At 45.9% G+C, this 60948-nt stretch overlaps 2 protein-coding genes across 2 annotated transcripts; one reads left to right on the top strand and one right to left on the bottom strand.

The window, feature by feature from the left end:
- Positions 1–1522: 1522 nt before the first annotated feature.
- Positions 1523–34071, bottom strand: LOC144123086 (uncharacterized; the record flags this gene model as incomplete). Its single annotated transcript, XM_077655990.1, has 4 exons — positions 1523–1706; positions 28911–29098; positions 30061–30392; positions 33969–34071. Coding segments are annotated over 4 exons (807 nt in total), but the record flags the coding sequence as incomplete, so codon positions are not given.
- On the top strand, positions 5463–8756 carry LOC144126306 (remodeling and spacing factor 1-like). Its single transcript, XM_077660394.1, has 2 exons — positions 5463–6477; positions 8745–8756. The coding sequence occupies exons 1-2, from the start codon at positions 5476–5478 to the stop codon at positions 8754–8756; spliced, it is 1014 nt and encodes a 337-aa protein (XP_077516520.1). The 5' UTR covers positions 5463–5475.
- Positions 34072–60948: the final 26877 nt, after the last annotated feature.

Below are 60948 nucleotides of genomic sequence, written 5' to 3'. Positions count from 1 at the left end.
AAGGGTCAAAGAGTTTGCAGGGACTTCGATATATTGACAATTTTCTTGTCATGTTAAACACCAGTGTCAATGGTTTTGACGCAGGCTTCCCACAAATGAAAGGCACAGTGCTTTCGTTCAGTGCTTTCGTTCAATGCTTTCATCTGCTGACATTAACTATTGGAGTGCCTGAAAAGTGCCTGGAAGCTCCGATTATGGCCAAATCACTGGTCCTAGTCCTAAAAGCCGCAAAGAATTAAGCCATTGCTACTGTTTGTTTAGTCGCATTCAAAGCTGGTTAAAAGTGCCGTGGCTAAGACATGCTAAAACAATTCGCTAAGTAAATCCTTTACTAACTGTATTCAAAAAAGTTTCGATCACCAAACCGGTCGTCTTGTGAAGGCGGATTATCCCAAGCCGCTGTTTGTCACTCTATCAGAAGCGATCCTAAGTAGGTAAAGCAGAAACAAGGAGGAACTGGCAGGACCCTTAAAGAAAAATAGAGGAAAACAGTTTCTTCCTACATTCAAGATTTTACGCACAAACTAAAAAGACAGGCAATGCAGCCCACGTGATAGTTATTTTTGCGGCTCCCGAAAAGCATGCAAAGATGCGCAAATAAGTTAACACAGAATTCAGTCCACAAGGGTACACCGCAAAGTACGAGAATAAGTTCGTCGCATGTCAAGAAGGTGTCGTCTACGCCACGCCATTATTCAGTGGCAGGCAATACGTGGGTCATACGGGACGGTGTATTAAGGAACGCCCTAAAGAGCACAATAACGATGTGTACCAGACTGCGAGAAGGCATATCGCCATACATAGCAGCGATTGCAAAACTAAACTTTGGCACCTACGCTTCACACAAAGGTATTAAGCAGGCAGAGTAATAAAGTAAGGCGCAAAATTATTGAGGCCGCACACACCGCAGAGTCGAAATACGCATGCGTTAGCAGCTCCTGCATAGTGTTATGTATATTTTCCTCGTTTTTCATGCGTTTGAAAGTGTGTGAATCGTCATTACGTTTTTCTTTTTGCTGTTGTTTGCAGCGTCCGATATATTTCCTCGTTCTAAACAATAAAGTTTTTGTTGCAAGTCAGCGCCTGTCCTCCTATGTCTTTCCTTTCGTCCCCGTCAAAAGTCGCGCTGTTTCGTTTGAAAAGGCATACCGACTCGAAGAAACATCAGTTCTAATGTGGTACAATGCACCTTATTTTGTCTTGGTCAACTCTTTAGTGGAATAGATTTGCAGTAAGGGGGTAATTACTCATTTTCACGCCCCGAAGCTCACCCATACGGATACAAAAATAGCTATAGAGTTTTCGAAACTGCAATAAGTGAGTAATTACTCCCTTATTACACCTTATCTGAGGTGGATATAATACCACAACACGTTAGCGCAAGATCTGCCAGTACATAAATCTGGAAGCGGAGCGAAGAACGCTGGCAGTTTTTCTTATTTCAATGACACTCTCTACTTCCCTCGTGTAGACGTAACACACATGTACGCCGACATAACAGCCAATACTGCCGCGCGGCGTGTTAAATGTACCCATGCGATGTGAAGACGACGGCCATCTTTGCTTCGGCGCGTATTGTGGAGAGGTTGGCCGAGATCTTTGCTCTGGCGACGACGTCGATACCGGCGAGAGGCTCATCGAGGAGGACGACTCTGGGATTCCCCATCACGGACAGCGCCATCGACAGCCTGCGCTTGTTGCCGCCGCTGCGCAAATCAAGCATGGCCAATACAGCCGGGCGTATCCGCTCCAGGCATATTGGTTCAGGGCAATTCTGAAGCACTGCGTAACGTGAAACAGAGCGTGCACTATTTAGTTCTGAAATATTTTGAAGCGAAAACTTCACTACACTGGGTAAATTCGATTTCGCCGTGCGTTGCCGGTTGACCTGCAAGTGAGCCAAAGGTCAAGTGTGGCTATAGGCCTCACCATATGTGGTCCACCATAGTGTCGCACCAGTTGACTGCTGACCTTTCAATTCGCCACTAGAGGGCGGCAGAATAACAGAAGCGCTCACTGGGTGACCAACCTCTTGCGATCAGCCCTTAATCTAACAGCCACCTGCTAGGACGGCTGGGTGGAAGCACCGCCTATCCAAATGTGCGGAACGCACTCAACGTTACAGATGCCAAGCCGCATCTCGTTGCCCGATACACCACAGCTTTCGCTCTCTAACCAGATACAGCGGTATTTGAACCAGAGCTAATTTTTTCTCACCTGCAGACGCTTCCACCCTTTACGAAGCCGGAAATTGCAGAGTAAAATTTTATCGCGCTCGAATAACAGGTACGCTGCTTTTTAAGAACATATTATCTGTGCAAACACTCTTCTACCCAAAGAGCTTGAGCGCAGATATTTCCGAGATGCTATGGCTCACAGAGAGTCACGGTCGAGATGTGCGTTCATGAGTCACCTGCGGCAATTTCTATGAGTTGGCGTACTTATGAAATAACAGGAGCCAGAGCAGTTCGTTCTTTGTCCCGGCTGAGGGCCACTAGTGTTGAAGCTGTTTTGTTAGCACTAAATTCAAACTTCAAACACCCGACAACGATCACTAAGCACAAGCGTGATGACGTCACTATACAATTCCCACTTGATCTACAGGATCGTGACGTTACCACCACCGTTACGTTAAACTGCTTAAGAAAAATAACCGATCGTGCTGAAAAAAAATGGTTCATCCGGGGCTTGAACTCGTGGCCCTTGGGTAAAGAGCCAAGCCCGTCGACCCGGAACCAATAAAAAGCTTGCGCAGAGGGCGATAAAAAAATCCCTTCTGTGAACTCTTCTCACCTGCCGAGCACGCTACGGAGCGGGCAACCTGTAGTTATTTAAGATTACTAATTAATGTCACCAATCTTAGTCACCATTTGACGAAGCATATGCGTGAGAGCAACCGAAATCCCTTTGGATGGATGAACTGTTTATATCAGGCGGCCGCTCATGCCACGTAACCGTGCCTCATAAAATTCCACTGTTGTCTTGAATCTATCAAGACAACAGTGGAATTTTATGAGGCACGGTTACGTGACTGGTTACTCACCAGTCAAATAACCTTCGCTTGGTCATTTCTACCTGTTGAAAATATACTTTTCCTCCGCTGTCTTTGAACCGAATGCTTTGTATGAATCAGTCTAGTTGCTTTCAACTGTCGGGTGAAGTTCTCTGCGTTGGACGTGTCGTAGTGGCGCCGGCATATTTATTTATTGATACATGCTTCTAATCCCATCCGGAATTGTTCAAGGAGACAATTACAGAAAAGAATGCATTATTTAGTAAGTAATTTTCAATTACAAAGAGAAAAGGCAAAGGTTTGCAGAACCACAAGAAGTAACTAATCTAGTAAAAATCTCTAACATGAATAAAAAGTAACAAAAAAACACAGTGATGGGCTAAATCCTCTAAATAACAGCAAAAGAACAGACATGAAGTTTCGAATGTATGCTTACAATATTAATCCTCAAGTAATACGTTGGGTGACAGTACTAGCGATTAAGAACCCAGTTTGTTGTGAATGACACACAATCTCAGGAAACGGAAGTCACATCCGGAGTTATACAAGGGTGTCTTTTGGGCCCACTTATATTTTTGTTTTATGTTAATGACATCACTGATGTTATTGAATCCCACATAAGGCTGTTTGCAGATGAATGTGTCCTCTACAGGAAAATCACTTTCGAAATAGACAAATTCACGGTTCAACAGGGTGTGGACATCTCGTCATGTGCTCAAAATGGCGTATGAAACATTTTGTATACGCAAAAAAAACAACTTCAAATTCGAACGTACACCCAAAGTAATTATTTGTTAAGCCGTGATTTAAATACGAGTATCTAGGTATGTACTGTACCCCAGGGTTAAATTGGCATTGCCATGCCGAGTATACTGTGTAGCCTAGGCCGGTCATGGATTGAGCTTTCTTCGCCGTAACACACGAAATTTCCCATCACGCTGTCGGGATCTTCTTTTTAAGATCAATGTAAGATCGATCATAGAATATACCTGCAGTTTTTGGGATCCGCGAACCTTGCAAGATAAACAAAATTAGAGCATATACAGAACATATCTGCAAGCTTTGTCACTAGAAATTACGAACGGCAATTCAGTGCTACAAGAATAAAACAAGAATTAGATTGGGAGCTGCTGAATGTAAGGCGACGAAAATTACGAGAGAAGTGATATTCATAGTGTATGCCATCCGCTGATAAAGATAGAAACAGATAGATATATCAAGCGCCCTTACTATGTCCCTAAACGTGCGGACCATCATTTAAAAGTGCGCGAAATTTCTTGCCGCACACACTTATTTAACACGTAAATTTTCTCTAAAACAATTTTAGGGTAGAAGCAGTTGACTCGCGATGTTGTGAGCGTTGTATCGAATAATGTATTCTTTTCGATGCTGATTTGAGTGTTCACCGTGGCTCTGAGAATTACTTTACTAGATGTTCATTGATTTTTAGTGTTTTGAGTATAATGAGTAGTTCACTACCATGCGGCACGGCTTCTCTTGTCTTTGGTCTGCTTTGTAATTTTTTATCCGCTCAACCTCACTCTAATGCCTGCGGGCGCTATGTGTACTGAATAAATAAATCAACACTATCCAGTAAAACAAATTAAATAAGCTGCACTCTGGGTACAAAGGTTCGTCCATAGCCGAACAGCCTAAATACAAAATTAGAACACGCAAAGTGCAGTATTGGCGACAAAAAAGCAGTTGAAGAATCTTTTGCTACTGATCTATAACTATCTGAACAGCAGCCGTAATGAATTTTAATGAAAAATTGTTGGTTTATAAAGGAGATTTACACAGTTGCTTCTGTTCGACGGGTGCGGTGCAGATTTCCTGCATGGTGTTTTCTCCCTGAAGCCATCAAAACTTAGAAGCTAGCAAATTCACTTTTGAACTACGCATGTATAAACACTGCGTGCACCTGCTGCCACAAATCACGTCACAATCCAGCCGGACACAGCAAGATACAGCCGTTTTCTTTTCCCGGAAACGCACACAGTGGGCGCAGACATATTGCGCCTAATTATTTCGAAGATTCGCCCATTCACTCCACGGAGCTAACTCAGAAACAGGAAGACCTCTATCGAAAGGACTAAAATCTCTTCCCGACATCAAGAGCACAAAGCAGCAATATCAGGAACTTACATTTCGATAAGCATCCACAAATCTCGCATCGCGCCGAGCGCTGCTTCCATTCATTCACAGAGCGCAAAGAGGAACACGGACAGGAGGGGAGACACCACAAACCACCGACTTCAACAACGTTTATTGCTGCGCGCAGCGTGTGTATATATATATATATATATATATATATATATATATATATATATATATATATATATATATATATATATATATATATATATATATATATATATATATATATATATATATATATATATATATATATATATATATATATATATTGTAGTGTGGTAGCGTTGTCGAAGAGCGTTTGGAAAATGGCGACCAGCGCGGACGAAAACTGTCACGATGACCCCAACTTTGCGGTGATCTGCTCGTTCATCTTGAATTTTGGTGAATTATGTGGCGTCAACATCTCCATCTCCGAGCTGCAGTCCATGCTCGAGGATACCAAAAATGTGGACCAGACCCTGATTGACCTGCATGTGCATCTTCTGCGGAAGGCCAACCGAAGGGTTCAGCGTGACCGCTGGGAGAAAGCGCTCATCAAGTTCTGCCACCAGGGCTCCAATGTGGACGGCTGGGAGCTGGAGCGGTTTGGCTACCGCAAGGCCAAGCTGTCCGTCAAGCTGGCAGTGCTCAAGCGGCTGATGGAACTACAGTTTGACGCCAACGGCAAGTTCAAAGCGGAGCTCAACAAACAGGAGGCAGATGTGCTGAGGCTGCAGCCCCTGGGGCGTGATGTGCGCGGCCACCTCTACTGGCTGCACCGCAATGCCCAACTCAACCTGCGCCTCTACCGCGAGCACCCCGACGATGAGCGCTCCTGGATACTCATCTCCCGGACTCGTGATGAGCTGGCGAAGCTCATCGCCGACCTCGAGGGTGGCTGTTCGGTGGTCAAGAAGGAAGAGAGCTCCTCCATGGACAGTGAGACTGGAGAGAGCAACCTCACCGAGCCAGATGCAGGCAGAGCAGAAGAAAAACCGGGGTCGGCACTGCTGGATGGTGAAAAGCCTGCAATAACAGACACAGGGCAACTGCAGTCCTTGCAGAAAGTAGAGACACACCACGAAGAAACGCTCTCCATCACCCTCTCCACCTCTGGAAGTGCAGAGCACGCTGTCCCCAGGACCACTGTGATCAAACAAGAGCCACCGGAAGAGGACCTGGCATTAGAAGTGAGCACAAAATTGGACAAAAACACTGTGGCCGCGGAGAACGAGGTTCACCAAAACATGTCTCAGAATGCTGAGATTGTTCGAGACAAGGACCCAAAGCGCTCGTCCGCCAAGCACACCACTTCTCCATTCGTGACGGTCTTCTCTATCGCCGCAATTATTTGCTTGATGGACGGAAGTGGCTTCTAGTCATCCCGCGTCATCTCCGCGCCGACATTTGTGCTGCGTACCATGGTGACCCACAATGTGCTCACGGTGGCGTATTGAAAACCTACACACGCCTACGTCTGCGATTTTACTGGCGTGGAATGTACCGCTTCGTAAGACATTTCGTGCGCGCTTGCGAATCTTGTCAACGCCGAAAAACTCCTCAGAAGTCCTCTGTTTCGTTGCAGCCGTTACCCTGCCCTGCTCGTCCGTTTGACCGCGTTGGCATAGATCTCTATGGCCCTCTTCCGACTACTCCTGCTGGAAACCGGTGGATTATTGTGGCAGTAGACCATCTGACTCGCTACACTGAAACATCACCGTTACCCTCTGCCTCTGCAAGAGACGTTGCTTTGTTCATTCTCAACAACTTGATTCTTCGCCACGGGACTCCGAAGGAACTGCTCAGTGACCGCGGACGCGTTTTCTTGTGCGACGCTCTCGAGGCCCTACTGAAAGAATGTCGCATCATTCATCGCACCGCTACTTCTTACCACCCTCAGACGAATGGCCTGACAGAACGCTTCAACCGTACTCTGAGTGACATGCTGGCCATGTACGTCAACGACGCTCATTCCAACTGGGACCACGTTCTTCCCTTCGTAACCTACGCGTACAACACTGCGATACAGACCACCACTGGATTCTCTCCCTTTTTTCTTCTTTACGGGCGCGAGCCAACCTGCACAATGGACGCGCTTTTTCCCTACCGCCCTGATGTTTCTGAATCGACGCCACTCTCGGACGCCGCCCAGTATGCAGAAGAATGCCGTCAGCTCGCTCGTTCGCTCACAAAGGAAAATCAATGGCAACAAAAACACCATCGTGACACTGGTGAGGCGCCTTCATATGCGCCCAACTCCCTGGTGTGGCTCTGGGTTCCTGCCACAACCGCCGGCCTGTCAAAGAAGCTTCTTGCTCGGTATCACGGTCCATACCGAGTGCTTCAAAAAACATCTCCTGTGAACTACGTAGTTGAGCCCGTTACGCCATCTGCGGACTTGCGTCGCCGTGGACGCGAAATAGTTCATGTGGACCGAATCAAGCCCTACTACGATCCGTCTGTCCTTTCGGCGCCATGAGTCGCCAGGATGGCTCCTTCTCTGCCCGGGGGGGAAACTGTAGTGTGGTAATCTTCATCGATATAACCACTGACATGCGTCGCGTGCTGCCGCTCTCAAGGACGAAGAAGTTGTTCGCTGCCTTGCTCTTTCGCCACGCCTGACGCTTCGCTGCGAGTCTCCCCTGAGCGGCTGGAATCATCTGGGTTCACCGAATAAACACACCCCTACAATATATATATATATATATATATATATATTTATATATATATATATGTATATAATTTTATAAGTAATTTTCTTTAAACCAATTGACTGGCTTTACAAATTAAAAAAAAAAGAATTAAAAACATTCCCCTTGCACCTTGGTTTCGGTGACTGTTGGCTTCCTTAATATATTTGCCAAACGAGCCCCTCATTTCATTTGCCGTGTCTGCTATAATATATATATATATATATATATATATATATATATATATATATATATATATATATATATATATATATATATATATATATATATATATATATATAAACCTTAACGGTCAACGCCACCGACCTAATTGGTGAAGCTCTTGCTGATCATTTTAATCACCACTTTACCAATGTCTCAAATCATTACAACTACAGCTTAACAACATTGCCCAAAATTAGCATCAGTACTCCTGAAACCATCTTCCTTCGCCCTACTGACACAACTGATGTACACAGGACATTTTTATGCTTAAAAAACAGCAAGGCCCTTGATTATGAAAACATACAAGTAAAACCAATAATGTACGCGATTGAATTTTTGTGTCCAGTACTGTCTTATATATTTAATTTATCAATAGAATCGGGTACCTTTCCTGAGGGCATGAAGCGAGCAAGTGTTGCTGCAATCTTTAAAGGTGGGAACAGAAACAAAGCAGCTAATTATCGACCGATTTCTGTATTACCTGTTTTCTCCGAAGGACTACAAAAGATCATTTACTCACGCCTAATAAATTTCTTAAATAAAACTAGGGCGCTGACCGATTGTCAGCTTGGATTTAGATAAGGTAAATCTACGGAAACGGCGCTGCTTGCAATAAAAGAAAATATACTACAGAGCATTGAAAAGGGAACATATACGCTCGGTCTTTTTGTTGATTTCAGCAAAGCTTTTGACTGTCTAGACCATAACATACTTCTTAAAAAACTCACTTCATATGGCATCCACGGAAAATCTCATGATTTCCTTAACTCGTACCTCAGCAACAGAAGCCATTGTTACTGTATTAGCAACGACCAGTCATCCTTACTTCCAATATCTTGTGGTGTACCACAGGGGAGTGTATTAGGCCCGCTTCTGTTTAACTTATACATAAATGACATAGTTCATATTGACAACAGTGTACAATTCATTATATATGCAGATGACAGTACTGTGCTTATTTCTGGTAAAGATCCCAATGCCGTTGTATCACATTGTAATGATGTACTTGAAAAATTGTCTGTCTGGTCCCAATTAATTCGCATAGAAATAAACACCCAGAAAACGAAAGCTATTTTATTCCGAGCCAGAAATAAGAAATTCATTCTATAATTTTCCCTAATGATTAAATATAAAAATATTGACCTTGTCGATACTCACAAAATTCTCGGTGTCTATTTTCCGTGCCATTTGAGTTGGGACACTCATGTCAAATATGTTGCAAGGAAAATCTCTTCAGTGACTGGAGCTATGTCGCGATGTCGTACTGTTCTGCCGCAAGAAGTTAAACTTCAGTTATATAACGTATTATTCGCAGTTTGGTGTGGGCAAGCACCAGAAGAGCAAATATTGAGAAGATAATAGTTCTCCAAAAAAGATACCTTCGCTACTTAGCCAATATTGATCATCACTCTACGACAAGACATCTCTTCGCAAAATACAAAATTATTAGTTTTGACTATCACTATGAACACCGATTGCTACATGCTTTCTATTTTTCTCAGCATGACAGCCAGAGTTTCCTTCGTTCTATGGCATTGCTGCAACCTAGAGCTACTCCTTCTTTAACTCGAATTTCCGAACCCTGGTTAGTCCCATACTTTCGCACTCAGTACAAATTGCAATCATTAAAACACAATATTCCGGTCTTATTAAATCAACACAAACAGGTAGTCTTCAAATTCCCAAAAGGGCTACGAGTACACTTTCTCAATTGTAATTGATGAGAATGTATTGATGTGATAAATCATGCAGCAGGTCTGTATTTTCTGATGCCTTTTGCTAGTCAGTGTTTGTAATTAATGTTAGCGTACTCTGCCACCAATGTCTGCTGCCATTTGTAAACGGCTCCAGGGCCCCAGTCAAGTTGTAGGCAGCAACTTTTAGCCCTGGAGACCGTCCAGTTTTCTGGTGAATAAAGAATTGAATTGAATATATATATATATATATATATATATATATATATATATATATATATATATATATATATATATATATATATATATATATATATATATATATATATATATATATATATATATATATATGCAATGACATGATACATAAAAACAATTGAACCCCTATGAACCTTGGTTTCGGTGACTGTTGGTTCCCTTTATAAGTTTGCCAAACGAGCCCCTCATTTCCTTTACCTTGTATGCTATATATATATATATATATATATATATACTTATGAAGGCAGCCAACAGTCACCGAAACCAAGGTGCATAGGAGAATGTTTTTACATTTTTTTTAATGTGTAGTGCTGATCAGTGGGATAATAATACTTCGATTAACCTATCGCTTAAAGAAAATTACTTATAAAGCAGCAGAAAAGCTGGTGAACACTCTCAAGGTTCGCTTACACCCAATAAACATAAATACCCACGAGAGCAGCAGATTGGACAGCCGTCGCCGTAGCTCAGTTGGTAGAGCACCGGACGCGATATTCGGAGGTCATGGGTTCGGATCCCACCGGCGGCATAGTTGTTTTTTCTGCTGCTTTATAAGTAATTTTCTTTAAGCGATAGGTTAATCGAAGTATTATTATCCCACTGATCAGCACTACACAATAAAAACAGCAAAAACATTCTCCTATGCACCTTGGTTTCGGTGACTGTTGGCTCCCTTCATAAGTTTATAAAACGAGCCCCTCATTTCCTTAACTTTGTCTGCTAATAGCTTAACGAGAGTCGTTCTGGCAGTCTTGATGCCATAGGTAGCATAAGAGGGCTCTCGCACAGTTTCCGCCCTCGCCGTTAGATGACGTTCCACGTCACGCTCGCGGTAATACAGGACGTGCTACGTCCGCCGTTATGGACGACGGTGGCGCTGGTGAACACTCTCAATATTCGCTTATACCCAATAAACATAAATACCCACGAGAGCAGCCGATTGGACAGCCGTCACCGTAGCTCAGTTGGTAGAGCAGCGGACGCGATATTCGGAGGCCGTGGGTTCGGATCCCACCGGCGGCAAGTTTTTTTTTCTGCTGCTTTATAAGTAATTTTCTTTAAGCGATAGGTTAATCGAAGTATTATCATTCCACTGAACAGCACTGCACAATAAAAACACAAAGTAAAAACATTCCACTATGCACCTTGGTTTCGGTGACTGTTGGCTCCCTTCATAAGTTTATCAAACGAGCCCTTCATTTCCTTAACTTTGTCTGCTAATATATATATATATATATATATATATATATATATATGCGCAACACCGCACGAGGACACACTTTCGTCGGTACAAGAAAGAAAACTTAAAGCTAAAACCTAAAAAGCAAGATGCAAACAATAGCTAAAACGCAAAACTGTGTTTTGATATTCCCAAGATACAACGCGCGTTATCACTTAACACCGATGGTGCATTGCCACAGTAATCTCCTTTTTCCTCGATCTCACCAGCCTCAGCTATCTCCCTGGCTGTTTTGCTGACATACTTTTGAAGGATTGTGGTTCTTGCCAAAAAGGGGCCACGTTCTTTGCACTGTTGGCAATCACGGCAGTGTATGCCGAGATGACGAAATGTCCCGATGACGCTGTTGCTATGCTCCATGAGCCTTTCGTAGAGACATCTGCCTGTTTGGCCATTGTAGGCTCGGCCACAGGGCAAAGGTATCGAGTACACCACGTTTTATGCGCACTCTAAAAATGACTGCCAGTGCCTAACAGTGCAGTTGCTGCTCACAGTAACGGTGGAATGCAACTTCTTGCCCGGTTTCGATAGCTTTTCTTGTGCGGAAAACACGACATTCGCATTTTTTCTCCAATCTGTGTCATCCCCACCGTAGTTTGGAACCACTTTTCTGCATTCTCTAAGCATGCTCTCGGTTACCGCCAACAAGAGTGAGCATGAGTAGCCCGAACTGCTTAACCGGGTCACCTGGATAGAGGACGCGCAATCCATTCGATATCCCCGCGATTTTCTGAGAGTATTACAAAGGCAAAACTTTACGAAATGAACGGCTGCGCAAATCAGGACACAGACAAGAAAGAGAGGTGCTTAACGGAATAAGGATTCTGGGTAGGAGTCGCGATCAGGTGGCGCGTGAAATACTTGAGGCCTTTATGATAAAAAAGAAAGGAAGAACATGTGTCAGCGACGCCTCGGTATTCCTCCGTAGAAATGAAGTTTCCTTCCTAGACCGTTTTTTGTGACGTCTTGTTCTGCGCTACTTTTCAGCCTAGCATTTCTAGCGGCCGTCTGCTGTTTGTTTAGGTGGGTTAAACTTTATTATTGGTTTTATCTTTCTTTTTCTGACTGCTTTTGCTTCATATGTTTGACTCTGCTTTTGCTACGATTGTTATTGGTTTTTACTTTTTATATTTTGTTTTTTGGTTTCTGACTGGTTTTGCTTCTCCCGTATGACTCTGCTGTTGCTACGATTGTTTGACACTGCTTTTGCTAAGAGATGGCCCTTTTTTCCGTTTTTAATTCCTTTGATCTGTTAGTCTATTCTGCAGTATATAGTCTGTTAACCTGATGTAGCGACTTTCATACCACGTGCTGGGTTCGAAGTGATAATGGGATGAGTATCATGCTTGAGCGGAACTGTTTAAATATGCCACTTTTCCATAGAATGAACAGTTGGTAGTGTGCGCATGTGGTGTCTCTTTCTTGTCTGTGTCCTGATTTGCGCAGCCGTTCATTTCGTCATGCACCAACTCGCCCCTCAGGCCGTTATTCTGTCGCAAAACTTTACAATTGCTTGTTCAACTAGTTTGTAGTGGGCTCAACCAAAGGGAAGTACGGGTTTGTTTCCTCGCCGTTCGTAAGCAATACACAAGTGGTGAGTGGGGAAAAAAATACCCAGGCCAAGAAATCTGGTGAATTTGTTCACAGCCACTTCGTGCGTCAAGATTAGTGGCTGAAGGCATTCTGAAAACAGAGACAACATATTCATCGGACATATCTTGTGCGTTGATTAAAAGAAATCTAGCCGAAAAAAGGAAAAGGGTCGATTTTTTGACGGTAAACTCAGAGCAAGGTTAATAATAGCCGCTTTTGGGTTTGAGTAGCTGGAACGCGACTAAAAGGACATAACCATGAGCCAACCTGGCTCTCGGTACGCTTAGCTGGCAGCACTGCTGGACTCTGCCACAGACGCCGGAGGAGAAGAGCAGAACAGGAAGACGATAGATAAAAGGAAGTGCAAAGGCCGAAAAGTAGAGGATTTTTTGAAATCAGTGGAAAGTAAAAAGTGCAAGGAACAAAAAGACAAGGATCACAATGGCTTCCAATCACGTACAAAACGAGAACCAGGTCGATCAAGGCAATAAAAAGCGACACACAGCGGGAGAAAACCAAAACGCGGATGCCGGGAAGAACGCACGCCGCTCTGACATGGAGCAAGAAGAATAGGGTGCAGAAGATGGACAACAGTCGAGGAACATCCTCACTAGGCTCGCGAACTTGAAAAAGGCCTCAACACTCTCGGGAGGTAATGAAGCCATCGGGAACATCTGGACGTCTCCTGACCGAGGCCATAGAACTGAAGACTCTCGCCTTAGAGTGGTCATATGCCATCGAGAAAATGAGAGGTCAACTGTAAGAAGCCGAGGCACAGGCGACCAAAACATTGCGGAAACAATTTTGAATGCCTTGAGAAAAGTATCAGCACTCTCTGGAGCTAATGAAACTATCAGAGAACATCTGGACGTGATCCTGACAGAGGTGGTAAAATTTAAGACGGTCACCTTAGAGTGTTCACACGCCAACGACCACATCAGAAGACAACTGTAAGGTGCCAGAATACAGGCGACCAAAACATTGAAAAAACAATTTGCAAAGCCTTGAGAAAGGTCTCAACACTCTGCGAAGGTAATGAAACGACCGGAGAGCATTGCACGTCATTCTGACCGATGTCGTAAAACTGATGACTCTCACCTTAGAGTGGTCACACGCAAACGAGCACATCAGAGGTCAACTGTAAGAAGCCAAGGAACAGGACACCAAAATATTGACCAAACACTTTCCATAGCAGAAAATTCAAGCGCTGCAAGTACAACTACACAGAGGGGGACATATCGCTACTCGCCACTAAAACGTTTTTATTCAGAGGTAAAAATATGTACACGAAAACCTACAAAAACCTGAGCAAGTAACGTGCTATATGTTTAAGTTTAGGCGGGAAAACGTTACAACGCGATCCTGATTCGATTTTCTAGGAACTCTCTCTCCCTACTAGAAAAGGTGATAGACGTGTCACTGACATATGAAAGCCCCGTTTTTGCTATGAGGAAGGTCTCCACTATCTCTCGCGTCACTCGATCGCATTGACGGAAAAGAACTTTGGTTTTCTTGAAAAGTGGAGTACACCCGCGGCAGCTGTGACGATGTAGCACCAGGTTGTTCGAGGTGTCACATTTGTCAAAACAATTCGCTTGCTCCATGAGTCGCACATTTAGACAACGTCCACTCTAGCCGACGTGCTCCTTACCGCATGACATGGAAGCTAGGTACACAATACCGACCTTGGAAGACACAAATGGCGACACATGAGTAACACTACATCCACTACCAAACCAACAAGTCCTACACCATACATGATTTCTCTGCGCACGCAGGATCACATATACCAGAAGTCCTTACCGCGTAATATGAGCGCCAGCCTCCATCAGGAAAGGCGGCAGGCTCGAGCGAGCTATTAAACCAAAACATACAGCAACCGCTCCAGATATTCTTTATGGCGACGTGGCAGAAAAATCTAAAGTAGGATTTTTCACGGCAGTCGCAGCCAATGAAACGGCGCAATGGCGGCCACTATACGAACTAATTCGCCTGTAGAGGCGGAAACAGCCGCCATCGCGCTTGCGCTGGCCCGCTCCACCATTGACAAAAACATAACCGAAATTTCCGCAGATTCCCAGGCCGCATACTGCCGCTACCTAAAGGGAGTGGCGACGCCTGCCACACACCGTTATTCTTAACACAGCCACCTCTCTAGACCGAACGGTTACTCTGTCGTGGATCCCTGGGCACGCCCCGATCTCCGGAAATGAGCGCGTTCATGCGCTGGCCCGAGAACTCTCCTCCCAGACCCCGAACGATCAGACGCTCAACCCTGCGCAAGAGGCCCAATCAGTCCTTTATACATATCATCTAATCACGACATTCTAGAATCTCAGCAGAATGACATTGCCACCACCCCACAGAGCCTTGTCGCCCTTATCCAACGCAGCATGGCGACAATTACAGATGTGCTGCTTTATTTCACCATACCGCCTCTTATGCTTTCGCCCCACATTTCCTCCTCATTGTAACACCTGTGGCGTGACCAGATTCACACTTTCCCACTACATTTGGGAATGTCCTTCCCCAGAGGCAATAACCCCCTATCCCCAATCCCACTAATTTTTCCTGGGAGGCTGCTATACGGAACGCTCAGCTAGAAATGGCTGGTGGATCGGGCTTTATGTGAAGCAGAAGCTTGTGGACTCCTGGAGAACTATAGGGTACAGCACTAGAAGACTTTTGTAGCGGTAGCTACATTACGGTAGCATTTCAAGCCTTCAGCGTCGCGGCGCCTGGTCGGTGGTTGCGCCGCCACCCTGCGTGTCATTTGCATGTCATTTTTCGCTGCATGTCATTTGTAGATGGCAAACAGTGTTCTTGAGAAAGTATGCTGAAGGATCGGGAGGCTTCCTTCTTGAGAGCATTGATTTGAGGTAGTAATTTCAGTTTTTTGGTCAAAAGTAATGCCTAGAAATTTTAGTTCATTTTTATAGGTAGTTAGGTTTTGTTTAGATGTAAGGTGGAGTTACATTTTAGGCCTCGCTTTAGCGAGAACAGAACGCTCGCTGTTTTCTGCGTAGGGAACTGGAATATATTTTTGCCCACTCATGTCTTTAGTTTGTTTATTGTAAACTGTATTGGTGTCTCGCATTTTGCTTCGTTGGGGAACGTGCAGACTGTTTGAAGATCATCGACAATGACCGAGTACATAATAGATTTCGGGATTTCTTCATTAATAGAATTCATCCTTAAACCACAATAATGCCTAAAATACACCCCTGAGGAACCCCGTTCTCTTGAACGAAGTTCCTGGAATGGATTGATCCTGGCGTGCTTGAAATGATCGGTGCGACAGGAAATGGTTTAAACAGTTTAACATCCTGCCGCGGATGCCAAGTTTTGCAAGGTCGCGAGTAATGTCAAACCTCAACGCTGTGACACGCTTTCTCCAGGTCGATAATCACCGCTAGGCAGTCTTGTTTGTGTATAAAAGCTTCACGGACAGTACTTTAAAGCCGAACTGGATGACGAATGATTGAGCATGCTTTTTTAAACCTACATTGATGGAGGTCAAGCATTTCGCGTGATTCAAGGACGGAAGTTAATCTTATATTGAGGACATGTGCACTTCCAAAGGATTTGGCTAAGCAACTGGTAACGGCTATCGACCTATAACTGCTAGGGGTGGTTGGTTGCTTTCCAGGTTTAAAAACGGTACAATAATAGCTTTCTTTCAAATCTCAGGTATTCTCCCTAGTAGTAACATTTTTTTTTATTTCAAAAGTGCCTCCACATCAGGCTTGGATAGATGGTCCAGCATTGAATAGTACATTTCATCAGGCCCCAAATCAGTTAGTTTTCTATCAGAGAGTACTCTATTAATTTCTGGAATTGTGATCAGACTGTTGAATTGTTCATTTGTACTGCCGCTGATTGGAAGCTTTCGTTACTCGGCTATGATTTTGTATTTTAAAAAATTGTGCGTGTAGTGTGAAGAACTCGAAATTGCAGCGAAGCGCTCCCCTAATATGTCTTCTTAGTCCCTTATACTTGTTTTTGTACCAGGTGTCAAAAGAGGAATTGTTAATGCTGAGAAGCTGCCATTTATATTTTACCTGTTTCCAAATTTGCAATAAGATCTGGCTGTTCATAGATGAGATGTAAATTTTACTTGATGCTTTCTTGGCGCTTCGACGGACGTAGCGAGCTTTAGTTCATGCTTTTTTCAAATTTACGAGGTTTTCCTCTCTTGGGATCTTTCGATAGCTCGCTTCATGGGCAGAGGTCTTGTGGCCCACTGCCTCGAGAGGCAGCATGACCTGCTTTGGAGGTCGTGGAGTAGTGTTAGCTACTCCTACCTGGGGCGCGTATGGCCATGCCGCAGCCTCACTACGTGAGGTCTGGGCAGGTACCAGACGCTGAAGCTTGTGTGTAGATTGAGAAAAAACTTGCCCGCCATTCGGAAACATTGCCTTTCCCAGAGCTTTAAATGAAATGTTTTCGTCTCTTTTAAGTGTTATTATTTCTACTTTCGTCTTCCACAATGGGCGAGACCTGGAGTAGGCTGAGTGTTCGCCTTCATAGTAAGCGCAGCGGAATGCTTCTTCGCTGTTTTCAGATAGGTGTTCTTTTGAAGAGCATTTGGCGCAAGTTTTGCGGCCTCGGCAACTCTGAGAACCATGGCCAAATTTTTGGCAATTAAAACAACGTCTGGGGTTAGGAATGTACGGTCTGACAGCAATCTTTGTGTGCCCAAATTCAATGGATTCAAAGCGTGTGCAGCAAGTGAAAGTAAGTATAATGTGCGTCTTTGGGATTTCATTGTTTCCTTTTCTTATTTTAATTCGTTCAACATTGGTGACGTTTTGATCAACTAAGCTGTCCAGCATTACTTACGGTATTTAGTGGCCTGTGGGGTGTGACAGAGACATGAATGTCCCCATATGACAGAACCTTTGAAGGTTTCAGAACTTGAGCTTTATCACGGATCTCAAGCAAGTCGCAACAAGCTAGTCTGGTGAATTTTTAACCGGGGCCCAAGGCTTGTTTCAAAGATTTTGCGATACGAATAGGGATATTTTCCATGGTTGTTTTTCAGGATCTTCGCTGGGGACCACGTGGTATTTTTGAAAGACTTAATTTGTGTTTGGAGGAATTCCTTGGTTGCATCGGTCCGCCTTCTCTTTAGACGGCGATCATTTCGTGAAGGGGTGGGAGCCATAGAATAGGTATGTTGTTCGGCCGTGGTGCTAGCCGCCCACCACAGAGTCCAACAAGGGGACGGGACAGGAACTGTGCACTGTAGCAAAATGGTGGTTTGAGCTAGTTGGTACATATTCACAATTTCACCAGCGCTGCGACTAGGAACAAGAACAGAGAAGGAAGACAAGGACAAGCGCTTCTCTGTTCTTGTTCCTAGTCGCAGCGCTGGTGAAATTGTGAACTGTGCACCTATACACCTTCTTGGTGGGAACAGCCGAAAAAAACCCGAAACGCAGACACAGAAAGGAACACACAGAACGTAGACGAGGCTGACTGTCAACTAAAATTTTTATTGGGGGGTTTGTTCTCCCGTGGGGTTTGTTCAAGAAGGAAATTTCTTTTCTTGATAGAGAGATGGATGGTGTGCTGACGCACCGCTGTCCTGTTTCCCGTATCGCCAATGCCTCAAGGATCTCACGTGTCAATTTGTCTGCATACCTTATCATGACTTGAACTTCATGCAACTTGGGCTCACACTTGCACACTTGTTTGCCTTTTTTGTTTTCTTTACAATCTCTGCAATGCAGGGCTAGATTGCTGCTTGGGGCACCTGATAGCGATGATGCATGTTCTCTTATTCTATCATTAAGGCACCTTCCCGTCTGTCCTATATATTGTTTTCCACAGGCCAGAGGAATATTATAAACCACACCTTTAACACACTCGCTGAATCTTGTTCGGTGTGCGATCTGGCATTGCTGCTTCTTTTGCCTGTTGACTCGAGCACACATGCTCATTGCCTTGTTCGGTGCAGAGCAAACAACCCGGACCCAGTGCCTCTTGCCAATCTTCATGAGGTTGTGGGTCAATCCATGAACATACGGAACCACAGCTAATTTCTCCCTTTCAATGCCTTCTTCATGTCCACCTTTCCTTTCTTGCACTTCTTTCACTTTCCGCAGCAAGCTTTCAGCTACGCTGCTAAGCATCAGAACGGGATAGTCCGCATTTTTTAGCCTTTCGATCTGCCGCCGAAAACTTGTCTCCATCTGATGCTCACACGATTTCTTCAGAGCTGAAAAGAGCGCGGCACTCGATATTGCCCTTTTCACGGTCTTTGAATGGCTTGATGAAAAAGGGAGAAACTGTTTCTTCGCCCTAGGCTTGTACCTCCAACATAAGTGTCCGGGTTGAAATTCAAGGCGTAAGTCCAGGAATTGCAGCGAATCCTTGGCTGGAAGCTCGTGGGTGAATTTCAACTCTGGGCAGGTTTTGCGAAAGGTCTCCAGTACGCTATCCTTGAGTCGCTCGAAGTCTGTTGAATCCTCTGTTCTGCACAGAACCAAGAAATCATCAACATAACGAAAAATCCGTGTGACGCTATTTTCTTTCACAGATTCTTGTATTCTCTTGTCGCATGCGGCCAGGTACAAGTCACTGAGTAGTGGTGCTACCTTAGAGCCGATGCTGACGCCTCTTTTTTGGACGAACAAGGAATCCCCATGAGCGACGATCGTAGAGCCAAGATAAGCGCGCAGCAGCTCTAGGAACCCCTTCCACCGACACTCCGGCCGAGTTTTGAAATGAAATAACTCCCTGCTCTTCAATGGTTTCTCTAAGTATGGTCATCAGTTTCTTGTGCGGAATTGAATAATACATTTCTTCGATGTCAATCGAGAACCCGTACATTTCGGTCGTTTTGAACCCTTTTATCTCAGACGTTACTTCTTCAGACTTCCAGATTCTAAAAGGATCTTCTACCCTCAACAGAGAAAGTTGCTTGAACAAGTGCTCTGACACCAGCTTCTGCCACGTGTCTGCTTCTGAAACGATGGCGCGGAAGGGGGTACCGATTTTGTGTGTTTTTGCGTTGAAAAACACCGACAAGGTGCAAATCTTCGTAGATTCTACCTTGGAATACAAACGGCTCATATTATTCTGTTCAAGAAGCACCTTGACTCTTCTTTTAGCTTGCTTCAGTTCTTTCTTCTCGACCTTGCGGAAATTTTTGTTGATGGCTTCTAATGCTCTTGTGTTGTAGCTACCGGAATCGAGCACTACAAAGCCGCCCTCTTTATCTGAAAGACATAACTTTAAGTTATTCTTCTTAAGCTCTTTTACGGTCTTTTCAAAACTATGCTTACAATGTCCGCGTTCCTTTGAACGGGCCAAGACGTCGACACCTTCAGCCACAACCCGGCAAACGTCCTCTTCATTCGCTCTTGTTGCGACATGCCTGATAATGGCGAGCTTCTCTACGGCGTGAAGTTTTGGGCGTAAGGCAAATTTAGGACCAAGTTCCAGTACTTCTTTTGAAGAACGTGAAAGCTGCATAGCTCCTATTGTAACTACTAAGTTCTTGCTTGCCATAACATGCTTCTTCCGGCCTTGCATACATATTTTCAAACTCGGTAGGAACCAAACATTCCACATGTGCTCCGTACTAAACCTAGCGTTGGCCAAATGAAAACGATTCGATTTTTCGTCGCAACACCTCACCTTGAGGAAGCCGGTGAATAAGCGGATCTGTCGCCACAACTCAGCTCTGATGATCTTCAAAACTCTCCTTGCGTGTCCTTCGGAGGGCGAAAATTCTCCAAATATTGGCTTCAAATCTTCACAAAGTAAGTTCTTCTTGATGCAACGTGAATAGAAGCGGGCACGACAGGTGAAGAAAGCAATGTGATGGCACAATTGTTGCGGATCCAAAAGATGCGGGTAACACAAAGAAAGGCTCAGAGTGCTAGAGATGAACGTTAGAAGAGTAGAAAACTGAGCTAGTTGGTTCATTCTTGGTGGGAACAGCCGAAAAAAACCCACAACGCAGACACAGAAAGCAACACACAGAACGTAGACGAGGCTGACTGTCAACTAAAATTTTTATTGGAAAATCTGCGCTTTTTGTTTCCTTGTCAAAAAGATCTTGCTTTTATCTCCCGTGGGGTTTGTTCAAGAAGGAAATTTCTTTTCTTGATAGAGAGATGGATGGTGTGCTGACGCACCGCTGTCCTGTTTCCCGTATCGCCAATGCCTCAAGGATCTCACGTGTCAATTTGTCTGCATACCTTATCATGACTTGAACTTCATGCAACTTGGGCTCACACTTGCGCACTTGTTTGCCTTTTTTGTTTTCTTTACAATCTCTGCAATGCAGGGCTAGATTGCTGCTTGGGGCACCTGATAGCGATGATGCATGTTCTCTTATCCTATCATTAAGGCACCTTCCCGTCTGTCCTATATATTGTTTCCACAGGCCAGAGGGATATTATAAACCACACCTTTAACACACTCGCTGAATCTTGTTCGGTGTGCGATCTGGCATTGCTGCTTCTTTTGCCTGTTGACTCGAGCACACATGCTCATTGCCTTGTTCGGTGCAGAGCAAACAACCCGGACCCCGTGCCTCTTGCCAATCTTCATGAGGTTGTGGGTCAATCCATGAACATACGGAACCACAGCTAATTTCTCCCTTTCAATGCCTTCTTCATGTCCACCTTTCCTTTCTTGAACTCCTTTCACTTTCCGCAGCAAGCTTTCAGCTACGCTGCTAAGCATCAGAACGGGATAGTCCGCATTTTTTAGCCTTTCGATCTGCCGCCGAAAACTTGTCTCCATCTGATGCTCACACGATTTCTTCAGAGCTGAAAAGAGCGCGGCACTCGATATTGCCCTTTTCACGGTCTTTGAATGGCTTGATGAAAAAGGGAGAAACTGTTTCTTCGCCCTAGGCTCGTACCTCCAACATAAGTGTCCGGGTTGGAATTCAAGGCGTAAGTCCAGGAATTGCAGCGAATCCTTGGCTGGAAGCTCGTGGGTGAATTTCAACTCTGGGCAGGTTTTGCGAAAGGTCTCCAGTACGCTATCCTTGAGTCGCTCAAAGTCTGTTGAATCCTCTGTTCTGCACAGAACCAAGAAATCATCAACATAACGAAAAATCCGTGTGACGCTATTTTCTTTCACAGATTCTTGTATTCTCTTGTCGCATGCGGCCAGGTACAAGTCACTGAGTAGTGGTGCTACCTTAGAGCCGATGCTGACGCCTCTTTTTTGGACGAACAAGGAATCCCCATGAGCGACGATCGTAGAGCCAAGATAAGCGCGCAGCAGCTCTAGGAACCCTTCCACCGACACTCCGGCCGAGTTTTGAAATGAAATACCTCCCTGCTCTTCAATGGTTTCTCTAAGTATGGTCATCAGTTTCTTGTGCGGAATTGAATAATACATTTCTTCGATGTCAATCGAGAACCCGTACATTTCGGTCGTTTTGAACCCTTTTATCTCAGACGTTACTTCTTCAGACTTCCAGATTCTAAAAGGATCTTCTACCCTCAACAGGGAAAGTTGCTTGAACAAGTACTCTGACACCAGCTTCTGCCACGTGTCTGCTTCTGAAACGATGGCGCGGAAGGCGGTACCGATTTTGTGTGTTTTTGCGTTGAAAAACACCGACAAGGTGCAAATCTTGGTAGATTCGACCTTGGAATACAAACGGCTCATATTATTTTGTTCAAGAAGCACCTTGACTCTTCTTTCAGCTTGCTTCAGTTCTTTCTTCTCGATCTTGCGGAAATGTGAACAAATATTTCTCAACCCTGGGTAATTTCACCACACAAGATTACCCATTGAAGCCTGGAAAAAAAGAAAAAAACCAGAAGTGAACAGAAGACAGGAGAGTTGTAAGAAAGAAGATAGGAAAGTGAAAGATGGAGAGGAGGAGACGAAATGGCGTCTGCCAATTTCCCACGGTCGGGCCAGTCCAGAGGTGGCGTCTACAGGTAGCTGGGGCCAAAGTGATACTTTGCCTCCGCCGAGGGACCTTAATGGTACAAACGCTCGGCATCCGCCCAACCACCCGAACACGGCGATGCCACGCACGGCTAAGCGCGAGTGTTCGGGTCGGTGCATGAGTACAAATGAAGATATATTAGCAATCTCTGCCAATAAAGCCTGTTACAAGTAAAGCGCTTGTCCTGTTCCCTCACTACATCCGTGTTAGCCTTTTGAGCTACTCTGTCTTTCGTCAATATGCACCAACACGCCCAATTACAAGTGCTTCTTAGTTTGGAAAAGAATTGCTCCACACCATCGATATCTGGAAGTCTTGTGAACTCACTTTTTTGTTGGCGAAAATGGTCATCCGCCGCTACCAGTTGATACATTCCTGCGAATTAGTGCGCAATTGGGGGTGTATTCTGTGAGTTCATGATATAAGATGTGAGACGTGTTTCTGTCACAGGTACAAAATCTAGCTTCATGCCTATAAGTGTGCTTTGCAAGAAGTTGAGATTGTCAAGACGCTCCTGGCCTTTATGTTCGCAAGTTTTATGTGGGTTTCTGTCGAGACGGCATGGGCGTAGTGCAATTTCTTCAATTTGGCTAGTTTTTGGCGGGCTCACTACTCTAGATTTGGTCTCCACTCGCCTCACACGTGCTGTTCTTGATCTCAGCAGAAAATATCACCGTTTACGCGCAATTTATCGAAAACGATGAGAGGCGGAACTACGAGCAAGGCGAAGTACAGTGCTCCACCAAGACATTGCGCACAATATGCGCGCCTTTATGTAATAAGACTGAGGTTAGAGCAATGATTCATAGTTACAGATCACGGTATTGGCATGAAGGGGATGAAGCAATGGAACGTACAGGAACAAAGATGACAGAAAATTGAAAAAAAAAAACAAAGAAATGTTGCACATAATTTATCAAAGGAGCATAGACTGGTCACCGCATATATTTTACTTCGACAGAGAAAGTGAGAAAGGGTAGAGAAGAAAGTTCCTAGTTGCACGTCGAGAGGTCCAGACGGTACTCCGATCCTGTTAATAAAGAAACTGGGACCAAAATCCATGCAAACGTTGAGAGAGGTAGTGAACAAAACGATAATGGATGGTAAATCACCAAGGGATGGCAAGTAAGCTGAATGAACATGATATATAAGGGAAAGAGGGACAAAGCTGACAAAAGCAACTACCGTCCCATAACACTGACATCTGTGGTTTACAGGGTGGTGATGAAGATGATGAACAGACTGCAGGCTTGGTGGAGAACGAGGTGGTGCTAGGGGAGATACAAAATGGGTTCTCGAAACAGGAGAGGTTGGAGGACAATCTGTTTTCATTGACGCAGTGTATAGAGATTGCTGAAAAAGAACACAGGCCCCTATGGCTAGCTTTTTTGAATATCAAGCAAGCCTACGAAAGCGTTATTCAGGAGAATACTTTGACATACTGGGCACATTGCATGTGGAAGGATGAGTAATTAATCTTTTAATCTATAAAAATAATCAAGCGCTTATAGATTGGGAAGAAAATGTATCAGAGCCGATAGAGATGCAGCCGGGGCTTAGGCAAGGATTTTCTCTGTCTCCTTTGTTGTTCATGTTGTACCTTTGTTGCTCATGTTAGACCAAGCTAGAGGGGAGCGGACTAGGCTTCAGCCTTTCTTTTTCAAGCAAGGAGAATGGATTAGACAGGCATTACCGGGACTAATATACGCCGATGATAAAGTGCTAATGGCTGACAACAAGGAAGATTTACACAAGTTGATATACATATGTGGAACAGAGGGAGGTAGATTAGGTTTCAAGTTTAGGAAGGAAAATTCTGCAGTCATGATATTTAATGATTAGGTCGGCGAGCATAGAATACAGGAGATCAAGCTAGGGGTAGTGGTAAGTAGAGGAATCTTTGGGTGTGTATAAATAACGGGGTTGAGTATCTGAGAGAGCATGAAAAATATTTAATGAATAATGCTAGTAGGAATGCAGCTGCCATTAAAAATTCGGCATTATGGAATTACTATAAGTACGAAGTGGAAAGAGGGGTATGGAAAGGGGTGATGGCTCCTGTAGTCTGACTTTCGGCACTGCGGTGCTGTGCATGAGTTCAGATGTTTAAGCAAGGTCAGAAATTAAACAACGTGGGGTAAGGAGGCTTGCTTTGGGATAACATGGGATAATCTTACAAACTCGGCGGGCGTGCCCCGAGGAAGGGTCCAAGGCGCCGAAGAGCCTCTGGATTTAAAGCGGCACTGTAAGAGCTGCGACACTATAAACTGTTTTCGTTATCTGGAGAGTGAGTTAGTGAGTGAATAAACTTTATTGATCTAATAAAGGAGTCTTGCTGCTTGCACGAAGATTGCCGATGTCTTCCCGGCTGAGCGTGGTTGGCGCCCCTAGTCCAAGGCACCACTGTCCCTGGCCATCCGGCATGCGTGGCTCAATAGGTCTCTTTGGACCTTGAGCTGGCTGCTGGTTAGCCGGTCCACCCACTGCTCCGCATTTGGCTCTTTGTTACCTCGGAAAGCTACATTGTGTATGCATTCCCATGTGAAAGGATACTGCGTGTGGGTTGCCCCGCACCGCGGACATGTATCCCTATACTGCTCCGGATACATCTTATGTAGAATGTGAAGGTTGTGGAAGGCTCCTGTTTGGAGTATTCTCCAACATGTCGCTTCATATTGTGTTAGCAGAGGATGTGGCTGGGGATATTTGCGTCTTCTGCCTTCGATGCGGTTGAGGTTCGCTGCGTACGTGAGCTGTACCGTTATCTCCTGGCCGTCCGAGGCGTTTGACGCACCAGTTCGGATAGTAAGCTAGCGAGCTAGCTTGTCCGCCTTCAGATTGCCTTCGACTCCGGCGTGTCCCGGTACCCAGTACATCCTATGTTGGATCTTTTCGTTGGTTCGCTGCGTTTTCAAGAGAATGCTTAGTGGTTTCTTGTTGATTCTTCCTACCATGTAGCGTCTGCACGCTTCTTGGGAATCTGTTATGATCGTGAGAGATTTGTTGGTGCGATAAGCCTCGGCTGCCGTTAGAGCTACGGCGATCTCCTCTGCCTCAGTTATCGTCCCATCTCTCGTGGATGCGTCGCTGATGAGGCCACACTCCTTTGTTGTGACAACCGATACCGTTTTCTTGATGCTTTGGCTACGAGTCCATGGGTACAGAGTGGCGTCAGTGTAGACCACCTGATACTGTGTGGCTATCTTCGACTCTACATATTCAGCCCTTGCCTGTTTTCTGGCAGCGTGTAGATTTGGATCCATATTCCTGGGTATAGGGCTCACCTGGTAGGTTCGACATATTTCGTCTGGGTTGTTTGCCGATCTATCCTCTATGTCCAGGACCCCCTTATAGTTCAGCCTTCTTAGGAGGGCCCTCCCTGTTGCCGAGTTCCTTAGCCTTTGTATCTGTGACATGACTTGTGCCCTGCTTAACTTGTCTAACGTGTTGTGCAGCCTCAGTTCTGCCAGCTTTTCGTTCGACGTTTTTCTGGGTAAGCCCAAAACAGTCTTGTAGGCTCCTTTGATTAGGACCGCTGCCTGATTTTCTCCACTTTTCAGCATGCTGTGATATGGAAGTGAGTAAGTTATTCTGCTGATGACTAGGCTGTTCGCCAGCTTTAGCGTGTCGCCTTCCTTCATGCCGTATCTTCTGGGTGATACTCTGGTTATTATACGGCAAACTTGTTCCGTTGATTTTTAAGGAGGCCAATCTTGTGGTTGCATTTGCCGTTGCTCTGTAGCCACATGCCTAAAACTCGAATGATCTCCCTTTCCGGGATGATCTTGCCCTCGAGCTTTATCTCTATTCTTGCATTCGTCGGCTTCTTTCCTATCCTAAGGATTTCCGATTTTTCAGTTGAGCAGGCTAAACCCCTTTTCTTGATATATTGCGCAACACAAGTCGCTGCTTTTTCCATTTATTGTTCCATCTGCCCCAGAGATTTCTGGTCAGACCATACAGTTATGTCGTCCGCATATATGGCATGTCTTATGCCTGGGATGCTTTCCAATTTTCTTGCCAGGCCAATCATGGTGAGGTTGAAAAGGATTAGCGATATGACCGAGCCCTGCGGCGTGCCTTTGTTTGGAGTGTCTATGGTCTCGCTTCTTATATCTCCCAAGCCCACTGTGGCCGTTCTTCCTGTCAAGAAAGATCTTACGTAGTCATGGACTCTCTTCCCACAGTTGGTTATGTTGATGCCTTCCATTATAGGCGCTTGGCTGACATTGTCGAAAGCCCCTTTGATGTCAAGTGCCATAATTAGATTTTCTTGTTGCGGGGCGTTGGCAATGACCTCGTGTTTGAATTGTAGCAGGATGTCCTGCGTTGACAGTTTTGCCCTGAACCCAAACATGCTATGAGCATACAGCTCGTTATCCTCTAGATAGTTTTGATTTTTTTTTGGTCACAATTCTTTCGTACAGCTTGCCAAGGCAAGATGTGAGTGAGATGGGCCTCAGGTTCTCTATGTGTAATTTCTTCCCAGGCTTAGGAATCATTACAACCATAGAGTGCTTCCATTCCTTGGGCACCAGTCCTGACTCCCATTGCTTGTTTAGGTAGGTAGTGAGCTGCTCGATTGCCTCATCACCAGGTTGCGGATTAGAGAGTTCTTAACGTTGTCTTCTCCAGCTGCCATGTTTCTTTTGATGGACCTAATTGCAGCGCAGACCTCTTCTATGGTTATTGGCCTGTCTAGTTCCGGGTTTTCTCTGCCCTTATAGCTCTCTTGATAGTCCGCGGGTTTGTCTTGACCATAGCACTTGGTGCTGACTGCTTTAAGCAGGTCTTCATCTGTTCCTTCGTGCTGGTGGACAAGCCGGTGAATGGCGTTGCTGCATTCCGTCTTTGTTTTGGTGGGATCCATTAGGCTCTTTAGAATCCTCCCCGTTTGAGCCGTGCTCAACGTGCTGTTAAACAAAATTCTTTGCTAAGGCGAAAACAAAAAAAAAAACGAAACCGGGATTATCGAGGCTAAAGTAGATGAAGCGCACAAAAACACAGCCCACAGGAAAAGAAAGACATGACACAGGCGCTTGTCTCGTGTCTTTCTTTTCCTGTGTGCTGTGTTTTTGTGCGCTTCATCTACTCAAACTATGAACCAACTTGCCCAAGAACGTGTTCTACTGAAATATCGATGCTAACTTTATCTCCAAAAGGAGTGACATCTATGTGAGCTCGCCTTCGTTAACTCTATCAAGGAAAGATCGAATTTTAGATCGGCACATTCCACCTTTGTTATCTCTATCAAGGAAAGAGATCGAATTCTTATATCGGCACATCCGGGCGTTCCATCGGTCCGTATCACACGTGGCCATGTTGATACTGTCTTCCCCTTGCGCACAATGTTTTTGCGTTTGTAACTTGACTGTCATGTTGACAGCCTTTATAAGCATCCCGTTTGCACAAAATAAAGTCTGTTGGAAGTCATGCGCTTAGTGTGTGCGTCTTTGTGCCTCTTCTTGTCCTGTCGTCTTCGTTCAGTTTTGTTGGCAATCACTATCAACCGACTAGCCCAACAAAATTCTTAAGATCTAAAGGGTTCAGATTTTTCTGTGCAAACATCGCTATCCCATTCACTACCCATAGGGGTTACCAATGCGTTCTCAAAAATTTCCTTCTTTGAATCACATTAATTATTGCGATCCCAGTACAGCGCTGCAGTGCTGAACCATGCCACAATTTGGAGAGCCCTTGCTCCCTAGCTCGCATAGCGTTTAGAGCCCATATGCTCTGAAGTTATACATTTGCGAAGGGATAAATCCGACAGTCGCTAACGACGCGGCGGTACACACCAGTGAGGCCTACGTTATGTGAACTCGCAAATGTAACTTGCACAGGTCTGTACACCAGATAGAGTCTCGATCCTTTAGATTAATCACTGTCGCTCCTCAAGGGGGAGGTCCTTAATGCCCCTCGCGCTCTATGCAAACGACTACCGCCCTTTCGGTCGAATGCCTGTAACCCAATAGGAGCCTAAAAACACCTCCATCACACAGGCGGGCGACGACTGTAAACTCGTCTGCCGTCAGTTTCCAGAAAGAGTGCACTTTATGTCAACCCGAGCAATCTTTTGCCCCGGCTGTAACCAGCTGGCCGTTCAGGGTTGAACCATGACGCATACCTGTATAGTTCGCAGGGCTTAAAAGCTTGTTTCTCGAGTTCCATGAGCACAATGGCACCCTGCACAGCGGCTGTGACCCTGTTTGCGGGAATTCCCCGCAGTTGGGCGAACAGGCTCAGGTGTTCAAAGGCGGTGAGTTTCTCCAGCAGGCCGTTAGACTGGGGGCAGTAGCCGATGAATGACTGCCACTGTGGATTGAAAGCCATACATTAATAGCTTCGCATATCCGGCAAAAGTCAGATATTAAATCATAAAGAAGCCAAAAGAAAAAGATGCGTCCTTCTCTGCTGGTCTTTTTTTTTTGATCACACAACATCTGGGCCATCAAGCTAGCTTCTTCAATACTAGCAGAGACAAAAGGAACGCCGCTGCTCAGGGCAGCGCTACGACATCGAAGAATTACGGTAACATTGGGGTCAGTAAAGAAACCGTACCGGTGACGTAGTGGTTTGTGCATCCGCATCGCATGTGGGAGATGCGGGGTTCAATCCCCAGTGCCCACGGGCAAAAACCAGTCAAACAACGGGTACATGCTTTCCAGTGGCCTAGTGCTCGGCTTCTTTAGATTGAAAGGCATAGAAAATGGGTCTTTAATCCCACCTTGAGAGGACGAAAATATCTTGGCACAGGGCGCTGTTTGATCCCAGATTCTTTTGCGCCATAAAAATTCACAGTCAGCATCAGTAACGTTAGTGAATGGGAGCTTAAATGAATATGGCTCCGGAAATGCTTCTTTGAGCATATCCTTAGCGTAAAATAATAATAATAATAATAATAATTGGTTTTGGTGGAAAGGAAATAGCGCAGTATCTGTCTCATATATCATTGGACACCTGAACCGCGCCGTAAGGGAAGGGACAAAGGAGGGAGTGAAAGAAGAAAGGAAGAATTAGGTGCCATAGTAGAGGGCTCCGGAATAATTTCGACCACCTGGGGATCTTTAACGGGCACTGACATCGCACAGCACACGGGCGCCTTAGCGTTTTTCCTCCATAAAAATGCAGCCGCCGCGGTCGGGTTCGAACCCGGGACGCGTAAAAACAAGAAAACGAAATTTGGTTGAATGATGTCTGACTTCAAAAGCCAAAACCATTTTTTTCACGAGCCATACTTGTGTCTATGAAAGTCACTGAAGAACAAGAACTCGAACCTTCCTGGGCGATGCCTCGAGGTTGACGTCGGGCATGAAAGCGTTCCCGGCACTGGGCTCCAGCAGGCCGGTGAGCATTTGAAAAGTGGTACTCTTTCCCGCTCCGTTCACGCCAAGCAGTCCGAAGCACTCGGCGCGACGCAGTACCAGGCTGATGCCGCGGACAGCCTTTACTTCGCCGAACGACTTGTGCAGATCGCATACCACGAGGGTGTAGCCCTCGCCCTCTAACTCTGCCGCCGCGCCGCGCTCGGCGAACCGCTTGGCGAGGTCCTTCTCGGCCCGCACGTCCTCGTCCAAAACACCGTCCTGTTCAGTTGGCTTGCCGGCACCTGGGATGTGACAGTGCGGAGTTACAGGAATTCCCGTGAGGTACTCGCGAGCTCGTTCTTATACTGGTTCTTACCCTGCACTTCGATATCCAAGGATTTTTCTGTTCCAGTAACCTTCAGCGATTTGCCGAAAATAATAGCTTCACGAAGCCTGGGTTATGACACTGAAAAGCTAACTATTTATGTTCTCGCCAAAGTTGTATTTGCATGTAAGTTGAACACACTGCAAGCCCCGATTCATACCCTACCCAAATGAAAAAAACAGGCCACGACTTGTCGCTTACACTTAGGCCGCGGAAAAACCAGAGCAATTCAATAATTTGAACGAAAACATATTCGACGAAGTCCGTCTGGTCTGGTTGGGCTCTTGAGATAGTTGAGAGAAAACTGACGCCAGCCAATATTTTTAACTTTACCCAACGTTTCGGGACCAACTCGGTTCCTTCTTCAAGGGTTGGTCCCGAAACGTTGGTTAAACAAATTGGTTGGCGTCAGTTCTATCTCAACTATTTTAATACTGAATCCACCATGCTATACATGTGGCATCATTCATAGGTGGCGACAGCCGGCCACTGAGACTATGGACGCTCCAAAAAACGCCGCCATCTGCGAATTCGCTGCAGCAAACACGCTCAGCAGCCGACGATGCGGTTAAATCTATGAACCTGCCGACCAACATGCATCTTTAAGAAAGCAGGAGAGTGTTTCGACGAGCAACTGATTAGCTGCGCGTCGAAAACAAGCATTCACAATAGGATCACCTTTTTTTCGAAGCTAGCCATGCATATGATATTGGTTGGCGGCTGCAAGATTATTTCCGAGACCTGATAACTGAAGATAAATGTCGCCGACCCAAGCGACCCTGCCGAGTTTGGTGGCAGCATATTATCACTAAGATTAGGTTTAACATAATTTAATCAACCTCAGAATTCAGTCAACCAAAGGGGACCTTAACAGCGCCGGCTGAAATCAGGTGATTGAGGAATGAGCGGAATAAAACCAACCTGTAAATGAAGCCTTTTATACTACAGCAAGGCGTATGACTCAGTCGAAACCTCAGCAGTGATGCAGAAATTGCGTAACTAGGGTGTAGGAAAGGCACATGTATCACTTCTGGAAGATATTTATGGTGATTGCATTATGCGACGAAAATCCTTCATAGGGAGAAGGATAAATTATCGATCACGAAGGGTGTCAGGATAGGAGACACACTAACTCCGGTACTATTCACCCCCGTTTACAGGATGTATTCATGCATTGGAATTGTTCCGGAATAGAAGTTGATGAATTATACCTTAATAATCTCCTATTTGCCCATGAAAATTCGTGCCCATGAAAGGGTACCGCCTTTCGAACTTGTAGAATTTACTGAATAAACATGACCTTTTTTTTACTCGAAGGAACATTGAAAGATGACATGGGGATAGTTTTATCCGCGACAGAACCTGTTTCTTCTTGATATGCGTTTTTCATTTTTAAGCTTTTTTGCTCGCGTTATTGATATAATATGTTTCTGCAAGGATGCATCAATGGTGATTTTTTCCCTCTTTTTTCTTTCTTCACTACCCGTATTTTGTTATTTAATAGGTGCCTTTTTATTGTTGTATTTTCTTATTTTCTGAGTGCGAATGTTTGACACCTGTTCCCAGCTTTTAACTTTCACTTTGTGTCTGATTATTTTGCTCTTTCTAGGAAGAAAATCGCCCCTGTGTTTTTTTTTGTTGCTTCTCCCGCACAGTGTGTGGCATCGCTTTATCTTCTAACTACCAAATTTATGCGCACGTTTCGTGCAAACGTTGTCGTCGTTGTTCTGTGACGGTTGAACATATGATCGCGATGTGTCGTCACGGGAGAGGACTTTTTCCCGCCCTAGAAGTAGTTAGCTGATGATGATTCCAATTATCTATAGATTGCGCACTTACTATATCCGATAAGCGTCCGTTTGTACATAGCTCTGGCAGGTCGGCAAACACCAAGGAACCGGACAGCAGCAGTGAGTTCAAGCAAAAATTAAGGTTACATACACTTGAGCTCCGCCTTAAGCGCATGACGCGGTCACGTTAGTGGCAATTTGCTACATTCGCAATTAGTAGTTCTTTCTATTTGGATAATCTCAATAACACACTTGAACGGGAACACTATGCCGAGTAATAAACCACGTGAAATTGCCTCAGTGGCCTAGATGTAGCGTGTCTGACTCGTGACCTAAGGGTCATCGGTTCAATTCTAATTATCCCTAATTTCTGGTCATTGTGATCAATCTATTTTGCATCGCTACATGTCATGTGGACTCCTGATTCATGCTGCGACCTGATAATCACAATTCAACTAGACGTCCAGTAATTACTAAACGCTTCACTTCACAACCCGCTCAACCAATGCCGATTGTCTCGACTCCGCTAGACGGGAGATATCGCGTGAAACCTGAACTGGCGGCTGCAGCAACCACGCTACTGCTGTCATCTCCGGCGTGGAAACGACTCCTCCTCAACGGCATCTAAGAATGGAGGCCCTTTTAGGGAGAATGGCTGCATAACAGGGTAACGGCCCTCGGGCAGCGCTGACCAACAAATTATCCGGTTTTTCCGCACTAAAAACAAGGTAATTGGTTGAGATTAGCGCGCCATGTAACGCAATAAGTAATTACATTTAGCCAATCAATAAACTAAGTTGAACTGGAGCGAAACTTCCTATGTAACCGTGACAACTTCTGCCAAAGCATACTGCCCGGTACTAGGCATAGAGTACATTCAAATCTTAGACTAAAAACCTGGTTCCTACAATGATCCTAGAAGTTGTGATAATACTGTTTTGTGAGCGTGCGTGATCTCTGCTGTGTTCTGCATGCTCGGCTTTTTGTTGCGTTTGAAGCGCCAATGAGAGATGCGTGTCACTAATGCAAAGTCAGTCCGCTGGATTGTGGAAGCTAAGCAGACGCAACGCAGTAGAATGCTATCGGTAGTGTGGGAAGTTATTCTCTGTTCTTGATGCCCAGATAGCTGCAGAACGCAAATTGCGTCTGCGTTTCAAGCGGTTCAGTTGGTTTCGTTTATGGTTTATGGGGATTTAGCGTCCCAAAGCCACTCAGGCTATGAGAGACCCCGTAGTGAAGGGCTCCGGAAATTTCTACCGCCTGGGTTTATTTAACGTGCACTGACATCTCACTGTACATGGGCCTCTAGAATTTCGCCTCCATCGAAATTCGACCGCCGCGGCCGGGATCGAACCCGCTTTTTTCGGGCCGGCAGCCGAGCGCCTTAACCACTCAGCCTCCGCGACGGCTCAAGCGGTTCAGTTATTTCTGGCGCTAAATTTTGCAATACATATTTGTAGAAATTGGTGAAAGTTACCACTTCAGACACGGTTGTTGCGTTTACTGGGTTGTTTGTAACTCCTGACGGTGATAGGAATTAAATCTCTGCCTAAGCACAGTTGTCATAAAATTTTCATTGTCCAACAATAAATGAAAACAATTACATATGCAGTGAGAACTAGCAGGCTGGAATTCCTTAGGGGCGACTGCAAATTAAATTTTGAGACAAAATCAAGGGCGATACAAAGACAAGGAAGACAAACCTCCAGTAGTGATTGTATTCAGTCTGGAGGCGTATCCGGAGTGGAGGAGGCTGAGGAGGATGAAGAGCGACACTCCCTGGCAAACAAAGTACAGCACGTCTGTCAGTACGCCGTCCACAGATAGCGAAAAGGGACCCGGAATGTGCAGTTCCGCACGCGGGTTGTCAGCGAGCCCTGTGAACGAAGCAAAGAATTTAATTTGCGTTTCTAAAATTCCTTCAAGTTTTTTACATTTATAAGTTCTCACAGCCACATACATTTTGCATGCCTTTAAAGAATGCATCTGCGTTAGCAGTAAGGTTAATTTTCGGTACTATTTAGGTACAAATGATCCGACGAAGCTTGAAGAAAATCGCATGCTTGATAAAACTAAGGCATCCTTTTAAATTTTAGTAGACGAGCTCCGCAATTCGCGGGCCACAAGAAAAAAGGGACCCGTATATTGAGCATTGGGGACTTATATTTATTTGTATCATATATTTTTCTCCTTACTTAATGAATTATCTTTACAAGGTAAAATTGTCTCTCATAATCTCGAGTAATCAGCACCACAAATAAAAAAAATTACCTATGCTCTTTGGTTACTGTGGCTGTTGGCTTCTGTCACATACGCACACACACACACGCGCACGCGCATACACACGTACACACACACACGCACGCACGCACGCGCACACAGATATACACACAAGCGCGCACCCACACTTATCGCAGAAGACAACAGCCCCAAAACAAAGCACAGGGGATTTTTTTCTTTTATTTTTGGTGCTGATCAAAGGATAATAATGAATATTTTGTCACTTAAAGATAATTGATTAGAAAAGCAGAAAAGATGCTTCCCATTAAAAGTGCGTGGAACAAACCGTAAAACTCGCAAACCCTGGATAACTTCTGAGTTACACCATGAAATTAAACTGGAAGAAAAGCTCTACAGGATCTTTTTTAACACGCGTTCTGCAGATGACTTACGTAAGTTTAAGAAATACAGGAATAAGTTAACAAAAAAGCTACGTCTGGCACGCACAGAATACCACGCGACATTTCCCGAAGTTGAAAATGGTCGCCACGATTTGCTGTTGTCAAGATTAAATTGCTTACAAAGGCGCGAGCAACCGCACACTGCCCCACGGACATTAAGGCTTGATGATAAAGATATATCGGGGATAGAGCTAGCAGATGCATTTAAAAAATTTTTCACAACCCTCTTTCATACCAACCCATCCAATGATTGCAATAGCTACATTAGTTCCTAGGATAATAATAAAATATTGTGAACCCGGTTACGGCAGAAGTATATCATTCGTACAGAACCTTAATAACAGCCATGCCTGTGACATTGATGGCATTCAAATATGGCCTGTGAAGCATGTTGTAGCAGTTATTTTCCCTGTTCTTGCGAATATATTTAATTTATGTTTTACTACCGGTATATTTCGTGAAAAAATACAAATAGCCAAAGAAACGGTTCTGTATAAGAAAAGTGACCGCAGCGATTTAGGAAATTATAGACCAGTATCTATACTCCCTATTTTTTCGAAGGCTCTTGAAAAAGTGCTACATACAAGGTTGTCTCATTTCATTTACAAGCATAACCTTTTATCACCAAATCAATTTGGATTTTAAAAATAAATCAACCGAATTAGCGCTACTCGAGCAAAAGTAATATATACTTACACAGTTCGAAAAGAAGGCCATCGTTATGGGTGTCTTCTTAAACTTTTCAAAGGCAATTGATCTAGTGAACCACTGTATACTCTTAAAAAACTTAGTGTTATGGTATTCGAGGACAGACCCAGGTGCTTCTGAAATCACATCTATCGCACAGAAAACAAGCTGTATGCATAGACAATATGAAATCTGAACTAAAACGTATTTCTTCTGGTGTCCCACAAGGCAGCATATTGGGACAATTACCGTATGTATCCATATGTATCTAAATGATATCTCTAGCATTAACTCCACTGCGAAATTTATTATCTACGCTGATGACACAAGCATTTTTTTTTTACTGGAAATGATCTCGACAACCTTGTCCAGGAATGCAATGGAACAATGACAGAATTAAAAAAGGGTCTGAATCAAAATGTATGCGTATAAATGATAAGAAAACACGAGCTGTTATTTTTGTCCTAAAAATAAAGTGCGTCCTTTCTCCATCGATATTAAACTAAGCTCGCGGTGTATAGATTTGGTTGAAGAATTTAAATGTCTAGGAGTAGTTTTTTCTTCCAACATGACTCGGGATCACCATGTGGACTATATGGCAACGAAGCTGGCTAAACTAACCGGGGTCATAAGTCGGCTGAGATATGTTATTCCAAGATAAATAAAGCTACTCCTCTATATATAATTCCTTTTTCTACTCCTATTTAAACTACTGCCACTTAGTGTGGGATACAGCCACGGATAGCTGTCTTCAACGTATCTATATTCCAAAGAAAAAGTTCCTTCGTCTTATTTACAATGATCCTGGGACTCTCCAAGCGCGGATCTCTTTTTACAAAGTGGTGCGGTAAAAAATTCACAACTTGTATAAATATCGTCCAAGTATCCGGTTTAAACTTGAAACACGTAGGAATGTAAACTACATACGTAACCTCGCTGAATTACATGCCCAAGAAGCTAGCTACACGAGAAGGTATGCGGAAACTTGAGTAGCGCCGACTCCGCGAATAAATTCAGCTAGAGAACGCCTGCAATTCACTCTTCCTTCCCTGTTAAATACATACGCATATAAAAATTTTCACCTCTTAAGTTCGTCAAGAAAATCATTGTGTGCTATGTGCGTTGACATGTAGAATGTTTTTTTTCTTTTTCTTTGCTATCGATCTGTGTTTATCGAGCGTGAATGTCGATTCAATATAGTATACTGCTGTTTCACTTTATTTTGTAGTTTCATTATTGTATACCTGTTAATACGTTGAAAAATTGCCTTTGTTATATAAGCCTTGCTGTAAAGTCGCTGCCAAGCGAAAGGGGGCTGCGGCTTTGCCAAGTTGTGTCTTACAGCTTTTTCTGCGCCTCCGCTGTCTGTACCTTTTGAAGGTAGAAATAAATTTGATTTGATTTGAATTTGATTAGATTTCAAAATCAACCACATGCCGCTGGCGTGAGCCGAAACGGGTGGTGGTGGGATCCTTTTGCTTGGCTGTCGTGTTTGGGCATATATGCTGGCTTCCTTGCTGCAGCAGAATCCTCGCCTCCACTGTTACGATCAACCGGCCAAAGGCCATCAGTTACGCGGTGAAAACCAGGCCGGTTCGCAGAGCGAAAAGACAACGCTTTATTCCTTGCTCGGAAATATACAGAGAAACGAAAAGAGAGAAAGAAGGAAAGCGGGACCATCGACGCATGCGCGATGAGGCGCAGCGGCCCTGATTGTGGTTAACTGCAGCATCTATGTGATCCCATTATCATGAGTCAAACATTATGCTTTAAAGACGGGCAGATGCCTTAACGAACGCCTCGAAGAAAATAACAACAACCTGTATAGCACCGTGAAAGGGCATTTAGGCATTCATTGCAAACATTGTGACAGCAAAACTTGCCAGCCGGACTTAAAAAAAACCAAGGTGATAAGCAAGCAAAAAAATCGGCTAACGCGTGAGATCATCCAAGGCCAACAAATCGCCCGGTCAGCAGACAAACGCGTCAGCAGCCCCGCTTTGGCAATTTCTTCTAAAGAATTGCACTTTTTAGCCACATGCAAGTGATATAGTGATTGGCTCCTTCAGTGTCAATAATGAATGTGTGTTGTTTCTTCTTTTTATTCTTTGGTGGGCACCCATTATTTCCACGGTCCAAGGAATAAAATTTCAGTTGCAGGTCAGTGCCTATCTACGTGTCTTCCTTCAGTTTTGAAAATATACCTGCGCTCAAAAGACACGGACTGAAAGAAACACACACACACACAGCGCTGGACTTACAACTGAATTTTTTATTCGGGAAACACTGCTCTTTATACACATCAGCAGCTGATAAAAATGGAAGATGGTAACACCCGGATGATAAAAAATCGACAAACTGTCTCGTCACATGTCCAGTCCTACCTTCCCTTTTGCAAAAATGCCTTTTCCTTTGATAGTAGTGAAAGGGACGTGCTACTCACGCATGCAACCCCACTGTCCGCTATGCTCATGGCTTCAATTATTTCACGCGTCGTTTGGTCACGGTTCCTGCTTACTATCTTCGTCTCGTTATAGGAAGGTACACATTTACACTCTTGACAATGAACCACCAAATTCCCATCGCCTGTCCGTTCCATGTTCCTCCGATGTTCACGGAGCCGCTCGTTCAAACAACGCCCCGTTTGGCCTACATATGCTTTGCCACATGTCAGCGGCATCCTGTAAACCACTCCTTCTGCGCATGCGACCATGGGGACTTGGTGTTTCTTTTTACACCCCTTAGCTTTTCTTTCTGGGTACGTTACTATTTTGCATAAGTTTTCCAATTTGTCCGGGGCTGAAAAAACGACCCTAGTTTTTACTTTCGATGCAATTCTTTTAAGATTATGGGACACCCCATGAATGTACGGAATCACCACCGTTTTCTCCCTTTGTTTTGCTCCCTCCTTGCTAGGCACCGTACCCTTTTTCCCACATTTCTTGAGCAGGCTTTTTGCCACCGACACCAACACCTGATCCGAATAACCTGCTTCCTTAAGCCTCACCACCTGCTGCTCAAAACTTTCTTTGACTAATTCCGGGCAAGATTTCTTCAACGCATTTTGAAAACATAACCTCACGATTGCCCTCTTCACTAATTTCGAATGTGCAGAGCTGAACGGAAGCAAACCTTTGTTACCTCTAGGCTGGTACATCCAAAATGTCCCATCAGGCGCCAGTGACAGCTTGATATCGAGGAAACGTATCGTGCCTTCATTCATTTCTTCATATGTGATTATTAGTGGGTTAAGGATTTTACTAAAAACAGCAAGTAGCTCTTGCACAGCATAGTCGTAAATGCCGTCAAGGTGATTAAAGACCACTAAAAAGTCATCCACAAACCGGAACACTTTTACGCCATCAACTTTGTTTTGATCTCGCAACAGGATAGCCAACCTTCTGTCACATTGGGCAAGGAAAATGTTACTAAGAACTGGCGCGATACACGACCCGATGCAAACTCCCTTCTTCTGCCGATAAACCACATCAATCCAAGTGACGCACGTGGCAGCCAAATAGAAGGACAACATTTCCAGAAAATTGCTCACGCACATTCCCGTTTCATTTTGGAATGCTACACTTCCAAACTGATCAATGCAATCACCCACGCATTGAAGCAACTCCTGATGTGGCAAGGAATAATATAGATCCTTTATATCGAACGAGCACGCCATGAACCGACTGTCTTTGTGATTGTCCAGAAAAGTTATAATCTGTTGAGAATCCTTCACCAAAAACGGATCATCGATGCTCAGTAGGTTGAGCTTGCCCTTAAGAAATTCAGCAATTGACTTTTGCCATGTTCCCGACTCAGATACGATAACCCTTAGGGGACAACCAGGCTTGTGGGTCTTAGCCGTAAACATAAATTTCAGACTATTGCATTCACTCTTGTCTATACTTGAAACGAGTCTAGTTAATTCCAGTTTTTCACATAGTTTCTTCCCCTTTGCTTTCAGGCTGCGTAAGGAATTACGGGGAAGTTTCTCAAAAACTGAATTCACAGCCTCCAAAGCTTTTTTACCAAAGCTTTGGAGGTGGTGAGGCTTAAGGAAGCAGGTTATCCGGATCAGGTGTTGGTGTCGGTGGCAAAAAGCCTGCTCAAGAAATGTGGGAAAAAGGGTACGGTGCCTAGCAAGGAGGGAGCAAAACAAAGGGAGAAAACGGTGGTGATTCCGTACATTCATGGGGTGTCCCATAATCTTAAAAGAATTGCATCGAAAGTAAAAACTAGGGTCGTTTTTTCAGCCCCGGACAAATTGGAAAACTTATGCAAAATAGTAACGTACCCAGAAAGAAAAGCTAAGGGGTGTAAAAAGAAACACCAAGTCCCCATGGTCGCATGCGCAGAAGGAGTGGTTTACAGGATGCCGCTGACATGTGGCAAAGCATATGTAGGCCAAACGGGGCGTTGTTTGAACGAGCGGCTCCGTGAACATCGGAGGAACATGGAACGGAAAGGCGATGGGAATTTGGTGGTTCATTGTCAAGAGTGTAAATGTGTACCTTCCTATAACGAGACGAAGATAGTAAGCAGGAACCGTGACCAAACGACGCGTGAAATAATTGAAGCCATGAGCATAGCGGACAGTGGGGTTGCATGCGTGAGTAGCACGTCCCTTTCACTACTATCAAAGGAAAAGGCATTTTTGCAAAAGGGAAGGTAGGACTGGACATGTGACGAGACAGTTTGTCGATTTTTTATCATCCGGGTGTTACCATCTTCCATTTTTATCAGCTGCTGATGTGTATAAAGAGCAGTGTTTCCCGAATAAAAAATTCAGTTGTAAGTCCAGCGCTGTGTGTGTGTGTCTTTCTTTCAGTCCGTGTCTTTTGAGCGCAGGTATATTTTCAATATGGTAAACCAACTCGCCCAACAAGCCACTCTGCTAAACTTCCTTCAGTCCTCGTCGATGTTCATAGGGCATAGAGAGCAACCTCTCGCCCGCCATCGCCCCTGCTTGCTGCTCCAGAGGAGACGAGAGAGTGAAGGTCACGTGACACGCACATGCGCTACGGAGTGATGGCATCTGGCGAATGATGAAGCGCGGTTCATAGACGAGCGATGTGCGAAGCGTCCAAGCGAACGCCAAAATTATATGAACCACATTTATGTTTTCAAAATTCTATATGATATGGTTAAAACTAACGACCAGGTAAAAATTTACGACTCCAAGCTGGTTAAGAAGGGAACCATTAGAAATTACACAACCAGCCTATCACACGAAAGAATTCGCACATTTTATTTATTTATTTTTTATTACAGATACCTGCACCGCCCGAAGGCATTATTGGAGGGTGGGGACACACAATAACTTCTGCTCGTTTGGCCGAAAGCACAGAGGATAACAAAAATACAATAGAAATAAAGCTATTAAAATACAAATACAAAAAATACAAAATACAACTAATAATAGATGAGGAAAAGCATGAACTGAAGGAGGACCGCGCTCCATAAAAACAATGACACTAATGAAATGAAAAGAAACGCGCAAGAGCACTGCGCGCCATGTCACACATCAAACAAGAATGCGCGGAATCGACCTTCCGTGCAGCACTCAGTGACGCCGGCTGGCAGCCTGTTCCACTCATTCATCGTCCGTGGAAAGTACGAGGTTTTGTAAATATCTGTCCTACATTTAATCTCTCGGATCTTCCACTGATGATCAATCCGTTTAGAAAAAAAGTGAGGTTGAAGCAGGTACCGGTCTATGTCAGTGCTCAGCTTCACAAAATAGATTCGATGCATGATTTGCAACGTAAAATGTTTCCTACTGTTAGCTAAAGATCCCGAACCAAGGTGGTTTTTAAGAGACATGACACTATTTGAGAAGCTGCAATTATTGGACGCAAATCTCGCAGCATTATTCTGGGCGCGCTCGAGCATGTCCCCAAACGCCGCTTTTACACTGGCGCAAACGCCGGCCATGGCTCAGAAACGCAGTAAGTGTGACAAGGTGCTCTGGTGTTCTCCCGCCCTGGAATCCTCGATCTGTTTTTAATGCGAAAACATTGTATGGCTCATCAGCAACGAAACCCGGCGCTGTGGTCCAGCAGTACAAGTCCAAAAACCCCAATGACGTCAAAACTGCCTCGCATGCTGTCAGCAGTAGGCCATAACATACTAACAGATGATCATAGGGAATGAAGAAACGACATTGGACGGTACAGCTGCAGTTCATGATAGTGATAGTGGCAATGATACTTAAGGTCATAGTAACAGTTTTCAACTGGTAAAAAACGTTAATAAATAACGATGATGGTCATTAATGACCGTGGCAATTATAAAGGTCTTTATTTTGAAAGCCTCCATGGTAAAGGCGAGGCCTTTAGGTTGAACGCCATTAAGTCAAATATCTTTCTAAGAAAGGCCTGTATTGTAAAGGCGTTCAACCGCCCTCGCAATTGGGGGGAAAAACGGGCGGTGACTTCCAAGTTAGCGGTGGCGGATTGTGGGCGCGGGCCAGAATCTGTACGTGTAAATGTCATTTTTACAGGCGCGGAAAAACCTGTCTCCAGAGCACGATCAAGAAAGTGGCTCAAAATTTCCGAGAGAGCGCGATTTTTCAGATTTATGGACATCGTTAAGATATGGTGTCCCATACTCGGCATCCTTGTAATCCTTGAGGAAAAATTGCGCATGTGTTTGCTTCTACATAAAACCTGTACAGTTTGCAGAACGGCCCTTGCCGTTCAGTGAAGTCAATGTCAAAAGATTTGTAAGATAATTTGCGTGGCGCCTGAACTGACCTGCAGCAGGAATGCATGCATTCGAGTTGAAGGTGCCGTTCGTGCCCTCAGGCAGCCAGAACGCCTTTTATATTGGCAACTATTTTGCGCTCACTAAGATATCCAGGCAGCGTAATCTTCAGAGGCAGGTTGAAATTGATCCCTCTAACGCCGCGCGAAATCAGGCCTGAGAAGCTACATTCCGCGTCACCAAGAGCTAGAGACTGAGGATTCTGTGAACTTGCCGGCATCTACGCCCATGAAGATGACACCGACGTCGATGCTCTCTACCATCTCACTCTTTTCTAGCGCTCGAAGCAACCGTCATAATTAGGCCAAGCTTATTTCAGCATATGACAGCATTAGCTGCTTGAACAGCTTCTTTTTAAACTTAAATGGCTATCGCCGAGAATACACAACCAATCGACTGCATACACTTCACTCCTTGCTGCATACGGCTGGGATGCAAAGTTTCTTGTGAATGCGTTCCCAGTAGCCAGCGCTTTTAGGTCGAAATGTTTGACTCCAAAGTGGGTAAGATGTGAGAAAGAATTCCCGCTTACAGTCAGCCTTCAATGATTCCTCTTCTTTTGTTTTCGAAGTATTGTAGGAATATGGAAAAAATTGTTGGATGAAAAATCGTTTATTCTCCCAGCGCCTTCGAAGATTGCGTCGAAAGCCAATGCTTGCAGGCCTCCTTGAGGTTTCCGTGCTCTCGTGCGGACGTCTCACTACGAGACAAGAAACCCAGCGCTAGTGTCACGCAGAAAATTCCAGCTTGAGTTACCTATGACGGACGCAGTAGTGGAGCGCTCCGGATTAATTTCCGCCACATGGGGCTCTTTAGCGTGCGCTGATATCGCGCAACACACGGGTGTTGATCCGGCCTCCGCAGCCGCGATGGAACGCGCAGCACTGGGATCGGCAGCCGAACACCTAATCTCTGAACAGCGCCGCGGGTAACATAAGAAAAAGTTTGCCAGCAGATGGTGGGCCAATGAAATTCGCAGCTGGTGCTGCCCAAAGCACCGTTATGAAGGATGGATGGAGAACTTTATTAGGGGGCGAGTTTTGACCTTTTAAGGTCTCAGGGCCACCGCACAGCCCTCACATTATGCGCGTGTGTCCAGGCCACGTAGGGCCATGGCACTGGCACCCCGGTTCACACAGAGAAGTTGGGTGTCCGGGTCCTGTGACGCAAGGAGGGCCTCCCGTTCCTCCCATGTTCCGATGGCGGGCAGTCCCTTCGGTGGAGGATCGGCAGGGAAACCGAAGAGGACGTGGTCCAGGGTGGCGTGCGATTCTCCGCAGAGAGTGCACTCTGAAGGAACAAGGCGGAAGTAGGATAGGATCAGAGAGGCGGGAAGAGTTTGGGTGTGGAGTCGCCTCCGGAGGATTTGTTGGGAGTGGTATACACGGGGGTGGGGAGGGGGTAGTGTCGAAGGGCGAGGCGTGCTTGTTGCGTGAGTTCTGAGGACGTGTGTGCCCGCCCCCTTGAGAAATCCCGGCTGGGGTCGTCATTTGCCCGGCAATTAAGCACCAGGGCTTTGTTATTCCGTGCTTCATTTCCGGGATTACCAGAGTGAGCCGGCACCCACACGAGCTCAATACGCCTATCGAAATTTAGGGTCACATTCTCAATATCTGCCACGCTGGGGGATGGACGCGTCCGCGGGTGAAGTTAAGAATAGGTGTTTTGGAACCGCTAACTATATAAGCCGCATTGGTTTTGGGCGATGGCTATTGCTATAGCAGCTTCCTCTGCTTCTTTCAAAGGGCAGGTGGGGTCTACGAAGTAGGTAAGTGCGGGGAGGGGTGCTGTTGGATGGTAACCGAGAGCTACTGATGGTCTGGACCACAAGCGGCGTCCACCCAGCGCATATCATCTGAAGTGCCAGATTCTTTAAGGACAGATTTGGCTCGCGCGACTCGCTGGGATTGGTAGCATTCTGGGTGGACATTCTTTGGAAGGGGTTTAGTGATAAAGGCGGCGTGCATGGCGCGAAGCAGAGTGATTAAGTCTGTAGCGTGTGCGGGAGTGTTGAAATCTGGTTCAGTTGGTACATGTTCAGGAGTAAAACCAGTCAAAAGACGGAACACAGCGAAGAGACGAGGCACACACACGACGACTTGTTAGAAATGCCAGAGAGTCCAATAAATGCCGCCCTGTTTCCATGCCAGCCAGACGAAGGAACTGCGTGTGTTGATGTGCCTGTATAAGTTTTTGTATAGTTTTGTGCATTTCAAATTTTAAGAGGCTCTCCGTGGTAGTGCTCGTTACATAGGAGACTTGGCTTGAAGCAGACGTATCTGGGACGACGGCGTATCGAGGAGCGAAACCTAGGATGCTTGAATTGTAAGAAAAGAGAGAAACTACAGGCCGTCCATGTCTAACGTCTTTTTCTGGCGTACGCGTCTTTTTACTCCGCTGGTAACCCGTTTTCTTGCAATTTCAAGGTCCACCAACTGGCCCAGATGCCAGCTGTATTTCAACTAGGACTGCAGACGTGCCCCGTACTTTATGCAGATATGCCACGTGCTTAAGAGTTCAGCCTAAGTTAAGAATAACGCAGCGAGCTACGGAAACAAAAATCATAGATGTAACCTTAGAAGGCCGGTAGCGAACGGAGTGGATGAGGGAAAAACGCGGGTTAATGACACCCTAGTCGAAATCAGGAGGAAAAAACGGGCTTGTGCAAGGCATGTAATGCGAAGGCAAGATAACCGCTGGTCCTTAGGGTAGCGGAGTGAATTCCAAGAGAAGTCAAACGTAGGAGGTGATGGCAGAAAGCCAGGTGGGTGGATGAGATTACGAAGTTTACGGTGATACGGTGGCCGCAGCTGGAAAGGAACAGCGTTAATTGGAGTGACATGTGAGAGGCCTTCGCCCTGCAGTGAGCGTATTCATGCTGATTATGATCATTATAAAGGCGAGTTCCGAGGTAAAGAGAACAGCCTACACGGGGGGGCAAATGAGGGTGGGCAAGTAGCCTACAAGAAGTATTCAAAAGACTTACGCAGGCAGCAGGGTCTTAGGGCCGATGGAAGACTTCCGCAGTCCTCTTCAAGGAACTTGCTGGATCGTTGCTGAGGCACGAGCATGAATTCGCAGACTTGCGCTGCCGGCTCCATGTTGACTGCGTGAAGGACAGCTTCGCCCAGCGCGAACGGTGGCCACAGCATGAAGGTAGGACGCTGCCACCAGGCCGGGTCACTCTTTTCCATAGTGAAGTACATCAGTCCGACCGGGGGCCCTGAACAACAACACCCACGCATCGCTTCCATTACAACGCGATACCCGGGTCCATGCCATGAGAGTTGGGCATGTCCATGTCATGAATTATTCGAGAAGTTGGCGTTCTTCGATTTCTCGCACTCAGCTATCAAACAGACTCTGTATACAGAGGAAGAAACTGCCTTTTTTAGAATGCAGCTCTTAGGAGCCAGTTCCAGCGTTCGGTGTCGTAGTCGTCGTCGGCGTAACAAGCCGCCTGAAAGGCGGCCTGTTACGGCGTGTGACAGGTGGCGTGTTGTCAGTAGTAGCACAGCGAAACGCCACCTGCGACGGCGAGAGCGCAGGAATGGACAAACGGAAGGTGGCTTCGGCCACGGGAAGATCTCGCAGGGTAGCTCGTAGCTCAACGAGCCACCTGCTAACAGTGGCAGATCGCGTGTGAAGAGATGCCCTATAGGTTCTCACTACCGGCTGTCGTAATCGTCTGTCAATTTTTTCCTTGCATTAGCAAATGTTTAGTGATCTGCCATGAATAGTCCATAAATAAGCGCCCACAAAAGAACATCTGTTTCGGTGGAAACGGCGAGGGACCTTCGTTGCTCAGTGAATCATTGATAGTGCGATGGGAACATCCTTAGAAGCAAACACAATATTTGTATGTTTGTGCATTGTTCAACTTTTTCCGTGGAACCATCTCGGTGGACACAAAAGGTGGCTGGTATTATTTCTAATAAGCCCCCTTTTTCATTTGCGCCAGTATTTCTTAAATATTAGCATAAAGCTACATATAGATGTGTAGATTAGAGGACGAGGAATTTGAGTTTATTGAAGTGCTAGGGGCACAGCGATCTAGTAGCGACAAACCGACGAACGACTCGATCACGCAACTTGATAAAATTGCCCTAAGCGCCCGATTGACCAGACAGGCAAAAACCTGTTTGAAACCAAACTTTTCAACAACCACGAACACTCCAGCTGGCAATGCAACAAAGCGTGCAGAAAAATCATATTATCAACAGTTTGCTGCTTGACTCAAAATTCAATGAAATATTTTCTTTCAAAGAAACCTTTAAAATGTTCTTTAACGAATCAGTTCTTTGAATAAAATTGTGCTCTCATCAAAATCTTTACGGTATCCTCGATAAGTTATTTCTGACTACAATTTTTTTCGGGGAAATGCGCTACGCGGAGCCTGTTATTCACGTGGTACGATGCTGTGCCGGAGAGCTATGCAATGCTGTGAGTGCGAAATGTGCGTGACGTTGTCGGTCATTTGCCACTGCTATATTATTGTTTGGACATGGAGAATTACACGTTTTTTTCTTTATTTGCCGCTTTTGCCAACGTACGGCTGGCTCTGAAAAACTTTCGTTTCAATGTAGTTTTCATGTTACTGTCATATTCTGCGCAAGTTCCGAACAATAATTTTGACGACTATGTCGAGATTCAAGACCTCCTATTCCAGACTTGATTGTGCTGCGTGTTTTGTGGCCACAGCAGCCATCGAATATTCCAAGGGACCTTGAGTTTTTTAGATTATTCCAAGCGATCTTTTCGATTATTTTGGCAGGTATGAATGTCGCTTACTGCAGGTGAGAGTCACCCCTGAGAACTGCATGCAGCAGATTGCCTAAGTAATTGCTGCTGAATTCAAGCACCATAACACTAAAGCATGAGTAAGGAATCGCAATTACAGCAGGTACACAAGGCCATATCCAAAAACAAAATATATAAATATGAGTCATCATTAGAGGTCATGGCCGATGACATATCGCCTTGCGTTTCAGGCCGCCATGCGTCTTTTCTAATTGAAATCAAGGCCTACATGGCTGATTCTCCTTGTTTTATTCAATTTTTGTTGATTGCCTTGTGTGCCGGCTGCACATGCGTAAAATTCTGATTTCCTACATTGTAAAATGGTCAGTTTGAACAAACTTTCCAGGTGCAGAATTAAAGGTGATGGAAAAAAAAAATAAATGTACAGTTGACCGTACTCCTCTTCCTCTTTTTTTTTGACACAGAACTTGAGTTACTCAACTTGCGAGAATATACTTTGAAGGCATAAATCACAGACTTTGTGTACAGTGCGCATCTGCCTTGGTTAAATTTTCTAATATTCCTGTATTAAAAGAATATCCTGGCATTTCAAAGCTTTCCTTTAACTTAACTATGTACGTTTAATTTTTGTTTCTTCTCAGTGCAGATGATGACAGAGATTTCTTCATACGCGAACTTGGATAGTTCGAATGAGGCTGTAGTGAGGAACAAACGCATTTTCTTCCTGCAACGCAGGGAGCCGTGGACATTCTCTAACAGGATTCGAAAATAACCCAGGTAGGCGTGCATTCAGAACTGCAGCTTGTTAGGTGGTTGCTACGGCATTGTGATGAAAAAGACAGCAAAAAAAAAGCTTAGGCCACAGAGTTCTGAAGGAGTTTGAAATTTATGAATGACATACAAATTCAAAGACACTGCAAAACATTACTGCGCTAAACTAATTTTTTCATTCTTTTTCGGTATCTCATGCACTGGATTTTTTTTTCATTGCGCAATTGACCCTTCATTCACTTACCTACCACAATTATATAAACACAGCAGTAAAGTAGTACTGGTCCTGGGCCTTTGTGGCTAAGCCAATTATTTAGTGTCAATGTATTTTCCTCTCCATAGTGTTGTGCACTGTCTGTCAGGCCAGTTCAAACAAAAGTTACATGCTGTGAAGTTATGCAGAGTATATTGCTGAGCAAGTTGGTAGTTGTCGAACTACAAGGAATCGCAGCGCTGGCAGACGACACAGAGAGAACACACACACACACAATTGCTCTTAACTGTCTACTTTATTTCGAACATGTCTGCTCTGTGCCTTGTATTTAACAGTAGGGCCTTAACACGCAAGCGCATCTACTACACAGTGTTGCATCTGGGTTGCAAGCCCCAAGGGTAGCGTTGGCCTGGCGGCCTGGGGCAAAGCAGGAAACATCCGAAGGTCCCGGCAAAGGATGAGTCGACTCGCAACAGAACAACTTGTTTATTCTGGCATCTCAAAAGAGCAGCCGGTCAGGGCGACCACGTTACTCGAAGGGCGAAATCGAAGTCTCTCTAGGCGTCTGGGGCAGCGGCGTTTTATACGCTCGGAGTCGAGGGCAAGAGGGAACGGCTTGGGAAGAGGCGTCCGATACGGCGACGCTTGAACATGTCCAGACGTGACGGGCGCGTCAGCCAGGCCGGCGCCGGTCAGACCTCCTCGCCTCTCAGTTGGGGAGCTCCTCTCCCCGGCTGCCGCGCTTTGACAAGCGTGGGCAGCAGCATGCACACACACACACACGCACGACGACACGTGGCACTGAAACCTGTCTGGACGCGCTTGGCGGGAGGCGTTGCGGCCGCGATGAACCAACACCCTCTAAATACTTTCTTCAGGCCTCTCCAGGCCCTCCTTTCCACACGCGCTACGTCACGCCAAGTGTCCGGTCAGGCTGCTCACCAAGCGCGGCTCCGCTCCGCTCGGTTGTCTCCCTCGATGTGCTCGCGCTTGCCCGGGCAAGCACAGACACGAACGCAGTCTTGCAGTGAGCGTCTAGCTGCTGCTTGAGTCTTTCAGCCTGGCGTTGGGTGCATTTCCGTTCGCTCCTCGCACGGCTGTGTCTGTTTCGTGTGGCCGTTTCTTGTGTGGCGTGCGTACCTGTGCTAGCGCACGAATGGGAAACTGATTGCCTGCCGTGTAGCGAGTGCAACTTCGTGAAACATGGGCCGGTGCTGTGTTCCCGGGTGCCGCGGGAACTACCAGAATGGTCCCAAAGTACGTGTTTATTGCTTCCCAAGAGACGAAGTACGAAGAAAAGCCTGGTTGCGAGCCATTCCACGGAAGGATTTCACACCTACAGAGCATTCGAGGGTAAGACTCTGAAATATTGCTTAATAGGCGCTGGTAATTATCTTAGTTGTGAGCTGTCGCTCCCGGAAAGGCATGCTGTCTTTGTAGGCAATGATATCACTTCTTACACTTATGTATGAATTGTCCAGGAAGCATTTAGTTCTGTGGATGTGCATAAGGCTTGTGTAAAAGCTGTGTAAATATGTAAAAGCTGTTCACTATTCAGACTCTTTTTACTTAGTGTTTTAGGCAATGGAGAGTCATGGCGAATGGCCTTGCTTCATTTTCTCGTGCAGGTGTGTGAACTGCACTTCCACGCAGGCGACTTCATTACGACGTTGTCACACCAAGATGAACTGACAGGGAAAATAATAGAGGTGAAGCGTGACAGGCTACAGTTGAAGATTGATGCTGCGCCTTCTGTTTTTCCAAACTGCCCAAAATACTTGTCCTCAACGCCTGGACGGAGTGAATCGCCAGAGACGAAAAAAGCAAGAAGGGAAAACGCTGCTTTGCAGGAGGCTATGAGGAAGTCACTTCAGTCTAATGAGCTTGAACAGAAAAGAAAGTTTCATCTTACGAGGAGTTCAAATCTAAGTTGCCTGGAATCTGCAACACGAAATTCTGGACCGTTTCTGTCGATGAGCAGTGCGTTAGGTTCCTTCTCATCGAGAATGATCCTTCACCTAATGTAAAATGCGCCTTGGTAGTTCTCCCTGATCTGTCACTTTCTGTTTTCTTGAATGGAGTGAAGCTTCTGTCGCTTCCTTCAGGCAGGATTCTGCCAGCTCAAGTATGCGACACCTCCAGCCTGTCCTTGCTGCTAGAAGAACTCGAGATAGGCTTGCATAATATACCTGAGGTGACGAAAGAGTCGAAACATACTAAAGTATTGCAGTTTGTCGGTTCACTGCTTGCAGACCTCATTGAGGACAGTGATACGACGAAAGAACAGTCTTCTTTGCTGAAATTTCTGGTTGAGCAGATAGAGCTTCTCCTCGCGAAACAGCATGTGTATAGCGCAGAGCTGCTGGTATTCGCCAGTATTTTGAATTCAATTTCTCCTCACGCATATCACTTCACAAGAGCTGCATCAAGAATCATTCTGCCCCATCCTTCCACACTGCGCCGTGTTTGCTCAAATTACAAAGCTGACCCTCTTGTGGAGCAAAATCAACCGCACTGTCTCTCCTACATCCGAGAACGAGTCAAATCAATGAAAGACCACGAGAAGACAGTGACCCTGATGATCGATGAGATCCACATAAAACCATACTTCGACTACAAAGGGGGCACAATAGTAGGATCGTCGGTTCATTCAACGGAACCAGCAACAACAGCCCATGTGTTCATGGTACAATCACTCCTTTCTGCAAACAAGGACGTCATTCACATATTACCTGTGAGCAAACTGAGCGCAGAAATTTTGCACGAGCATGCTAAGAACATAATCATTAATGTTGAGAAAATGGGGCTCAAAATTATCGCTGTGATAACGGACAACAATGCTCTGAACCGCAAGATGATGTCGTTATTTGCTACAAGTCCTCAGGTGAGCATTGTCTATCCCCATCCAGCCGATAACGCTCGCCCTCTTTTCTACGTGGTCGATCCTGTGCATCTCTTGAAGTGCATTAGGAACAATTGGATTAACCAGAAAAACCCTGGAACATGCCTCTATTTCCCTGAAATGGACTTGAGTGGAGCAATGCCCGAAGGGCCTCCTCGTATGAAAGCTGCTTCTTTCGCAGCTGTGCGGCAGCTTTATTCTTCAGAGAAGACGTCGCTTGTGAAGGCTGCTTACAGACTGAACGCAAAAGCCGTGAATCCAACCTCAATGGAGCGGCAAAATGTAAAGCTCGCTCTCGACGTCATTAATCAGTTTGTTTCAAATGCCCTCAGGACACATGGTTCCGCGTTCAAGATTCCTCAAGCTGAGTCGACTGCTCTTTTCATTGACGTTATCCTCACATGGTGGCAAATAGTCAATGTTAAGACCCCTTGCAAAGGCCAGAGGCTAAGGGACAGCATGCAAGACCCTGTAAGGTCTGTTGATGACACACAGTTAGCTTTCCTGAGCGGCGTTGTGGACTGGTTGGACGCTTGGGCAAGAATAAACATCACCAGTGGCTCGCTGACGAAAGAGACTCACAGTGCTTTGCGACTGACATGCTATTCTCTGGTAGAACTCTCGCGCTACTGCTTAGAAGAACTTCACTTCAAGTACGTACTGCTGGGCAAATTTCAGACGGATGCGCTAGAAGACCGGTTCGGCCGTTACCGCCAGCTGGCAGGATCACAGTACCACATTTCCGTGCGTCAGCTCTACGAATGTGAGAAGAAGCTTCGTCTTCAAAAACTTTTGACATTTCCACGCGAGGAAACAGAGTTTGAAGACGTAAGTGAGGATCTTGTCCCATGCAACTTTTCTGTGGCTGTCAGCGACGACGATATTACACACGCCCACTCTGACATGGATGCTATTGTCTACATTGCAGGATACGCTGCTCATGCTGCTTTAAAGAAGCTTTCATGTTCTGCTTGCTTCAGCACATTGGTGATTGAAAATCGAGAGATCGAAGCGGAAAATACTGCCATGATAGCTAACCTGTCGAGAGGAGGGCTGAAGTTTCCCCAGCCATGCACAGTTCACATGGTACTGATGACTAAACTAGTTGCAGAGAAGTTGTCTTTTGGAGCAACCGCGGAAGATTTTCTCTCCTGTAGAAATCAACGTGGTGTCGTGATTTCACAGACGATTTCCCTCCTGGACGAACACGACATTGAGACATGTGAAAATGGCCACACTGCACAAACTCTCCTGCGCTTGGTAGTACGCGTTGCAACCAACGTTGTTCTAAACAACTTTTGCAAACTAAGAAATGATGCCATACAAGACAATGCGCAGCAGAAGGCCGCAGCCCGGAAAGCAGCAACGCTTAAGAAGAAGTAAGTTTTATTCCCAAGCAATAAAAATGCTTTGCGCACACTTCATTGCTGGTGTCTCGTCGTTTTTTATTGTAAGGGTCAGATTAGCTGTACAAATACTCAACAGCGCAACATTATTGTGAGTGTCATTATTGCTGTGTGTGAAAGCTTTAAGCAAAACACAATACAGAATAAAACTAACACAATGCGCAGTAGACGGTGTTTTTTTTTTCAATGTTCACGAACTTCTACTTTAACAACTAGATATACGCATGTGCGGTCTGTGCGGATGGATTTTACCGCACGGCAGACATCATGTACGTGATAGAACCTAATAATTAGATGATTAATTGAAATTAACTAATCAATTTTTTATTATAATGACCAATAATGCGAAATTGGCGGCCGTATGCTAAATTGTTTATTATAAAAAACTGTATTAGCAGCTCGAACTTTCTTGACAATAAGGTGTTCTGCAATAAAAAAAATATATAAAGCAGATAAAATGATAGCCTAAGGCGCGCACAAACTAGCGAATTTCTTTTCTGCAGCAACGACAAAAATGAAAATGAAGGAATCACTTATAAGGCAGCTACGTACGGCAGTACCCGAATAGTGCAGACGGGCGCGGCGCGCTGAAATCGCGGAGCGCGGGGCCTGCACGGTCCCTTGGCGTGACGTCACGCGGCCGGTGGAGAGGCCTTAGCATTGAGAGGGTGTTGGATGAACGAAGCCGCGGCGTCCGTAGCATCCGCGCCGGCTATACCGCGCGTCGAAGGCGAGACGTAACAGACCGCCCCGCCGGGAGAAGGAGATCCCGATGGTCAGGGGACTGCATCCGCTGTCCAGAGGGATGTCGCTCGATGATGCTCGTAAACGAAACCGGTCGTCCCTCGACGTTGCTTGAGCGCAGCGCACAGAGAAGGCCTCGTTCTCAGGTTCAGGATCACACAGGGCACTGCAAAGTCACTTCAGGAGAGTTGCCATTTTTGTGCTCGTTCCCAGCAAGCGTTAGAACTACGCCGAAACGCAACCGCTCAGTCAGCAAGCACGAGACAACCCTCACTAAGCTCTGCCAGGCTCTTTCCCCTTTTATGCTACTGCCTAGTTCCTTACAGTAGTCAAGCAGCACTCAGAACGCGTCCACAAATTGGAAAATTGCACAAGAAAGCACATAATCACTTTGAAACACTAAACAAAAGCAATATGTTAAAAATCCTGCCTCAGGAAGAAAACATCAGTAACCAACAACTTTGAGGCGGATTCCCACGTTAGGGGCTTCGACTTAAGCCATCGGCGTTACCGTTGAGACTCCCCTTTTTGTAACGCACCTCAAAGGAATATTGTTGCAAAGCGAGGCTCCAGCGCAGGAGGCGGCCATTTTTGGGAGATATGGTCTGCAGCCATTGGAGAGGGCAGTGATCCGTCTCAATGATAAACCTCGAGCCGGCTAGGTAGCATGACAATTTCTGAACGGCCCACACGAGACACGCACACTCTTTCTCGGTGGCGCTGTACGCCTGCTCACGACAGGTCAGCTTACGACTAGCATACAGGACGGGGTGTTCCACTTCTCCATTGTCCCTTTGGCACAGTACAACGCCCATGCCTCGCTCACTAGCATCGCACTGAACAACGAACCCTTTTGTGTAGTCTGGCGATCGTAGCACAGGCTGGCTTGTTAGGGCGCTCTTTAAGGCGCTAAAAGCTCTTTCCTTTGTCTCGCTCCAGACGACTGTTTGGGGCTCTGTTTTTCTTAGAGCATCCGTCAGGGGAGCCGCGATATCGGAGTACCTGGGGATGTACCTCTGATAGTAGCCGGCGACACCTAAGAACGACCGAATATCGGTCTTCGTGCGCGGTTGCGGGAAGTCTCGCACAGCGGCCACCTTTATTTCAGAGGGACGGCGACGACCCTGTCCAATCACGTGACTGAGGTATACAACCTCGGCCTGTGCTAATTGGCACTTGGGAGCTTTGACTGTCAAGCCCGCTTCGCGCAGGCGGGTTAGCACTGCCCGCAAGTGTGCCATATGCTCAGACCAGGATGCGGAGAATATCGCTACGTCGTCTAAATACGGTAATGCGAATTCTTCCTGTCCTCGCAACACTTTGTCCATGAGGCTTGAAAAGCAGTATGGCGCGTTCTTCAAACCAAAACTCAAAACTTTAGGACGGAATGTTCCCATTGGTGAAATGAACGCCGCATACCTACTAGCCTCTTCTGTAAGTGGAACCTGCCAATAACCCCTGACAAGATCTAGGGTGGAAATAAACTGAGCGCTACTAACTTTCTCAAGGCGCTCCTCGATGTTAGGGATCGGATAAATTTGATCCTTAGTGATGGAATTAAGCCTGCGGTAGTCGACGCAAGGACGAGGTTCCTTGCCAGGTACCTCAACTAAAATCAAGGGGGAGGTATAATCACTCTCACCCGCCTCAATAACACCGAGCTGTAGCATTTTCTTTACCTCAGCCTCCATAATATCGCGCTGGCGGGGTGACACCCGGTACGCCTTGGATCGTACTGGCTCTGGGGAGGTAAGTTCTATATCATGAGTAAGGACAGAAGTCCTACCAGGCCTCTCAGAGAACTGACCTTGAAACTCTTGTAAGAGTTGGTGTAGTTCGGTTTTCTGCTCAGGAGACAGCGGTGCTTTAATGATTAAGTCACTAATGACCTGATCAGTGACTTCCCTGTTCGTCACTGAGCCTAGTCCCGGAAGTTCGACTGGAAGCTCTTCTAACTTTCCCGTGTCGGGCATTTCCTCTCCAGTACCTGGTGCCTTCAACGCTACAGGCTCAATTTTATCCAGTTCGGACGTGCTCTGGATATCAGCTTGCTGCGCCTCCGACCCTTTTTCATTGTTTTCAATTTTATCCAGTTCGGACGTGCTCTGGATATCAGCTTGCTGCGCCTCCGACCCTTTTTCATTGTTTGACAACGTCGGCCCCTCAACTACCGCCTTTGCAGCGGGCTCCCGAACTCCTGATCTGGTTAAGGCCTGAACGCTAGCCTCACCAAACAAAAGCCCCTTCTCGCGCAGGAGGTGATCGGACCTGTTCGAAAATAGGTACGGGTAGTGGGCGGGCAGCCTAGATGACACTACGGCCTCCGTCTCAAGTGCTCCGAAAGGTCCTTCAATAAGCACTTTTGCTACGGGCAGACACACGCTATGAGCTTCCACGGCTTGCTTAATCCATGCGCACTCGCCCGTGAACATATCGGGTTCTACGTAAGAGGAGTGAACTACATCCATTGTAGCTGCGGAATCACGAAGCACTCGGCACTCTTTCCCGTTCACGAGGAAGTCTCGCATGTAAGGCTCGAGAAGCTTCATGTTCTCGTCAGTGCTACATAATGACAAACACACGACTTCTCTTTTTGTTTCTGGACACTGCGCCGAAAAGTGACCCGGCTTCTGGCACGTATAACACACGCGCGCTTGCCTCCTCTCGAACCGCTTTCTGCGTTCGGCTTCGGCTGCCGCCGTCTCCTTACGTTCGGTCGGACTGCTTTCACTCGCATCCGCACTACGCGTGTCCCCCCTTGCTCTCATGGGTGTGAACTTCGGCCTCTCAGACTTGGAGCCAAATTCACCCTTTTGACCGTCCTTAGCTCCGCGAGCCCGACGCGTCACAAACTCCTCGGCTAGCTCGGCGGCTTTAGCCACTGTACTAACGTCTGGCCTATCCAAGACCCAGTACCGCACGTTCTCAGGTAACCGACTATAAAACTGTTCCAGCCCGAAACACTGCAGAATTTTCTCGTGGTCACCAAACGCTTTCTCTTCTTTGAGCCACTCCTGCATGTTTGACATAAGTCTGTAGGCAAACTCTGTATATGACTCATTTCTGCCTTTTTCATTTTCCCGAAACTTCCGACGGAACGCCTCCGCTGACAGCCTGTACTTTTTTAGCAGACTCGATTTCACTTGGTCAAAATCCTCTGCCTCCTCTCTCTTCAAGCGAGCGACTACGTCGGCCGCCTCGGCGGGTAACAAAGTGAGCAAGCGCTGTGGCCACGTTTCCCGAGAGAACCCCTGCTTCTCGCACGTTCGCTCAAAGTTAACCAGGAACAAACCAATGTCCTCTCCAAGCTTAAACGGCCGCATCAGGTCAGTCATTTGGAACGATACCCGTTCTCCTGCACCGTGTGCCTGACTTCCATTACGAGCGCGTTCCATCTCTACCTCGAGACGCTTCATTTCCAAAGCGTGTTGACGGTCGCGCTCTTCTTTATCTTTTTGTTCTTTACGTTCGCGCTCGTCTTTCTCTTTTTGCTCTTTACGTTCGCGCTCGTCTTTCTCTTTTTCTTTTTGTTCCCTCTCCTCAATGGTCTCAAGGCATTCCGACAGCTCGTCATCATCAGCCTCCAACTCAAGAATAGCCCTTAGCAGTTCTGGTTTTCTGAGTTTGTCTGAGACATCCAGACCCAACTCTCTTGCAAGCTCCAGCAATTTCGGTTTGCGCAACGACTTCAAATCCATGGCTGCTCCGAATGCTGCTTTCTCTACTGCCTACTATTGTCTTGCCGCAAACTAACCCGGCAGCAACGACAACACAATTACCAGCTCTGTTTCTGACACTAACAAAAGCCTGGCAAAACTCAGAAGAAGAAAGTCCCGCACTCACCAAACCTCGCAGCCAAGAATTCAGCGCAGTCGTTCCGCTGCAGGCAACCAGTCATCACACAGGGCTCGTTGCACTGCTCCCGGATGGTCGTTGTGCTGCTCAGCATACAGTTGAACGCATATCTTCGCTGCTGGCCTCCGTTGTCGGGATCTCACCGCTGGCAACCAGTTGTTGCATCTGGGTTGCAAGCCCCAAGGGTAGCGTTGGCCTGGCGGCCTGGGGCAAAGCAGGAAACATCCGAAGGTCCCGGCAAAGGATGAGTCGACTCGCAACAGAACAACTTCTGGCATCTCAAAAGAGCAGCCGGTCAGGGCGACCACGTTACTCGAAGGGCGAAATCGAAGTCTCTCTCGGCGTCTGGGGCAGCGGCGTTTTATACGCTCGGAGTCGAGGGCAAGAGGGAACGGCTTGGGAAGAGGCGTCCGATACGGCGACGCTTGAACATGTCCAGACGTGACGGGCGCGTCAGCCAGGCCGGCGCCGGTCAGACCTCCTCGCCTCTCAGTTGGGGAGCTCCTCTCCCCGGCTGCCGCGCTTTGACAAGCGTGGGCAGCAGCATGCACACACACACACACGCACGACGACACGTGGCACTGAAACCTGTCTGGACGCGCTTGGCGGGAGGCGTTGCGGCCGCGATGAACGAAGCCGCGGCGTCCGTAGCATCCGCGCCGGCTATACCGCGCGTCGAAGGCGAGACGTAACAACAGGTATGAGGGGACAATCTTTTCAAAAAGCATTCAGGGAGTGCTCAATTCCGACAAGACTAAAACTAAAACGAAAATCGCAAATTGGCCAAAGCTAGGTCAAAAAATGCCAAAAGCCAACGCAGCAAACAGGGTAACAAGAGAGAAGCGAGGCATAAACATTGGTGAGGAGGCATAAAAACAAGCGATAAATTTGGTATAAAAACCAGTGAAAAAAATGGCATACATGTGCCAACAATTAACACAAAAATTCATGAAAAGGTAAAAAAGAATAATAAGAATGCTGGCCAAAAATTGAACACAGCCAGAAATAAATGAGGCTAACTAAGCACAGGTAAAAAAACTAAATTGAGTCAATGATAACATCCAAGAAATTCAATGAGGCGCTAAAGGCAGGTAAAACAAATGACGTAAATGAGGCAACAATTAACAGGCCAAAAAAGATAAATGATGAGCGCTTAGATGGGTGAGGAAAAGGTTTTAAGGTGGATTCGAATGCGGTGTAATCATATTGACCCAGACAGGTATGTAATAAGGGAGTAATTATTCATTGGCATCGACCCAAGCGCAGCCATAAGGCTACAAAGGAAAGCTATAGAGCTTAGGCGCCGACGTGTCCCGTACTGGTCCGATGATCCTGATGCACGGCCGGAGCGGGGAAGCAAGATAGAAGCACCAAAGCGACGACAGATAACTTCGCCCTCACAGCCTACAGTGCAACTGGCGTCATGAGCCACGGGATTTAAGCCCTACAAAAGGAGGCTGCGAAAGGCGACACTCCGCAGTCCGGTGGAGCATCGAATGTAGTGCTAATTTTTTTCATGTTACTTTTAGGCGCCGACGTATCCCGTACTGGTCTGATGATCCTGATGCATGGCCGGAGCGGGGAAGCAAGATAGAAGCACCAAAGCGACGACAGATAACTTCGCCGTCACCGCCTACAGTGCAACTGACGTCATGAGTTAACACGTTTTGGCGGGCTAGTTGGTTAAGCATCTTGAACAAACAGCGCGAACAAAGACGAGCACAAAAGACAAGAAAGCGAACGACACGGCGCTGACTAACAACTGAGGGTTTATTGCTGATCACACAAGAATAAACACATGGATATCGGCAATGAGGGAAAGGTTTACAAAGTGCAAAAAACCAAAAACAAAACGTAAATGTGACAACAGCAACATAAGCACGCAAGACATCAGCAGAGATTATCAACCCCCAGGAGTGACAGCTCTTTTTGCAGAAGTGTTAGCGAAGGGGTACTTATACATGCATTTCCCTGCTTGAATATGTTGTATGCCTCGATAATTTCCCTCGCAGTTTTTTCCCGATTTTTGGCAATGACCTTGGTTTCATGATATAGCGGTACGCACTGTTTTTTCTCTTTCTTTGCCCATTCACAATCCCGGCAATGAATGCCGAGATGACCTGAAACTACTTTTGACACTTTATAGCTGTGTTCGCTCAGCCTTTTATTTATGCAACGTCCCGTCTGTCCAACGTACTGCCCTCCACAAGGCAGAGGGATGTTATAAACAACCCCCTTATCACAAGGAACGAAGCGTGACTGGTGCTTAGTTGTGCACTTCGCCACTTTTCCTTTGAACTCATTAACAGATCGGCACAAACCGGCCAGACGATCAGGCGCGGAAAACACAACATCAACACCTGCTTTTTTCCCCACTTTTTTCAGGGAGTGTGAAATTCCATGTAGATATGGAATCACAGCGACACGTTTGCGGTTGTTGTCCGATCCCTGGCCGTCTCGTGTAGCTGGTTCTGACTTGCTCTTCTTTAGGGCCGACTCAGCTACTGACGTGATAAGTTCTAGTGGGTACCCTACCGAAAGCAATCTTTTTACCTGGTGTGATACGCTGGAATGCATTCTGTGGTGGCAGGATTTTGTTAATGAGCTGTTCAAACAGGATCCTATGATACTCCTCTTAATGAGCTTGGAATGGCAAGAACCATAGGGAAGAAGGGGCTTGTTGCCTCGGGGTTCGAAAGCCCAGCAAACGTGGCTAGGAGTGAAGTACAGGCCAAGGTCTAGAAACTTGATGTGGTTGTGAACAGGGGTTTCATAAGTGATCTCAAGGGGGGAGAGAGTGTCAGAAAAAATGGACAGACTACGAGACACCTCCGTTTCAAACTCCAGTCCAGAGCACTTGACAATAACAAGGTAGTCGTCGACAAATCTAAATGTTTTTACGACCTTGGTTTTCCCAAGGCGTCCGTTGAGAGCACGGTCGCATCTGGCGAGATGCGTACCGCTATATAACAGTGCGTACCGCTATATCATGAAACCAAGGTCATTGCCAAAAATCGGGAAAAAACTGCGAGGGAAATTATCGAGGCATACAACATATTCAAGCAGGGAAATGCATGTATAAGTACCCCTTCGCTAACACTTCTGCAAAAAGAGCTGTCACTCCTGGGGGTTGATAATCTCTGCTGATTTCTAGCGTGCTTATGTTGCTGTTGTCACATTTACGTTTTGTTTTTGGTTTTTTGCACTTTGTAAACCTTTCCCTCATTGCCGACATCCATGTATTTATACTTGTGTGATCAGCAATAAACCCTCAGTTGTTAGTCAGCGCCGTGTCGTTCGCTTTCTTGTCTTTTGTGCTCGTCTTTGTTCGCGCTGTTTGTTCAAGATGACGTCATGAGACACAGGATTTAAGCCCTACAAAAGGAGGGTGCGAAAGGCGACACTCCGCAGTCCGGTGGAGCATCGAATGCAGTGCTAATTCTTGTCCTGTTACTTTAAGGCGCCGACGTGTCCCGTACTGGTTCGATCATCCTGACGCACGGCCGGAGCGGGGAAGCAAGATAGCAGCACCAAAGCGACGACAGATAACTTCGCCCTCACCGCCTACAGTGCAACTGACGTCGTGAGCCACGGGATTTAAGCCCTACAAAAGGAGGCTGCGAAAGGCGACACTCCGCAGTCCGGTGGAGCATCGAATGCAGTGCTAATTCTTGTCCTGTTACTTTAAGGCGCCGACGTGTCCCGTACTGGTCCGATGATCCTGATGCACGGCCGGAGCGGGGAAGCAAGATACAAGCACCAAAGCGACGACAGATAACATTGCGTTCATCGCCTACAGTGCAACTGACGTCATGAGCAACGGGATTTAAGCCCTACAAAAGGAGGCTGCGAAAGGCGACACTCCGCAGTCCGATGGAGCATCGAATGCAGTGCTAATTC

This window comes from Amblyomma americanum, chromosome 3 (assembly GCF_052857255.1).
Source record: "Amblyomma americanum isolate KBUSLIRL-KWMA chromosome 3, ASM5285725v1, whole genome shotgun sequence".
Taxonomy (NCBI): Eukaryota; Metazoa; Arthropoda; class Arachnida; order Ixodida; family Ixodidae; genus Amblyomma; species Amblyomma americanum.
Note: the sequence above shows the minus strand (reverse complement) of the source record. Positions and strands in the feature narration are given on the sequence as shown.

Bases quoted from the DNA above. Each gene is read 5' to 3' on its own strand.
- LOC144126306 (XM_077660394.1), top strand. From the start codon at position 5,476: ATGGCGACCAGCGCGGACGAAAACTGTCACGATGACCCCAACTTTGCG.